The sequence below is a fragment of the Lycium ferocissimum genome, chromosome 2, assembly GCF_029784015.1.
Source record: "Lycium ferocissimum isolate CSIRO_LF1 chromosome 2, AGI_CSIRO_Lferr_CH_V1, whole genome shotgun sequence".
Classification (NCBI taxonomy): Eukaryota; Viridiplantae; Streptophyta; class Magnoliopsida; order Solanales; family Solanaceae; genus Lycium; species Lycium ferocissimum.
The window spans coordinates 36,564,567-36,636,655 of record NC_081343.1 but is presented as its reverse complement, the minus strand read 5'-3'; the positions used below and the strand labels follow the sequence as shown (position 1 = coordinate 36,636,655).

General features: G+C 35.4%; 4 protein-coding genes across 17 annotated transcripts in view; 2 read left to right on the top strand and 2 right to left on the bottom strand.

Moving 5' to 3' along the window:
- The window catches only part of LOC132035951 (upstream activation factor subunit UAF30-like), an 8,489-nt gene extending 896 nt beyond the window's left edge, over positions 1 to 7,593 (bottom strand). The window contains exons 1-5 of one of the 2 annotated variants that reach the window (XM_059426140.1): positions 7,153 to 7,593; positions 3,612 to 3,726; positions 3,339 to 3,510; positions 2,217 to 2,318; positions 1,734 to 1,900 (exon numbers count right to left, since the gene is read on the bottom strand). In XM_059426140.1, coding sequence (XP_059282123.1) covers positions 1,734 to 1,900; positions 2,217 to 2,318; positions 3,339 to 3,510; positions 3,612 to 3,726; positions 7,153 to 7,460 — 864 coding nt within the window. In that variant the 5' untranslated portion in view covers positions 7,461 to 7,593. Of the gene's footprint in view, positions 1 to 1,733; positions 1,901 to 2,216; positions 2,319 to 3,335; positions 3,511 to 3,611; positions 3,727 to 7,152 lie in introns of both variants that reach the window. The other variant, XM_059426134.1, reaches the window with a different exon arrangement.
- A 7,931-nt stretch (positions 7,594 to 15,524) lies between these two features.
- On the top strand, positions 15,525 to 21,459 carry LOC132035940 (autophagy-related protein 101-like). The gene is given in 8 exon segments (XM_059426123.1): positions 15,525 to 15,827; positions 15,906 to 15,942; positions 16,860 to 16,945; positions 17,484 to 17,579; positions 17,940 to 18,102; positions 18,205 to 18,367; positions 21,107 to 21,164; positions 21,166 to 21,459. Coding segments are annotated over 8 exon segments (669 nt in total). The 5' UTR covers positions 15,525 to 15,794; the 3' UTR covers positions 21,199 to 21,459.
- Positions 21,460 to 28,582: 7,123 nt separating this feature from the next.
- LOC132035909 (geraniol 8-hydroxylase-like) lies at positions 28,583 to 54,755 on the bottom strand. 13 transcript variants are annotated; one of them, XM_059426065.1, is made up of 3 exons: positions 49,039 to 49,319; positions 48,288 to 48,432; positions 28,583 to 29,109 (listed from the first exon to the last, which is right to left on the bottom strand). In XM_059426065.1, exons 1-3 carry the CDS (start codon positions 49,165 to 49,167, stop codon positions 29,045 to 29,047), a joined length of 339 nt encoding a protein of 112 aa, XP_059282048.1. In that variant the 5' UTR covers positions 49,168 to 49,319; the 3' UTR covers positions 28,583 to 29,044. The 13 variants fall into 13 exon arrangements, 2 of the variants coding, with proteins under 2 accessions (XP_059282048.1, XP_059282058.1); XR_009409480.1 differs by lacking the exons at positions 28,583 to 29,109; positions 49,039 to 49,319 and adding exons at positions 49,329 to 49,409; positions 54,232 to 54,710 and having other exon boundaries at positions 47,714 to 48,416; XR_009409470.1 differs by lacking the exons at positions 28,583 to 29,109; positions 49,039 to 49,319 and adding exons at positions 49,329 to 49,406; positions 54,232 to 54,708 and having other exon boundaries at positions 47,714 to 48,432.
- A 3,943-nt stretch (positions 54,756 to 58,698) lies between these two features.
- LOC132047552 (uncharacterized) lies at positions 58,699 to 60,760 on the top strand. The gene is made up of 3 exons (XM_059438581.1): positions 58,699 to 58,927; positions 58,983 to 59,961; positions 60,151 to 60,760. The coding sequence occupies exons 1-3, from the start codon at positions 58,699 to 58,701 to the stop codon at positions 60,758 to 60,760; spliced, it is 1,818 nt and encodes a 605-aa protein (XP_059294564.1).
- The last annotated feature ends 11,329 nt before the right edge of the window (positions 60,761 to 72,089 follow it).

Below are 72,089 nucleotides of genomic sequence, written 5' to 3'. Positions count from 1 at the left end.
ACCAAAAGGAAATTCAAGCCAAACATAAAGAATATAGTAGCTAAGAGATTATGCCATATTTTACAATCAATGCTCAAGCAACATTCTGAAATTAATTAATTAACAACATTTTCTAAGAAACAGTAGACCACTGAAATTGTTTCTGATTTTGTAAATTCTACACTTTATCTTTCGTTTTATAATGGTAGCATCCAAGCCAACCTGCACCCACGTCGAGTGAGATGACTGTTTCACTGAGTACCTGCTGCCTTCCTTTAGCATTAGGTATCGGATAACTCTGCTCACCAAAACTTAGGCAGATCGTAAGAAACCACTACTTAACATAATGCAAAAAATGGAGATATAGCAATTAAATAACACAAATTTTTGGTTGGACTGATGGGAGGAGGTAACGAGTGGAATTGAAAGAGGAGCAAGGGAGTATTCCCTCATTGGTCAGGAAGCACGAGGCGGAAGTAACCAGAACGAAGCAGAAATGAAGAAATAAATTTGTTTCACCTCTACAACAAGTTTCTTTTAAAGAAAAAAACCATCCTCGGAAAGATACATATCTCCCTATGAAAAGTAAATGAATTAATGTCCCTACTCTTGGCATTCTTGGAGCCAACATAGTAAATATGTTGAAGACACCCAGGGGCATGGCCTAATGGTCAGTGAAGTGGGTGCAAACCTTGGAGACGAGTTCAGATCCCAACGTAGACAAAAAAGACGAAGTGATTCTTCCTATATTCTTAAGGCTTGGTGGACAAAGTTACCAAATATTTGTGTTGACGGGAGGTAACAAGTACTCGGTAATAGTCAAGATGCGCGCAAGCTAGCCCAGACACCACCGCCATAAAGAGAGTAAAAAATAAATGCTGGAGATCCTTGGGGAGCAAACCATGAAAACATAAGTGACCCGATTGAGTGACAATTCATGCCTTTGATGTTTCATCAAAAAACAAAAAAAAAATCATGTCTTTAATGTCCTTCAAGAGATTTCAAAATTCTTATTAGAATCCAAAATTGGTTGAGAGTATTGATTGTAGTCTCGTCATATGTCTTGGATAATCCAGACCTCATGAGCTTAGCTTTTGACATTGAGCTGGCCCAAGGTCCACTTCATAACATAGTATCAACCTAGACCCATCCTTGATGTTGGGTTACCCAACGTTGCGTCCCCATGTTATATTGTCCGCATTCCAAATTTTCAGTCCTGGACCTAGGGAGGAGAGTTGACGATTAGGGTTGTAGTCTTTTTATATGGCTTGGACATTCCATTTTATTTAGAATTTTCAATTGAAGATTGAATTCATGAGAGTAGTTTCCTTCCAAAACTACCTGGAACCGACTTATTTCTTCCTAAAATCAGACCTATTGAGGCAATAACAGTAGACATCTATACTGGCTTCAGGTGACTAGAAGCTACCACTAAATATTGCAAGAAAGCTATTTTATGTAGCAAATGAAAGCATCAAATATCTGACAAAATCAAGCAACATTCAAGTATGTATCTGTTACCAGCAACATTGACTCAACTAAAGGCAAAAAAAGGTGAGCACCTACTGCAAGCCATATTGACAGTGACCTACCTAAAGCGATCTTTCCAAAGCGAGAAGTAACGGCTTGCAACAACAAAGACACACTATAGTGACCTTTAGGCTAGTTTTTTAAGGACTAAAAAGAAAAGGAATAAATTGAGGTTAATCCAGCGGAGAGAGAAATTAGAACAGATACCAAAAATTAATCTCTACCTGCAAGTCATTCTGCTTAATGTATTCCCAAATTTTCTTAACAACATTGGATCGAGGCAGTTCACTCTCTCCAGTACCGAGGAACTTTATTAAGGCATCAGAAAGCTTGATGGGAGCAAGAATTCCAGAGTTCTGCCGCTTTTCCTTTCTCTTTGGCTCATCTGAATCTATTATCACATAAAGGAGGGATCAAACATATTGTTAAAAAATAGTGCATTGCATATGGACAAAAATAGAACTATGTAAGAATCTAGATTTGTTAGCAACAAAAACAATGTAGGGACAAATAACAATCCTTTACCATTTTTAAATGTAAATCATGGAGCAGAATCGAAATAAAGTTGGAGGGATAAATATTACAAGGTACATTTAAGAGATTAAAGAAAGTTTTTTGGCACAAGGACAGTGAGCAAAAGCAACTTTCACAGCTGCTAGAGAAAAAGAAAAAAAAAATCTGGATAGTAGTTGAAACTAAGTTATTACCTTCATCCTCCTCTTGCTTCTGCCGCTTTTTCTTTGTTGTAGAAGTAGAACTTTTTTCCTTTGCAGTAGAATTTACCGAACCAGAAGTTGTTATTGTGGAAGCTGTTTCATAATTCACATGAAGTACAAATTAGAAATGCAAGACTTTGAACATCTCAAGAATTAATCAGTCAACAGGTTTTTAGTTGTTAAATCCTAAACTAACAAGCTGCAACATCAGCTAATATTACATACATAAGATTAATGTTTCCTCAAATAGTATTATCGAGTTACATGCTCATCACAAGTTGGAATTAAGACAAAACAACCTACATGAGGTAACATTCTATCATTCTTCATCCCAGCTAATATTACACTCGTAAAATTACTATGTACTCATATATTATTATGGACTTCACACAAGCCTTTGGATGCAACATGTGGAAAAAGTTTATTAATTGCACAGAATGATAAATGATGATAAAACAGTTGTGAAGAAATAAGGTGGCCACAGTATGACATGAAAACCAGTTCACAATGTACTTTTAAGCCCGTCTTGATTTAGATATTTAAGGAATACAGTATTACATGGCAGACATAAATAAGTCAACAACATACTAACACAAATTAGGATTGCAGCCTCTCCAGAAACTATGTAATTAATCTGAGAAGAGTCGCAGCAAAACTTTATAAGAACTTTAACATAAGTCAGTAACAGCTTATATAGCAAGAAGCTCCATGAAAGCAATTTATGTACAAATCTTTCCAAATGGGAAGAATCAATTGTCATAGTAGAGTTTGAGCCCGTTTGGATTGGCTTATTTCTATAAGCTGTTTGCAGCTTATAAGCTGAAAAAAATAAGTTGGGGTAGTCCAACTTATTTTTTTTGGCTTATAAGCTGAAAACAGCTTATAAGCTGCTTTAGATAAGCTAAATCAAATGGGCCCAATTATTTTTTTGAGCTTATTTTAAGCACAAAATGACTTTAAGCTGGCCAGCCAAACACTCAAAAAAGCTGAAAACAGCTTATAAGCCAACTTATAAGCCAATCCAAACGGGCTCTTTATCATAAAGTATTCAGCAAACCAGGAAAAAGGAAAGAAGGAACAAGAAAGAATGAAGAGAAGCGTCTCCAATACCACCATCAGAATCCAAAGCCCAGATATGCTTTGCCAGGGCCTTGTTCATTTGGAACATGTCTATGGTATCCACATCAAAAAGCTCGCGCAATGTGTCATCACAGTTTATATTCCGCCTATTTGATGGGTCTTGCAAATTATTTTCACGAATATAGTTCCACATCCTCTTCACCACCTTCATAAAACATTTGTGAGGGTTTAGTTCATGCAACAAAATATCTATGGCAATGGAGGCTTTAAAAAAGAGAGAGAGAGAAGCATGCAGAATTGTGCTACCTCAGTCCTTGCAAGTTCTGCTTCCCCAGTAAATTTCTGAAGTTGTGGAGAAAGGCTACATACTTTGGTAAATCCACCAGCTTTCCTTTTAACATTTTCATTCTTCTTCACAGCCCTAATGGGATTTAATGTACCATTAGCTCAACCAGTATAGACTAGACTAAATTACAGAGTTCCCCTTAAGAGGAAAATAAGAAAAATAATTTCTTTCATACAAAATCATGCAGAGATTCATATTGTTTCTCCCACTCAGCATGCCCAGATTCATAACTAATCAAATATAATGACACTAATTGTTAACTGGAAACTTTAGAAGTTCGAAATTTCTGGGTAAACAGGTTTGATACATGCGAATAGTCAGGTTTCAGTAATGTGTAATGATTGAGTGGACATGATCTGCGCATAACCCAAAGAGCGATAAACCAGCTTAACATCACTAATCAGCAAATATCACCTAAGCTCTTTGTTATTACGGTTATTTTTATCTTGCGAGAAACTTTTTGTTATTAGTTTAAATATCATCTTGACTTAAAAGGACCAAGTAATGCAGATCCAGACATGAGTTAAAATGTCACACAACCACCAGAATTAAACTATACACATGATAAATTCCCCTGCAGTATAGCAGTGACTTCTCCCAGAGAGAAAGAGAGAGCACTCTCTCAGCAAAACTAACTGAAGTTCCAGCAAGATAAACTCTCAGGTTATGAAAGCGGAATATAAACTCTCAGGCCATAAAAGGGAGATCATGATAAATTCCCCTGCAGTATAGCAGTGACTTCTCCCAGAGAGAAAGAGAGAGCACTCTCTCAGCAAAACTAACTGAAGTTCCAGCAAGATAAACTCTCAGGTTATGAAAGCGGAAGAGAAACTCTCAGGCCATAAAAGGGAGATCCCGACCATATAATCTACCTAAGCATTTTTGGAAAATATAAGCTACCCAAGTTTTCTGATTGTTACTATTCAAAGGAAAGAAAGTAAGATTTTCGTCACTATTATGTTCGGTGTCTACTTTACATCTTCCTGGCTGTTCAGTAAGATGTCAACTATCGCTCTTATTTAGTTCTGCTACTCCTCTTCTTTTACGCTTTGCCTGATGGGTCAATACGGTATATGAAAGGAAATAAAATGGGAACAATGCGCATGATGGTGTAATTTGAAATAACATTGCACCAGCTTTCTTATGCATTCCTTTTTCCTTCCTATCCCTTCAAGCCGATCAACCTCTCAGAGATTTTCGTCCACTTTCCTTTAAAGTTTTTGGTTTGCATATTCTTTCGCTCTTAATACGAGGAATTTATCATCTTTTTTGCTTAGCCTACTATAACCAAGTAACTTTCTAGATTTCACTCACTTTACACGTAGAGGTTCTTCGATTCAACACATGCATGGGGTTGGCTATAGTTTTGCATAACCTCTCGAGAAGATTTTTATGCTGGTTTCTCGAAATGGCCTTCTACAAACAAGAGGAGGAACAAACAATAGTCTATCAGGCTAATGAATCCAGAAATACTACATTTACTTTTAATCAAAAGAAAAATTGGCAACATTAATATCATGGCCCACCATCACTACTATCTTACACCGCTGGAAAAGCGCCCCACATCTTAACAACCTTAATAGCAAAATGAGGGTCAGAGTTTAGACTTCCAATTGAACAGTGAACAGAATGAATGAGTTGAAAGATATTGCCAATATATCAAAAATTAGAGGTCAAATGTTTACACCTCCTCAAGCAAATCATAACGCAATCCCAATACTCCAATTGTTAAATAGAAAAGGAAGTGACTGAAACATAAGGATGAAAAATTGAGCATAGATTTTAACCTTGACAACAACGAGATATTGCCAATACATCAACAATTAGAGATCAAATGTTTACACCTCCTCAAGCAAATCATAATGCAATCCAAATACTTTTAACTTAATTATTAAACAGAAAAGGAAGTAACAGAAACATAAGGATAACAAATTGAGCATAGACTGTAACCTTGACAACAACAAGAACATTTTGCAACCAAAGCAGGCAGTAGCAGATAGCCGCAAGATTTCAACTTTCTAATCTCTCTGTCACTCCCACCCCCCTTCCCTCTCCTTCCCTACTGCCCGCCTTCCTACCAACCCCAAAGTCTTTTCATCCTTTCTATAACTCATAGCAACTTGACACCTCCAGATGGAAAATATACCAAAAGAACTGTTTCAACTGCCCTACATAAGAACATATGGGATCCAATAAACTGAAAATCTACCAAAGAAGACCTATACGTATACCACAAGTGATGCAATCAACTACGCCTCAATCCCAAACCAATTGGGTCAAGTATATGAATCTTCTATATCCATTCAGCCCTATTTGGGTCAACTTCATATTCAATGTTTCGAGGATTCATTTTTACAAATTCATGTATTATGACTATTTTTCCGCATGCTGGCAACTTATTGCAATCTTTCTCCTTTATCTCTATCCTTTGTTCTAATAAAAAATAGAATAAAAATGCAATCTTTCTCCTTTGTCTGCATGGAACCAACTGTACAAAACTCACATAGGTGGAGCTGACGAGAAGAGAACCCGAACAACAACAACAACAATCCCGCATTACTAATCTTTTTCCAGAAAGGTAATGTATTTTATTTAAAACAGAGTGCCAGATTACAGAAATTTGTATCATTAGCAATAACCCCCTTATCTATATAGGCAGTGCACTAAGTCTAACATCAGTTCTAAGCAATTACCAATATGATTTTTACACCAGAAATGCAGAAAGAAAAAAACCTTATTCTTACAACTTTTTTTCTGTTACCATTCAGTTCTAAGCTATTACCTATATCATTTTTACATCAGAAATGCAGAAAGAAAAAACCTTATTCTTACAAAAAAAAAAAAATCTGTTACCATTCTCAAAAAAAATGCAGAAAGAAAAAATGAAAACAAAAAAACCTTATTCTGTAGGACAGTTTGAGTAAAACCACTATATTATTGCATGAATGTAACAATGTCGTCTTAAAATAGAATCAACAAAATGTATAATATAATACTCCCTCTATTTCAATTTGTTTGTCTTACTTTCCTTTTTAGTTCGTTTAAAAATGAATGCCTCTTCTCTTTTTTGGCAACTATCTAATTCCAACTTTCCACATGGCATGTTTAAGACCACAAGATTAAAGGATATTTTGGTACACTCTACATATCTTTTAGTTAACAACTACAAGATTCAAAAGTCTTTTTTACTTTCTTAAACTAGGTGTCAAGTCAAAACCAGACAAACAAATTGAAACAGGGGAATAACAATTTAACTTTAGACCGTCTATTTTACCCTTAATGAAATGATTTATAACCACACTAATATCTATAGCTTATTTTAGACTACAAGTTTCAAAAGTCTTCCTTCCATTCTTAAACTCCGTGCCCAATCAAACAAGCTCATATAATTCTTGCATGATTGTAACAATGTCGTCTTAAAATAGAAATGTACAATACCTAATATTTGAACAAGACATCAAAACAAATATTTAAATTTGACATGCATTAAAAAAGACATACTTTTTCTTAGAACTTCTTCGTTTTACTTTAACAACAACTTCCTCTTCCTCCTCTTCTTCCTCATCACTCACTTCCGATTTAACTTGTCCATCATCATTATTTTCTTCATCATTATTTTCATTGTCAATTTGAAACTGAGTTTCAAGGTAAAGATCAACTTGTTCTCTAATAAACCCTTTTTTATCAGACAAATCAATACCGAAATCCTCTTCGAGTTTACGCCTAACGGTAGCGGTGGTGGTGGTTGTGAGGTCTGACGTGCTTAGGAATTCACGTAGCCGCCCGATGAGCTCTGTGTCTGATACCATTTCTTGCTTCTTGTTTGGGTAAAGTTAGTATTAGGTTTGAAAGAAGAGAGGAGGAGAAAGAAGAGGTGAGGTGGATTAAAGGGGGAAATTTGCCCTGGATTTGGTGGGGTAACCTATACACGTGGGTCTCCAGGAGTAACAACGAAGGCCATTTATGGTACAATAATGTAATTTTTGTGCACCTGAAAAATAGATGAACACTTTTAAAATTTGTCGTCTCCCACGAATTTTAAATATTTATATAATTATAAATTATTTTATTTTATTATTGGTAAAAGAAGAATTTTAAAGTTGAAGAGTGACATTTTTTTTGAGATAAGCTAAAAGGAAAGAGTGTCGCGTAACTTTTGGAGTACTTGTGGTAATCATTTTAGTTACTCCCTCCTATATTTTCACTTTTTCAATATACTAAAAATAAATGTTCACTTTTACTTATCCGATTTGACAAATCAAGAGATAATTTGTCATTTCATTCATATTTTACCTTTATTATTAATTATTGGGTTGAAAATTTCAGAGAATTGTTAGTGATTGAACAACCTCTAAAAGTATGCTCGAATGATTTTAATTATTTAAATAATTTAGGTGATATAGTAATTATTTAAAAGATGTGTCAAGTCAAACATACCAAATAAAAATGGAAGGAAAATATATAAATTTTGTGCACCTGAATAATAAAAAATAAATTGCAAAATATTTTTTCCCACTGTCATGAATATATACTTGTGGTAATAATCATTTTCGCTGCTTTTGGTGGGGGGTATTGCCAGTGAATTGACAAATCCACCCTTATCTTTATTTTGTGTGACTCGAATTTCACGTGTTCTAAAAGCGACTGGCCGTTGCTTTTTAAGATTTACCATATCTCCAAGGGACTCGACGATTAAACAAACTTGGGCCTGCCAAATTGGGCTGGGCTTTCTGTCTGAGATTCATAGTGAGCCCTGATATTTACGGGGCAATTCGCATGAACACCTGATTTTGGGGTGGTCTTTAATTTTTGTCCATTAAATAGGTGGTTTTTAATTTTTGCCTTTCGTTAGAACTCATTGATTTTGGTTCGAACTTCCATTCAGAAAATTTTTTTAAAAAAATCACAAGGTAGAGTTTCGATTCGCAAGGCAAAGAAATTAAAGACCAGTGCTTTTGAAGGACAATCCGCACAAAAAAAAAAAAAAAAAAAGATATTTACGTTCTCAAAGTCTAGGCATGCAAGCTGGGTATATAAGTTTTCTGTATATTTTCTCAAGAGCAAGGGAATGCATACCAAACAACATTATTTTGTGTGGATTGCACTTCAAATTGATGGTCTTTAATTTTGCCCCTTAAATTGATGGTCTTTAATTTTTGTCTTTCGCCTAATATCCCGAGGTTTTGGGTTCGAACTCAGCCGCTCAGTAAAAAAAAAATCGCAAGGTAGAGGTTTGGATTCGCAAGGAGGCCTAACTTTGCTACGAAACTCTGCCTTGCGTTTTTTTTTTTTTTTTAACTGAGCTGGAATTCGAACCTCAACCCTCATGATATTAGGCAAAGGTCAAAAATTAAAGTCCACCAATTTGAGGGACGAAAATTAAAGACCAGTGCCTCTGAAGGATAATCGTGCAAATGCATGGATTATCTCAAAAAAAAAAAAATCTCTGTTTTCTTATAACTCTACACACATAAAACAACAGAAAAGCAAAAAATTGAGGCAAAATCAGAAAAATAAAAACCAAATGTTCAGTCTTTTAGAGGATTTCGTTTTAGCATGAAATCTTTGTTTCATTACCAAAATAAAATAAAATAAATGAAATCTTTGTTTTTCTTCTTCCCCCTTTCCTTGGTCCTTCCTCAATTCACTTATCCATTTTTCATTTCATTTCAGGTGGCACTTAATAAAGTTTTTGTGGTACCCATTGAACTCCATACTACCGAAATCAATTATGGGAAATTTACTTGTCATAACTACTTCTAAGACTTATTTATGAATAGTAACTACCTTTTATTTTATTTATTGTTCATAACTAAAATATTTTCTTAAATTACACATCATAACTAAATGTCCGTATTTCACAAGCTTTCTCTTTTAAATTGGTTTTCTCTCACCTCTCAAAGCTATTTCCCCCTCACCCTCTCTCTCTTTCTCTCTCTCTCTCGTCTCTCTCTCCCGCCCCGCATCCGTGGGATCTACTTCCTCGCCCGGACCCTCCAAATTCCGCCTCGATCCGTGAGATCTTTGTTCATCAATTATGTTTGTAGCAATCTTTGCAATGTCGTCTTCCCACCCTGTCTTTATTTCTTGATTCTCAGTCAAGGAAGTGTTGATAACAACACATTCTCCTATAGTTAGCGAGTGGACAATACGAAAGAAGAATCGTTTGCAAATAGTTAATCTAGATAGAGGAATATGTAATTCATTATCTAAAAAAACGTTACTTGAAGTGCCGAATGTAGCCTTCAAATCGATCAATTCTCGATTTAGTTATGGAGGCAACTCTTCACCGTTGATGTTGCTATAAATCGATTCCTTTGAGACCTCTCTAAGTTTCTCTAATTTACAAATCTCCGAAGAAAAGGAGTGATGTTTTGGTTTGTTCTTTACTTTTCCGACCGCCACTTCTTCTCCGCGGCGCGTAGTGGTTCACCGTGGTTCAACGCATACTCCACCTCCGACGAGAGTTGTGAAGCTTTATGCTCACCAAGTGTTTGATAAAATGTTTCAAAGATATATTTCAAGATATTTCGTTGTATTTCAATGTATTTCTAATTTATGAAACAATTTTTTGATATATTTCATTGTATTCCATCGTATATACGCATACTACAATTTTATATTTCTTAAACAATCAACCATATTTCATTGTATTCCAAAGGTATATTTTTCTATATTTGGAAGTATTTATAAAAGTTTGGAATGGAGTAATTTGGAGAGAGAAACGTGGGTTTTTATGGAACTTCAACAGTTATGCTTGATACATGGTTGATTTAATTTGACTTACCATTTAAAATGAAAAAAGAGAATCTGTTCCATAAATACAGCCTATTTTGACTCTGCCAAATTTTGTATTTCGACATGTATTTCAAAATGCGAACTCAAATGATTTTTGTATTTCCATGTATTTCCCTGTATTTCGAAAACGCAAAATACAACATAAATACAACAAAAAATAGCTACGATTTGTAAATATAGAAAAAGTAGCTATAAATTGTTAGAAGCTGTTAAAAGGTAGCTGTTTATGTAAGTTTCCCATCAATTATACGCACACAGGGGCGGATCTATGTACGTGGGTAGGGGTGGCACGCCACCCGAACTCCTCCTTCGGAATTTTGTATATATGTATATTTGTATAAGATATCCATTATATATTTCTCTTGCCACCCGTAGTTACAAAGCAGAGCATAGTGCCAGTGGCAAGTAGTTAAGTTATGCTCTAAAGGACGCGAGTTCGATCCCGCTTTAACACGATAAGTTACATCTTTTTATTCTGCTTTTTTAGCTTCTCTTGCAAAAAATTATCCTATGCCAGGTTTCGAACCCACAATCACCTGGTCATAAACCAATTGCCTTATCCAACAGCCCATGGGTTGGACGATGTTCAAATACATTAATACGAATATATCGTATTTACTATCAAGTCTTTCATATCTTACAAGTTTTAAACTTATTTTTTGTTAACCTTTTTTGTTTTTGTTAAATTTTGCTGACTTATTTTCTTTCTTTTTTATTTTAGGCGTGAAAAAATGAGTAATTTTCTTGTTTCAACAAGTTTTCTCTTCTCCAATTTTTCTCCTCTCTATTCGTCAAAATTTCAGAAACCCATGCAGTAAGTTTCTCTTGCTCTTTGTCTATTAATTAAATCATTTGGATGCATATTAAACAATCAGTGATTGTTTAATCGTGATAGTTTAAATCTTGGTGAATATTTTAATTTACAGAATAAAATGTTACAACAAAAGACGACATGAAAACTAGATTGGATTCCACTTGATTTCTTTAGCCTCTTTACATTTTTTTTATTACTGTCACAATGATACTTTTAAATATGACTTCGTATGTGAAGATCTTTGACGTCTTTAGATTTAGTTTGTTACATAAAGCGTGAAGTATTTATATAATATAAATAATTTTATCATCATTGAGTTTTTTTAGAATATGAAAACTTGTTGAGGGCAATTATAAATGGACAATATATATTTATGATATTAATTACTAATACTATTAAAAATAATAGTAATTGTTTGGTATAAGTTGTCATAATTAATTTATTTTTTCGTTTGCCCGATTTGTCTTTATAAATCGAAAAATAAATAACCTGAACCCAAGCCCAAAGTTGATCAAACCGATCGACCAAATATTTACCGAAATCCTCTTCGAGTTTACGCCTAACGGTAGCGGTGGTGGTGGTTGTGAGGTCTGACGTGCTTAGGAATTCACGTAGCCGCCCGATGAGCTCTGTGTCTGATACCATTTCTTGCTTCTTGTTTGGGTAAAGTTAGTATTAGGTTTGAAAGAAGAGAGGAGGAGAAAGAAGAGGTGAGGTGGATTAAAGGGGGAAATTTGCCCTGGATTTGGTGGGGTAACCTATACACGTGGGTCTCCAGGAGTAACAACGAAGGCCATTTATGGTACAATAATGTAATTTTCGTGCACCTGAATAATAAATGAACACTTTTAAAATTTATCGTCTAGAACAAATCTTAAATATTTATGTGATTCTAAATTATTTTATTATTGATAAAATAGGAATTTTAAAATTAAAGAGTGACATTCTTTTTGGGATAAGATAAAAGGAAAGAGTGTCGCGTACAGAAACAATCATGAAAGATTGTGGTAATCATTTTAGTTACTCCCTCCTATATTTTCACTTTTTCAATATACTAAAAATAAATATCCACTTTTACTTATCCAATTTGACAAATCAAGAGATAATTTGTCATTTCATTCATATTTTACCTTTATTATTAATTATTGGGTTGAAAATTTCAGAGAATTGTTAGTGATTGAACAACCTCTAAAAGTATGCTCGAATGATTTTAATTATTTAAATAATTTAGGTGATATAGTAATTATTTAAAAGATGTGTCAAGTCAAACATACCAAATAAAAATGAAAGGAAAATATATAAATTTTGTGCACCTGAATAATAAAAAATAAATTGCAAAATATTTTTTCCCACTGTCATGAATATATACTTGTGGTAATAATCATTTTCGCTGCTTTTGGTTTGCGGCCCGGGGGGGGGGGGTATTACCAGTGAATTGACAAATCCACCCTTATCTTTATTTTGTGTGACTCGAATTTCACGTGTTCTAAAAGCGATTGGCCGTTGCTTTTTAAGCTTTACCATATCTCCAAGGAACTCGACGATTAAACAAACTTGGGCCTGCCAAATTGGGCTGGGCTTTCTGTCTGAGATTCATAGTGAGCCCTGATATTTACGGGGCAATTCGCATGAATACCTGATTTTGGGGTGGTCTTTAATTTTTGTCAATTAAATAGGTGGTTTTTAATTTTTGCCTTTCGTTAGAACTCATTGATTTTGGTTCGAACTCCCGTTCAGTCAAAAAAATTTTAAAAAAAATTACAAGATAGAGTTTCGATTCGCAAGGCAAAAAAATTAAAGACCAGTGCTTTTGAAGGACAATCTGCACAAAAAAAAAAAAAAAAAAAAAGATATTATGTTCTCAAAGTCTAGGCATGCAAGCGGGGTATACAAGTTTTTTGTATATTTTCTCGAGAGCAAGGGAATGCATACCAAACAACATTTTTTTGTGCGGATTGCACTTCAAATTGATGGTCTTTAATTTTTGTCCTTCGCCTAATACCCCGAGGTTTTGGGTTCGAACTCTAACTCAGTAAAAAAAAAAAAAAATTCGCAAGGTAGAGGTTTGGATTCGCAAGGAGGCCTAACTTTGCTACGAAACTCTTCCTTGCGTTTTTTTTTTTTTTTTTTTTTTAATTGAATTAATTCAACCTCAACCCTCATAATACTAGGCAAAGGTCAAAAATTAAAGTCCACCAATTTGAGGGACGAAAATTAAAGACCAGTGCCTCTGAAGGATAATCTTGCAAATGCATGGATTATCTCAAAAAAATTCTCTGTTTTCTTATAACTCTGCACACATAAAACAACAGAAAAGCAAAAAATTGAGGCAAAATCAGAAAAATAAAAACCAAATGTTGGGGTCTTTTAGAGGATTTCGTTTTAGCATGAAATCTTTGTTTCATTACCAAAATAAAATAAAATAAAATAAAATAAATGAAATCTTTGTTTTTCTTCTTCCCCCCTTTCCTTGGTCCTTCCTCAATTCACTTATCCATTTTTCATTTCGTTTCAGGTGGCACTTAATAAAGTTTTTGTGGTATCCATTGAACCCCATACTACCGAAATCAATTATACGCACTGACGCACACATAACAACCAACATATCACATGGGTGTCCCTCACAATTTGTTTTATCTTCTCTCTCTTTCGACTAGATAGGGTTGAGCACGGGCCCAACACTTTAACTTACATGTTTGAGCTCATGTGATGAAAGTAAGTTTATGTATGATAACTTAGAAATAAAACAACAGGATGTTGTAGTAACTTTTAGATAAACGATTGCAATATATATGAAGCAAGAGGAAACAAAAGTAAATCCACTGGAAAACATACTTGACCACTGCGTTCCTGCTTAACTCCTAGATGTGGGGTATAGAAATCCAAATTACAAAGAAATAGTATTGCAACCTTATTGTTGTTTTCGACCAAAAATACATTGGCATATAGGATTCTTGCACTTGAAGAGGTATTTCTTTTGCATCTCCAAGATCCAAGAAGTACTTCTTCCCCATCTCCAAGATCCAACCTTCAATGAAAAAGTTGGTAATGTAACATGTCAACTCATGTATACTTTTAATAAATATTTTGATTCGTATAATATAGGTGTAAGATCGTGAAAAAGTGTTCACCAAATAACTGAAAGATAGATAGAGAGCAAAATCTCACCATGATTTAAAAGAGGAAGTATAACTCTAAAGCTTCACCATGACTTGCAACAACAGGAAAGGTGCTAACACAGGTTGCTAAGTGGTCTAGAGCTCTGACGGCAAAAGATAGGAGAACAAACTTAACTAGTAAATTTTTACTTTCAATGTCAACTTAATCTTAGTAGTCTCAGTTCGGGAGTCCCATTTGATTGATTATTATCCCCTCGTGCGATATAAATTATACTTTTTGTCTTGTAAATAGCAACGTCACGTGGCACCCCTAACCTCCAAATCCTGAATCTGCCTCTGTACGCACACACAACAACTAACATATCACATGGGTGTCCATCATAATTTGTTTTATCTTCTCTCTCTCTTTTGACTAGATAGGGTTGAGCACGGGCCCAACACTTTAACTTACATGTGTTGAGCTCATGTGATGAAAGTAAGTTTATGTATGATAACTTAGAAATAAAACAACATGACGTTGTAGTAACTTTTAGATTAACGATTGCAATATATATGAAGCAAGAGGAAACAAAAGTAAATCCACTGGAAAACATACTTGACCATTGCGTTCCTGCTTAACTCCTAGATGTGGGCCTGTGGGGTATAGAATCCTAGTAGTCTCAGTTCGGGAGTCCCATTTGATTGATTATTGTCCCCTCGTGCGATATAAATTATACTTTTTGTCTTTGCTTAACATTGTTTACACTACCGTAAAATAGTGAGATCAATCTTTATTCTTGTCGTTTTTCATGTTTTCTTGATTCATCACCTTTTAAAAAGTAAAAATGTCTAGAATTTTTGCCAAAGTCTTATAGAAGTACGCATGATATTGTGTCTTTAACTTTTACTGGTGACTATGACATGATGTTATGTTAAAAAAAGAATCGAAAATTAACTGAACTGTACTGATACTGAAAAAAATTCGAGATGATGGAATGCTTTCGGAAAATCTAATTTTAATTCTATAAAATGAAATAATTAAAAAATTAATATGATATAGATTTTATAAAATAACCACCGAACTGTACCATTTACATCCCTATAAGTACTACTTAGTCCCGTTTTTGTTAAGACAGTGAAAAGTTGTTTCTGGCTTTTCGATTACTCAACATAACAATACAAATTACAGTACTTAATTTCCGAAACATAGTTATTTGCCAAAAAGATATTTTGCTGCTCACTAAGTATAATATATTGATTTAATTAAATCCGGAACAAGTCCAAAAATGAAACACTACTTAAATCCTAATCCGAAGTAACCACAATCGATTTCATCTAATTCCTGGTTCACTACGTTTACAAGCGAAACTCAAAACTTTACTGTAATTAGGGTTTATTACTACTTCTTTCATCTCCTCTATCAATCGTCAATCATGAATTGTGAAGTTTGTCAGCTAAAAGAACTTGTAAGTTTCTGTTAATTTTGACTTGTATGCAAATATATGAGCTATGAATTCCTTTTAATATTTCGCTTTTTGCTCAAGGATGTGGAGCACTTTGAGATACGAGAAGTTCTCCGATGTAAGTTTTGTTCCTTAGATTTGTCTCTGTTCTAATACATATGCAATTAGGGCGTTTTGATGGCTGAACTTTGATTTACTTTCAACTCATAGCTTATATTTGACTAAGTTTTGTGAATGATCCTAGGCTTATTCAATGATCTAGATTTGAGTACGCCCTCCGTTTCAATTTGTTTGTCTGGTTTTGACTTGACACCGAGTTTAAGAACTTTTGAATCTTGTGGTCTTAAATTAAAGATATGTAAAATGTACCCAAATGCCCTTTAATCTTGTGGTCTTAAACATGCCATGTGGAAAGTTGAAATTAAAGATTTGCCAAAAAGGAAAGTGACATTCTTTTGGAAACGGAGCAAAAAGGAAAAGTAAGACAAACAAATTGAAATGGAGGGAGTAACTGATTCCTCTCTAGAAAGACAATTTGGAATTTGTTCCTGTTGATGATGTTATTTTTCTTTTTGATATGGAAGTATTGGATGGTAGAAAATCATGAACAGTAGATATCTACATATTTAGTTTCCAAATACCACCTAGTAAGAGCTGAAATACTATAGAGGAAGTCCTGAGGACTAAAATGGACTAAGGCATGAAAATCAGATACCAGAAGTTGATTTAGATAAGACTTTGATTGTACAAGATACATACTTCAGTCTAGAGGTATTTGCTTATGTTGATGAATAACCGAACAACTTGTTTACATGTCACATTGTTCATGTGTTCTAAAGTGCGATGTTTTCTGGAAATCCTATCAGTTGTTGTTTTGACATTCCTCCTTTTGTGCTTTTGTTTGTTTACTATTTTGACGTCGGTTCCTCCTAGATTTCATCATTCAAAGATTTGCAAGCTCAGGGTTGCTAACAATTTTGGCTGTAGTTTGGATACACGTTTAGCTGTAACCTAAACAGTTGAGGTGAATTGCAGGTATTTTACACACAATTATGTTCCACAGAGCATTAGGCCTGTTGCGGCCGAAGGATGTTGATTTGGAACTTTTTGACATTACATATGTAAGTAATAAAATTTTATAGTATTAGGATTTATCAATTTTTCATCATTCTCTTTTTTTCATTTTTAATTAGTGTGGTGTGTGAAAACAAAAATGGAAAAAGGCATTGTGGCAGGAGGACTCTTGATTATTCAAAGACGAGACATGAGATGTGGATACGACATTATGAACTTTGATAAGGGAGTGGATGACAGCTATGACCTTTTGTTAGAAGCTAATATACGTTTTAATTTTTTAGAGAATGTGAATAAGTGGTCAAACGATCTGCTATTAGTGAAAGACGTTTACAATGACACATTGAACTTGAGGGAATCGCTGTATAACTTAGAACCAAAGGCGAGGTCCTTTAAATTATGTCAGTATAGAGGAGAGGTTGGCGTAATGCTGTGATATACCATGTGGTTTTTCCTTTCCCTATTTTTCAGGGGTCTTTTATGGTGGTGGCAATAAGTTGCTTATATTTATTTTTTGATCAGTATAAGTTGTTGAGATTTGTTTTTTATGGTATAATTTTGGTTTATTGTTCTTTCATTATGTAGACGCAGTGTGGTGATGTAGAGGTTGAAAAGAAAATTGAAGAGAAGATTAACCAATTCATTGATAGGGTCGAGAAGCACCCTAACAGGAAAAATCAGGTTAGTGGTTGTATTTTGTTTCTGTTGGTGATGATCACTGTTTTGGCTAATGGCCGTTCACTTTCATACTTTATAATTCTGTTCAATGTTTACATATTTTGTTAGCCATTTCTTTTTCTTAAATATGCTCTTTGATCAGGAGAATTTCTTGTGATTTATGGTGGTTTCTTATTTCATACTGTTTAGTTCTTCTATTGTATGTTGCATTTTTCTCAGGATATTGTTGCATGTAACCTTTTGACTAGTTGCGTAAGTATCTTGTGGAATTTTAATCAGTAGTGAAATCAGTACTGGTCTAAATATGTAAAGGAACTTTCTGTTACATACATATTTCTGTAACTGGATGGAAATAATATGCAGATTTGCCTATCCTTCTGTGAAGTAAAAAACAAACAGCCCTCATGGTTCGCGAGCAAAGTTGAACGTTTCTACTGGGAATACTGGTACATAAATTTGAATGTGGCTCATCATCCAAAGGGTCATTCTGGCAAGTCTCATCTCTCAAAAGTAGTTGACCCAGGAGGTACCAATCTTTTTTTTCTTGAAAAACATTTTTTCCATATACTACTTGTTCATTTATCAGTTCTGTAAAGGTGGTATAACCTTTTTTTTTGTTTTTTTGCAGAGAGTGCATCTGAGGAGGGCAGTGCTCGACGCACAGTGTTAGAATCATCTCTTCGTGAAGTTATGTTTCAGATAATAAAATTTGTAAATGAGAAAAAAGACCATATTCCTGCGATACCAAATCGCGAGTGTGTCACATTTCCCTATGAGATCACTATCTCAAGGTAATTTCCCCTTTCTCTAAGTTGTGAACATGTAATTAAGTTCTGTTACTCATCATAGATCGCTATACAAGTGGTTTGCTATTGTTAACTTCAAACTATCATTATTGATTTGCTGCTTTTGCTTTAATTTTCTGATTTATATTGATTGGAATTCTGAAATGCATTTGATTTCCTTGAGTTTCTTCCTGGATGAGAGAAGGTTATAGAAGTTATATAACCTGTTTGGCCAAGCTTCTAAAATCTGTGTATTTTGAAAAGTGCTTTTTTTCGGGAGTGCTTTTTGAAAAAGTATGTTTGGAGACTAGGAGTTTGTGTTTGGCTAATCAATTTGAAAAGCAATTGCCAATGTTGGAGCAACAATTTATGCTTGGACAAGGTTCCAAAAGTGATTTTGGGGGAGAAGTTGCTTGATTACTTCTTTTAGCTTCTAAAAAAAAAAAAAAAAAAAAAAGCTTCTGCTACTACTCAAAAGTCAAAAGCACTTGTTTTTTCTTTCTTCCTAAAAGCTTGGCCAAACATCCCAACTATCTAAAATAAACACTTAATTATAAAAATAAAAAAACACACACACACTTGGCTCTCCAGAAGCTTGGCCAAACAGGGCTTATAATCTGCTTTGGTAGGAGCAATTTGGTATTTATTTTTTGTTTTCAACTTTTTGCCATTGTAAATAGTTTCAGCTTACCGAGGACATGACCTTAGATAGGAGGTTGTGGAGGACTCAGATTAGGATAGAAGGCTAGGTTGCTTATCCTTTCACCATAGTAGTTGTAGGTTTGCTCATTCGTTTATTGCCATTTGATTTCTGCTTATATTTGTTGGGCCTTTGTACTTTGATTATCTTATTTATCTATGGTAGTTAATGCTCCTTTCTACCATGACTTCCTCGCTTTTGTTATTCCTCGTTTTCATATTGCTTTTGATATGCTTGGCCCTATCTGACCTTTTGCCTTGTTTTCCTCTTGTTTTCTCTCTTGAGCCGAGGGTCTTTCGGAAACAGCCGCCCTACCTTTCAAGGTGGGGGTTAGGTCTGCGTACACTCTACCCTCCCCAGATCCCACATGGTGGGATTCTACTGGGCTTCTTGTTGTTGTTGTTGTTGTTGTTGTTGTTTCCATTGTAAATAGGTTATCAGCTTATATGAATATCCTTTTTCTTTTTGAAAGAAAATATACTAAGGCCTTTACATGAGATATATCTCCTTTACATGAGATATATCTTCAAAATCTTCACATCTGTGGGGTTAATTGACCTAAGGAATCACTCTAGGGAAAAAAAGAATTATAGCTTCAGTACAGATGTTCTCCTTGTGTGCATAAAAGCGAGAGTGGAATCGGCTTATGATAACTAGTTATAGTCTGCAATCCTATGTTAGTCTGGGTTTTCCTTTTCTCATACTTCTAGCTTAAATTGATGTTGTTGCAGTTTACTGAGTAGGCACTTATTTCTGGGTATGATGACTTGACTGACTATTTGGGCTAATAATGTTCCTTATATACTTGTGGTATTTTTTTCTCATGTATGCTCATCTGTACAAGTAATGCACTTACATGTGCCACTTTAGTGTGTTGAATTGGTTAATGTGCTATTTTGGCTAATGCTTAACTGCTAATGAAAGGTTAAGTTAAGCTTTCATTAGCAGTTAAGCTTTAGCCAAAATAGCACATTAACCAATTTTTTTTTTTTTTTTTTTTTTTGACTCAAAAAAATTGGTTAATGTGCTATTTTGGCTAAAGCTTAACTGCTAATGAAAGGTTAAGTTTGTTGTAGGATATATGTGGATTTTGAGCCTCAACTTTAGTTAGCTATAACAGTTGCTGCATGCTCAGCCGTGGGTCTAGTACTTGGAACAGTTTCTTCCTTCTACTTCAGTTTTCTTCCTTCTGTTTCTAGTGGCTGGTTAATGAACTATTTCCTCTACCCGAAGTTTTGGCTATAGCACTTGCCGAGTAATTGCCTTGTGCAAAAGACGTACACTCAACTGTGGGTCTACTACTTAGATCAGTTTCTTCCTTCTACTGAATTTTGTTCCTTCTGCTTCTAAAGGCTGGTCAATAAACTATTTCCTCTGGTCGAAGTTCTGGGTGTTCCTACGGAGTCAAACTATTTCCTCTGGCCAAAGTTGTTTGAGGAAAAGTAGTTCGGAAATGGACGACTAATTACAATTGAGAACCAATCTGAGTGCCCTAGAATTCTGGTTTGACTCAATAGTTTGAGTGTCGTGGTTATATTTCGACATGTAGGTACATATATAGAGGATAAGTTACACTATACCTTACTTTATGTCGCCGCACAAGATATCTTGTTTAGCTGATGAAACTATGGTGTGTGTTAAGCTCCTCCTTCCATAAGTTACTACCATGATAAGATTGACAATGACATCAAGTTATTGGTAATGACTCCTCAAATAGACGAGGTCGTAAGATCTTGAGTTTAAGTTCCACTTTTTAGGGGAAAAACGAAAAGGTTAGGATGACAATAAAAAAATAAGTTGAATATTGTGTAAGATAAATTGAAGTAACATATTTGTCAGAAAGTTCATGGTAGTGAATAAGTACATGTTTTTGCTGAAGCCCTTTATAGGGAGGTCATTGTAATTCTGGAAGCTAGAGGATAGCTTTCTGGAACAAACTAGTACAAAGTACTACTTGACTTACATCTATACCAATATGTAGCTCTATTTTTAAAATATTTAACATGTATCACCTTACCAGCTAAGTTTTGTGTTACCTTCTTTAGTTCATCAGATTCTGCTTTTGGGATGGATGTGATCAGGAGGATGCTACAGACTGGGCATCCAACCATGCTCAGCTGATTGGAGAATGCCCTGATGGTGGCCAATCTTCCCTTTATCTCATTCATTTAGAGGCAAAGTGGTTGTTCATCCAGTGTTTGGTAATGTGAATACAGGCCGAAGTCGAGTATGGGTTCTCTCTAGTGGCCAAGGACTCGCACACAATTGAAAGAAATGGAAGCTACATGTACATATTTGCTAATCTACTAATGTACTATCCTTAATCATGTTTCATATTATAGTAAACGAAATATATTGCTGAATATTGTTACATGATCAATGTAATTAAATTTGCTTACCCTCCCCCGCTTTGCCTCTCCCCTCTTGTTCGTATATTCTATTTTGTTTACTCCAGCTGATTTGATCTCTGAATCAGCCTGGGTGGTCGTATCCCTTCCTCCCCCCCCCCCCCCGGCCCCCCGTTGTCTCTCTGATGTTTTTGTTTTCCGCATCCTGTTTAGTTTCTTCAAGATAGTTTAACTTGTATGAATGATGCTTCCTGACATGCCATAGGTGCCCACCTGAATCTTTATTCCATAAGTTTTCTGTCTGCATCCAGCATAATGAAGTCCCGAAGGTAAAAGATTTTGCATTCTGCCAAATCTCTGAAATGCTACAGAAACAAATTCCGCTAAGCTCTAAAATTTTTGAGTGAGATGGCCCAGATTATTTGGCCCTGCAACTATTACTCATTGCTACATTTGGGCAATTGGCGCGAATGCCCTTCAAATTCGCTGGTCTTTAATTTTTGCCCCCGTAATGCGTGGTCTTTAATATTTGCCCTTTTAAGCTAAAAGATAATAAGAAAAAGACTCTACTACCCCTATCCATAACATATAAAAATCTAAAAGTACGTAATTTAACCCCAAACATCCAATTAAACCTATCCATCATTTCAACAACAAACCTTTCAATCGTTCCATCGTTCCAACATTTCACCGGAGAAATCTCCATTGATTTTCTTTGCTACAACATCGAAAAAGATAAAATACATAATATATAGCGTTTCAATTGAATGTAATTCAACTTAATTTGATGCTTTATTAAGTTTAGATTTGTTAATATTTGAAAATAACAACAAATCATCTTCTATGAACTAAACAACCGATATGCGAGTTGAGATTCACATTGCGAATCATAATTTTACTCAACAACATAGAATTGATCAAATTTATTGCTTTGTTCGATTTTGATTAGTTTATACGTTCCATTTGATTAGTATACAATGCTCAATAACTTAGACTTGAAATTATAGTAACTTGAGTTGACAAAAAATAATCGAGCAAAGTTCGAACAAGTATCGGAGGAGGCAAAAGTTTACTTTACAAAAGAACAAAGTATCTTTGTTAGAGGCAACTTTCATTTTCATAAGTAAAATAAAAAAAATACACAAGTGTTAAGAATTAGACAAGTATGCGGAGGAGTGAAGTTTACATTAGAAAAGAACAAAGTATCTTGTTGAGCAAACTTTCATTTTTATGAGCAAAACAAAAATTTACGCAAGTGTTAAGAACTAGAAAAGTATGCCGGAGGAGCGAGAAGTTTACTTTACAAAAGAACAAAGTATCTTATTAAAGGCAACTTTCATTTTCATAAGTAAAATAAAAAAAAATACACAAGTGTTAAGAATTAGACAAGTATCTCGGGAGGAGACGGAAGTTTACATTAGAAAAGAACAAAGTATCTCGTTAGAGGCAAACTTTTATTTTTATGAGCAAAACAAAAATTTACGCAAGTGTTAAGAACTAGAAAAATATGCGGAGGAGTGCGTAAGTTTACTTTACAAAAGAACAAAGTATCTTTGTTAGAGGCAACTTTCATTTTCATAAGTAAAATAAAAAAAAATACACAAGTGTTAAGAATTAGACAAGTATGCCGGAGGAGGCAGAAGTTTACATTAGAAAAGAACAAAGTATGCTGTTAGAGGCAAACTTTCATTTTTATGAGCAAAAAAAAAAATTTACGCAAGTGTTAAGAACTAGAAAAGTATGCGGAGGGAGTAAGTTCACTTTACAAAAGAACAAAGTATCGTTAGAGGCAACTTTCATTTTCATAAGCAAAATAAAAAAATACACAAGTGTTAAGAATTAGACAAGTCACGGAGGGGCAGAAGTTCACTTTACAAAATTACAAAGTATGCCGTGAGAGGAAAACTTTCATTTTTCATAACCAAAACAAAATATTATTAACAAAACAACACCAATAACACATAAGATTGCATAAAAATCAAAATTATTTACAAGACAATACCAAAAAATCAAGACACACATAAATTAACTTAATTCATGAAGTTATGTCGAACAAGCATAACTTTATGCCGGAACCCAAGCATAACTTCGCTCAAAAATCATAAACTCTCTGACCGGCATATGTTGCCTCAGACAAAAACATTCTTCAAAAAATTAGATTATTAAACAAAAACAGCAGTAACAACATAAAAAGTTGTTCACAGGCAAAACTTCAAAGATTCAACAAAGAGAAAACCAAAACGCATATCAAAATCAGCTAAAATATATTACGACTTTCATAATACGATATTCAAAAAATCAAAATATATACATGGGGAACGAAACTAAAGTTGAAAAAATCGTAGAGACACTATAACAAAACACTATAATTTTAAATAAAAAAGGATCAATTAAATATAAAAAATGACGAAGACAAAGATATCAATTCAACAAACAACAATTTAACATAAAAACAAATATTGAAACGAGCAAAAGATCCAAATTCGTACCTAAGTTTTAGAACAGATGAGATAGACACAAAAAAGAGGAGGAAAGAAGCAAAAAAAGAAAAGAAAAGAGCAAATGACGAAATAGAAAGAGTTTTAATGGGGTAAGGGTAATTTTCGTCAAAAAACTTTCATTAAACAAAGCGGCAAGGGCAAAAATTAAAGAAGACATAAATGAAGGGCAAAATATAAAAGACCAAATTAAAAGAAGGCACTCCGTGCAAAAAAATGGCTACATTTTAGGTTGTTTGCTTAAAACCATGTCACAGAGGACTTAGAGCCCGTTTGGATTGTTTTATATTTAAAATGTTGTTTGCCTTATAAAAGTCGAAAAAATAAGTTGGGGTAGTCCAACTTATTTTTTTTTGGCTTATAAGTCGTTTTCACTTATATGTTCGCTTTAGATAAACTAAGTTAAATGGGTCCAATTATTTTTTTGAGCTTATTTTAAGACAAAATGACTTTAAATTTACCCAAACATTACCAAACACTCAAAAAAAAAATTTATAAGCCAACTTATAAGCCAATCCAAACGGGCTCTTAGCCTCTTCTATCCCTCGTTAGAAACCTTTTCTTTCTTTTGTTTCCACAATCCCTCCCCACCTCCCCTAAAATAAAAGAACCCCCCCTCTTGATAATTCAATGCAGCACTTCTGATTGAGCATATCACAAAACATGGGCATTGTAGATGCTTAACGCCTTTGACTATTTTATTATTGCTAGTTCATAATGTCCTCGTATACTAGAGTGTCGATTGTCCAACATTAAAAAAAAAAAAAAAAAAAAAAATTAAATTATCAGGCATCATCCCTAAAATTTATCCATTATAACAATAAAGATCACAAACAAATACACGCCATTTCACTTATTTCATTTTGGGCCTAATGGAGTTTTACTTGGACTGATGAATCTTTTTTGGGCAATTCACAGAATTGGCCTTCTTTGGGGGTGGTTTTAAATTTTGTCCCTGATATTTGTGGTCTTTAAATTTTGGCCTTCGGCTAAAACTCATGGGTTTCGGGTTCAACTCTCACTCAGTCAAAATTTTAAAAAAATTCGCAAGACAGAGTTTGAATTTCGCTATGCCCTCGCCGGCAGACATTTAGTTATGTTTAATTAAAAGGTAAACTTTTAGTTATGCCCTAACTAAAAGTGTGCCCTATAAGACATAACTAAAAGTGTGCCCTATAAGACATAACTAAAAGTGTGCCCTATAAGACATAACTAAAAGTATGCCCCATAAGGCAGAATTTTTCCTTAAGGCATAATTAAAAGTTTGCCTTATAAGGCCAAGTTTATGCCTTAAGGAAAACTTCTTGCTTTATGGGCATACTTTTGGTTATACCTTAACTAAAAGTCTGCCCCATAAGGCATAACTAAACTATGCCTTAAGGAAAGTTATGCCTTATGGGGCAGACTTTTAGTTATGCCTTAACCAAAAGTCTGCCCCATATATGCGCATAAGATCCGGGGTTAGATAACTTTAGTTATTTCTTAAGAAGTGTATCGGATCCGGCATACACTCCCCGTAGCCCTGCCTTGCGAAATTATTTTTTTATTTTATGCCTGAGCGGGGGTTTGAACCCAAAACCTTAGGTATTCGCTCACCTTTCCAGGCGAAGGGCAAAACTTAAAGACCACAAATATAAGGGGCAAAATTTAAAGACCACAAATATGAGGGGCAAAATTTAAATACCACCCCAAAAGGAGGGCAATCCGCGCAAAAAAAAATGATCTTTTTTGGCCTCTTCAACTAAAATTTGTCAATTCAATTTTGTGTCATAACATTTCCCCCATTGAGCAAGAGCAGTTTCTTCCCTTGTTGCAAAACGCATGGAAATACTGCAATTTATAGTAGAGGCAGGCAAAGGTGAACACAATAGTCAATTTGAAAATAAAATCTTGACATGGAGACGACAAGTGAAAATAAAATCCAGGTGAACGATTTTATATTTAATGGCCGAAATCTTGTATTTCTTACGATTTGATGTGAAAGTCAACTTAAGAATATTGAATAGATTTTGACTTTATACAACCAGGGATGACAATAGGGCATGGCAGGGCTGCGCAGGTCAAAATTCATTTTCAAAAGATTTTAACGGGGCAAGGCAGGTGGTACGGCAGAGTTTTGCTCAAATTCACTTCAGTAAAAAAAATGAAATTGCTGTTGGCAGAGTGCAAAATGGGATTCACATATTCTTTTTCCTACCGTCGCACCCTGAAGCAGCTTAGAGAAGTCAACTTGGTGATAACTCTTAGATTAGTTTCTCTTAGTTTCTCTTGATCTTTTTTTTTTTTTTTGGGTAATATACTCTGGATCTTTTTTAATAGGGTTTAGACTAGTGATGATATAGAAGAATTTACTTCAATAAGAAAATATGGTTTATACAGCAATGTTCCATTTCATGAGGTAGTTTGAGCTATTGTAATATCTCCCACGAATGACAAATAAATCGACTAGATATTAACTGTGACTTGTGAGTCTATTTCCATTACTCTAAGTCACAAGTAAAGCTATGAAAGCCTTACTTTATGAAAACATGAGATTCTTAATTGTTAAATACCCAAATAAATAGAGAAAAATATATATCGTAAGTAATTCAGTATTTTTCTTGAAAAAATTACTTCAAAGATCTCAAACTCAATCCAAACCAAAAAAAAAAAAAAAAAAACTCTAAATACGACATTGTAAAGTGAACATAAAGAGAAAAAATATTAAGAAAATACTGAAGGGGGCGGGGCGGGGCAGGGCAGGGCTGGTCAAAATCCTAGCAGGTCAAGGGTAGACCTGCCCACCTATTTACATACCAATGTACGACAATGAACCATTTTCTGTGCAGCATGAAGAGCATACCCTAAAGAGTACGGACGAAGAAGTTCAATTTTGGTTCATCTAATTACTATAAAAAATATGTGTCCATCTAGTAGCTTTATACCTCATTTATTTAATTTCCATAACAATCTGCTCCCTCACGTTACATCCTCCTTCTACAAAATCCATGTATTTTTTGCCAAAGATTCTACAGGCCATCTGTCGCTTGACCGCATGTGAAGTATAGAGATTTCTTAAGTACAAAGGAAAAACTTTATCCATTGTCGTACTCTTGTTTCAGTTCACAACCATATTTCTTCTTAAAAATAACGTACATAAGTCCATCTGGTGGACATAATAATTAGTTAATTACCAAAGATGTATTTAAGTTATATATATGAAGTAGAAATTATGTCAATAACTAAACTATCTTAAAAGAGTTCCAATAACGCACTTCTAAAAAGTTCTAAGGGTTGAATTGAGTTATGCCTAATTTTCGCTTAGCTGATGTATCAGGTTATTTAATCTATTTCTTTAGACTAAATTGCAAAATGTAAAGAACAATAAAGTAATACCACTATATTTTTTATGTGGAAAGCAGTTGACTCACAAAGGTGAAAAACCACGACCTACATATTTATAGGATTTGTCCCCAACTTCACTAAAACTGTGAGCCTTAACAAAATTCAGATTACAAGAGATGCAATCTAGGAACTGATTCTAATCCCCCTTACAACAATCTACATAGACTGTTGAGTCCCGTATGAGTTACCCTTAATTTGGAGCTGAATTGTTCGAAGTTTCTTTTTACCTAAAACAATGCTTCGAAGAAAATGAAAATAGGTACAACTCAATCACAATTCTAATGCAAGTTATCTGGACTTGGAAGACCGTAAGACATATAAATATGAAGCAGGTTCTTCAAACTGCTTCTTTGTATCAGGTCACATTTGAATAGCTAATCAGATTTCTCTCAAATATGCTCTTGCGTATTTGCTTGATTTCCGCTTTTACTCCCAGTATAAGTGCGCAGGGGTCTTCAATGAAAGACCTGCATATATCTAGCAAACTATGAAGACAAACGGGTTTATCACAAACACTATATGATAAAGACTAGGAAATGTGATAGTGTTTGAGGTGGAGGCAACTCCTTTGCTATCACACGGTTGTAGATATAAATGAAGGAAGGAAGTCCAATTATGTGTAAAGCTTATCCCAAATAAATACACCATAGACTCCAAGATATTGTACACGATATTAGTATCAAAAGACTCCTTCATTCCAAGATTCCTACCCATGTGGATTCTGGAATGGAACGTGAAACTGCTTACGTAGTTCATGAAGTTTAGCCTATCTATTCCATGTTTATGCATTTGGTCCGGCTCATTCATTTAGCCCAAATCATCAAAACATACTAAGTCTAACAAGACTAATTTCTTATGCTAGATTTCTATATTAACATTCCTAAAACTACTATCCCTGTTCTTGTTTACTTGCCATTTTTGACAAAGAATAGTTAATCTAAAATACGTGTCATTTTAGATAACTAAAAAATAATTACGGATTCCTTTTTCTGTTTTACCCTTGGCATTGATAGAATTATTTGGAGAGAGACCAATGTAGTGAAGGATCAAAGAATACAAAAGGGCAAATTAGTCGAATAATTCTTATTTGAAGGATACTTGAAGATAGATCAACAAATACAACGACATATATAGCTTTTGACAGCGTTTGAGGGTATCCAATGGGCTTATTATGTACATATTATACACTAGATGTACTTATTATGTATGTATGTATATATATATATATATATATATATATGAGTTTTGCTAACCTACAACATGAAGGTTGTAGGATAGCATTGTACACACTTTGTGTTTTCCTAAAATACTCTTACGCTATCCTGCCGGCACATCTATTAAGAAGTTATAGATATTGTGGTATTCATATATACTAAAATTCTTAAGTTTTTCCCAACTACAGTGGAATAGGGATAGCTACCAGAGGCTGAGCTTTTGCCGAGGTAATACCAAACTTTTCCTCTATGTTCAAATCTTTAGGTGTAATTCCACCATGTAGCTTCCAATGGAATGAATTTAGCATTCAACCTAGTGCTCCTGGAACCATCTAATAGCCAAAGGTAATCCCGGGCAAATTCTTCGACCAGTGCCAAATGGAACGAGCTCAAAATTCTGACCCTGTAAATCTATTTTTGACTCCCAAAATCAATCTGGCTTAAAAACCAACAGGTTTATCCATAGATTAGAGTCGCGCCCTATTGTCCATACATTCACTAGGACTTTCGAGTCTTTTGGAACAATATAGCCATAAAGCTCAACATCTTCCGCTGTTTTGCGCGGAACCAAGAAGGAGCTTGTGGGTGTATTCGAAAGGTTTCTTTAAAGATGCACCTCAAGTAAGGTAATCGTGAAACATTAGCTTCATTTATTAGTTTGTCTCTCCCAAATACTTGTGCAAGTTCTTCTTGTGCTTTCTCCATAAGTATGTGGATTCTTAAGTGGTTCTGCCATTGCCCTTTCCAATGTATTTGATGTTGTATCAGTCCCTGCTACAAACAACTCCTGTAAAAATTACTAGTGTAAGATCCTCTGACGTCGATACCATATAAAATCAAGTGAAATATTCCAAAACATATGTTGCTTTCAATTGGACAAATTGAAATGTTGTCACGGAAAAAAGGGGACACACCCTGTTAATAAGGCGCGGCGTTATTGCCACAAGCCTTTAACACAAGCTAGTAGAGACAATATACAACTAAATTATCAAAATCAGGGGTGGATCTAGACAGTGAGGTACGAGTTTATCCTAATTCAGTAACTTCTAGTTAAATTTTTTATTAAATAGATATAAGTAATTGATCTCGAACCCAGTAAAGCAGATGAGTTGCGGTAGAACCTGAACTGAACTCATAAAATTCAAATTCTAGATCCATCTTAATCAAAATTGTTGTTCTCTCTAACAATTAATTAGCCTTTTACTGAGATGCTCAACAATTAAACATGGTAACAGCAAGTAATCCCTGTTTCATGGAAATTCCCTCCTGAAGGTTTCATAAAGCTAAATATTGATGGATCATTTGACTCTACTTCTGGAAATGGAGGCAGAGGAGGAATCTTCCGTGATCATCTAGGAACGTGGATCATGGGTTATACATGCACAATAAAAGTTGGATTTGCTTTTCATGCAGAATTGCTAGCATTGCTACATGGGCTAAAATTAGCTCGATCAAAAAATCTCTTGCCATTAATGGTAGAGACTGATTCGCAGGTATTATTAAACTCTATGAATGGTAATACTTTATTACACTCAAATATTTTCACTGATTGCAGGTCACTTCTACTTCAACTGGGGAACCCGTCGCTGCACCACATCCCCGGGAAACTAATATGATTGCAGATCTGCTGGCGGAATACGGAAGGAAGTCTATGGGACCTTATATGGAAAGAAATAATCCTTATATTTTTGAAGCATCTCCTTCTTTTGTAACTACTACTCTTGATAGAGATGCTTGTGGAACTATTTCATATAGATCAGTTCCTTTATGTATGTCTACGGACGAACCTTAATATATAAATAAAATCTTTCCGTTTAAGCAAAAAAAAAAAAAAAACATGGTGCCAGCGAAGGCAAGAGGTCTTAGGTTTCAAATTTCACTACCTTTAAAATTAAAAGAATTATATTTGCACATGTTTAGCCTATGAAAAAGAATTAGATCAACTCAAAAAGAGTAAAATAAGATTAAGTATTTAATAAATCTCTAGCCATCAATTTTTTTAGATGAGGTGACGGCATCATTCAATAAAATTGATCGTCAATCTACGGCAACCTAACACATTTGCAGAGGACTATATTTTGCAATTGGAGAATAAGACAGAAAATCGAGTATTGGAAGAAAGAGAATCATAGTAGAGAATAAATTAAGCTGACACAGTCGCTCGATTTGTTTCCGGTCAATTTCTTCAGGGTTATCTTGGCTAATTGGGTAGAGAAGGACAGCTAACACATCAACATTTGCATGCTTTCCCAGTTTTCTTTCCTTTAGTTAAATAAACATGCGCCGCTTTATGCCTTGTGGATCAATCTTCTTAAGGAAGGGAAAATAGTCCACCAAATTGGGTTTACCAGTCTCAACCATTGATATACCAACTCCTTAAATTCCTTAGCAGAATCAGAAATTGGGTCAGTCAAATCGTTAGAGAAAATGGTGTTGGACAACAATTACGTGAAGTCCTAAAAGTGGCTCTGCCGATATCGACTGCTTCACCAACTTTGCTAATGTTGTGACAATAATCAATCAGCTCATGAATCTTTTTTGTCCTGAGATGCTCATTAGCGTCAAGCTTGTTACCTGAGAATAGAGGTGGCAAAATAATCTATTTTATGACAACAAACTTTTATAACCACACAAATTTTAAAACTAGTTCAAAGTCATTATTTTCAAAAGTCTTATAGCTACACAAATATTATGACATATTTAAAGATGTTTTGAATTTATTTATTTTTGTTTCGTTCTCCACCCACCTACCCCTCCCCCCTCCTCCTCCTCCTCTTTTGCTGCTTTCTTCTTTTATTTAGAATAAAGTTGCTCAAGAAAAAGGGGAAAAAAATAAAAAAAACTTACCCGATTTATGTAATTTTCGGACCGGATTTCGTTCGTGTAGCATTGGGCATTACTTCATGGGTTATTTCCGCTCATTTGGTAAGTAAAACAATGTTGTTTTATTTCAATTATTCATCTAGATATAACTGCTGATACTCCAACAATTTACAGTGACAGTTACAGTTGTTGCAACAAGTGCTAAAGATGTTGTATAAGAACTTCTGAATTTATTGCAACAGCTGTTGTAGTTTTTGTAACACTTGCAACAATTTATGCAGTTGTTACAACTTCTGTACTAATCTGTTGCAACAACTGCTAAAATGTGTATAAATAATTTAGCCTACTTGTTACAACAACTGTGAAAGTTGTTGGACAACTTCTACTTTTTCCAACAACTCACTGACTTGCCACAACAACTAGACTTCTTGTTGCAACAACTACATTAGTTTTTGGACATACAGCGGTTGGATGAAACAGAGACAACCGAAACTGTCACCAACAACTAAGTGATTAGTTGCAACAACTTACCTAAGTGGTATGTTGATCTTGTTCAAATCACAAATGTATGTTCTGTTGTTAACAAATTGCTAAAAAAATTCCAATAAGTAATAAATATGTTGCAACACTTTCTGTAACATGTTGGGGGGTTTTCCAACAAGTAACAGGACTTGTTGCAACAACTAGTTCGTTGTTGAACATAATTGTTAATCTGTACTTTTGAAGCCCTAAGGAGGGCTGACGGACAATTATTTGTAAGTTTGTATTTTATGTTCTTGGTGGGTTATGGTAGATGATGAACATTATGCAATTTTTGATATATATATATATATATATATATTTCAGTTGTTCAAATTGTGTTCAGCAGTTTCAAACAAGTCATAAAATCATTGCAATAATTAAGGAAATTGTTGCAACAGATTCCTCACATGTTGGAAAAAATCAAAAAGTTGTTGCAACAGATTCCTCAGCTGTTCCAACAGCTTCCTTATGTTCAATAGTTTCAAACAAGTTACAAATCTATTGCAACAGATTCTAAATCTGATGTAACAAATTCCAAATCTGTTGGTAATAATCAAATAGTTGCTGTAGATGTTGCAACAGTTTTCCCATCTGTTGCAACAGATTAAATAACTATTGGAAATAATCAAAGAATTGCTTTGAGTAAATAGTTACAACAGCTGAATAATTTATTGCAACAGATTCCTGACCTTGTCGGTAAAAATGAAATAACTGAGTAAATTGTTGCAACAGCTGAGCAATCTGTTGTAACAAATGGCTCAGCTGCTGCAACAAATCAAACAGTTGCTGAATCTTTTGCAAAAAGTTACTTGTATGTTGCAACAGATGGCTCAAATGTTGCAACAAGTTACTTATCTGTTACAACAGATGGCTCATCTCTACTTAGTTGTTGTAAAATATTCACTCTATTGATCACTAAGTAGTTCACATCAAATCACTCTAATGATCACTCGATTTAGTGTATAGTGACTTAGTTGATCATCTGTTTTTTTTTTTTACTCAAAACAGCATCAAATTGATTAAGTATATATATTGATCACTAAATATCATTAATTTCCTTTGTTTATGACTAAATATGGGTGAATCAAATAGTTCACATCAAATCGCTATAATGATCACTCGATTTAGTGCATAATGATTTAGTTGATCATCTGTTCTGACTCAAAATACCATCAAATTGATATATATATATATATATATATATATATATATATATATATATATATATATATATATATATATATATATATATATATATTGATCACTAAATATCATTGATTTCCTTTGTTCATCGCTAAGTACGGGGGAATTAAGTAGTTCACATCAAATCACTATATTGATCACTCGATTTAGTGCATAGTGACTTAGTTGATCATCCGTCATAACTCAAAATACCATCAAATTGATTATGTGTGTGTGTGTGTGTGTATTTATATATATATATATATATATATTGACCATTAAATATAATTAATTTTCTTTGTTTATCACTAAATATCATTGATCATCACTAAATAGGAGTGAACCATATCATAGTTGTTGCAACAATTGCAGTATCTATTACAACAATTGCAGTATATGTTGCAGCAAGTAACATAGCTGTTGAACAAGACATATCACTTGTTGGATAAAACACAAGAAGTTACCTAGTTTCTGTAACAAGTCATTCCACTTGTTGGAAAAATTCAAACAATCAACCTAGTTGCTGTAACAAGTCGTGTCACTGGTTGGACAAACCGCAACAAGTAACTTAGTTGCTAGAACAGATTTGTTAATTGCAACCAGTCCTGTCACTTATTGGATACAGTCCAATAGATAAATGGTTATTTCAACAAGTCCTCCTATTTGTTGTGATATGTTCGACAACTAATTAGTTGTTGCAACAAGTTCTGTTACTTATTGGAAAACCCCATCATGTTACAGAGTTGTTGCAACATATTTATTACTTGTTAGAAATTTTTCAGCAATTTATTAACAATAGAGCATACATTTGTGATTTGAACAAGATCAACATATCATTTAGGTGAGTTGTTGCAATTGATCACTTAGTTGTTGGTGACAACTTCAGTTGTCTCTGTTTCATCCAACAGCTGTAAAATATGTCCAAAAACTAATGTAGTTGTTGCGATAAGTCAGTGAGTTGTTGGAAAGAGTAGAAGCTCTCCAACAACTTTCATAATTGTTGCAACAAGTAGGCTAAATTATTTATACACATTTTACCAGTTGTTGCAACAGATTAGTACATAAGTTGCAGCAACTGCATAAATTATTGCAGAAACTATAATCGTTGTTGCAATAAATTCAGAAGCTCTTATACAACATCTTTAGCACTTGTTGCAATAACTGTAACTGCTAATGTAAATTGTTGGAAAATCAGCAGGTATACCCAGATGAATAATTGAATTAAAATAACTTTGTTTTACTTACCAAATGAACGAAAATAATCCATGAAGTAATGCCCAGTGCTACGCGAATGAAATCCGGTCCGACAATTACGTAAATCGGATGAGATTTTTTTTTCTTGAGCAACTTTTTCTAAATAAAAGAAGAAAGTAGCAAAGCAACAAAAAGAGAAGGAGGGGGGGGGGGGGTTGGCGGGGGTGGGTGGGTAGATTAAGAAAAAAAAAAAAAAAAAAATTCAAAACTTCTTTTCAATATTTTCTTTTTGGTGGGGAGGGGTGGGTGGGTGGTGCAAAAAAACAAAAAATATTTTTTTTTTAATACAAAATTAATTTTTTTTTTAGGGTGGGTGGGTGGAGTAAGAAACCCCAAAAAAAAAAAAAAAAAATTCGAAACTTCTTTTAAAAAAAAAAAAAAAATTCGAAACTTCTTTTAAAAAAAAAAAAAATACTTTTTTAGAAAAAAGTTGGAGGAGTGCAAAAAACCAAAAATAAAAACTTTTCAATTTTTTTTTAACCAAAATTAATTTTTTTGGGAGGGTGGAGGTGGTGGGGTGTTGGGTCACGGGGGTGAGAGGAGGAACGGGGTGGGGAGGGGGGGGGGGATGGTGAAAATAAAATTCAAAATGGGGCTGAGGTGTGGGAGGAGGGGGGGGGGGAGGATTTTTTTTTTCCTGTCAATTTTAGGTAATTAGAATTTTATTAAGTCGGGCCAAAGTGTAAAAAAATAAAACTTGGGGGCAAAGTGTTAAAAATAAAGCTTAGGGCTAAAGTGTTAAAAATAAAACTGTTGGGCAAGTTGGAATATGGTTAAAAGTCCTTAATCACTAATCCAAATATTATCACCTTTACTCAATTAAAAAAATTTGAGTTACCTCTACTCAATTTTGAAACTTTTTGGTCACCTACAATTAAATGCCCCTATTTAAGTTAGGTCCATGAAAAGACATGCTAAGATAGAATGGACGGCCATGGTCACATGACCCACATGCGTTTAATTAAGGGAATTTCAATGCTATTTAGGATAGGTTTCCCCTATATATGGGGGTGAAGTTTAAAATTTCATGCTAAACGTTTGGATTTATATGCTTTCCTGATTTAAAATTCCTTAGTTAGTTTTAAGTATTTATTATTTCCATAAAAGTATAATTCGAATTTCATGCTATTTAGCAGGGGCAGAGCCACATACGGTTAAGGGGGTTCATCCCCTTCGGCCAAAAATTACACTATTTATACATGGTTAAAATTATCTTTATGTATAGATAGTAGATTTTGAACCCCGTGGACTTCTTCGTGTGTTTACTTCTTCATATTTTGAACCCCCTTAGCGCAAATCCTAACTCCGCCAATGCTATTTAGGATAGATTTCCCCTATATACATAGGGGTGAAGTTTGTTGTTTTTAATTACGTAAGACAAAATTACTATTATTATTATTATTATTATTATTATTATTATTATTATTATTATTTGAGAGTTTTTCTTCTTTACACATTTGCATGTGGTTACTTGGGATTTATCTTACAACCTTATAAAAACGATCCTCTGAGAGATAAGATTAATCCATTTACTGGATATCTTTGGTTCTTATTAATTAAAGAAGGCAATTAGTCTTATACTGATTATTGTCTCTAATTTCATCGAATAGGGGTCTAGATCTCTGTCACGACCCGACTAGGGCCATGACGGGTACCCGAGGCTAACCACCGAGCACCACTCATTCTATCACTCATCCTGCCTTCATTCATATTTCTTATCATTCATAATCATAGAAAAACTATTTTTATTTAAAACATATTTACCTTTACATACATAAGCCCTTTCGGCTATCAAAATAATTTATACATATGATGAGAAATCAGAGACCATTCTACCCACACATACGCGTCTATGAGCCTCTGCGGAATCTAGACATAGGGACGGGATAGGACCCCGTCGTGCCCAAAATACATATACACAAAACAATAAGCAATGGCACCTCCCGCCATGGAGTGCTCAAGACTCGCTAACACTCCTACGAGTCCGGATCTCCTCGCTTACCTTGTGGGCGAACATAGCGTCCAAAGAAAACGGACGTCAGTACGAACATTGTACTGAGTATGTAAGGCGTGGATAATAACATAATAAGAGCATGAGGAATAGTATAAGGTAAAAAGAACCGTTCATTTCTCATAATACCTTTTTAAACGTTCGACATACGTACTTACCCCTTTATTCTCCTAAAGATACATTTGTACATCCACATGCTCACATATACAATAACTTACAAAAGCAAGACAATGCGTACCCGCCATATAGGCTTGGTATCACCCGTACTCGGCCCCTCCCGGGACGCGATGATATCCGTACTCGGCCCTCCCGAAACTAGATGATATCCGTACTCGGCCTTCCCGGGACTCGATGATATCCGTACTCGATCCTTCCGGGACTCGATGCATATCCGTACTCGGCCCTTCCGGGACTTGATGCATATTCGTACTCGGCCCTTCCGGGACTCGATGCATATATACATACATATACATAAAAATACATAAATGAAATCAACATCATCCTTAACATTATCATACGTCGCATAGGCATATCATGACCTTAGCATAAACTTATCATAACCTTATCATCATCTTGCATTCATCATAATACATACATTAGAACTTGGAGGCAACTATGGATTATGTCGGGGTGACATGAGGTCGTGGACCCCCGATTACATTATGGAGTAATCATAATCATCATATCTCACCTTGAAGGGACTAACGTTTTAAGGTGAGTATGCACAAGAAAAGCATCAATGGAACCATACTTAGGATCTTTAACTTCATGGGCATCCTATCTCACTCTAGGATTCTTTAGACTTGAACTCATCATCATCATCATCATTTATCATACTCATGTGTTATCTCTCTTCTTTATCTTACACATGTGTAGCTCCTTATAGTCATAGACTCATCGTCATCACTACCGTGCTCATAATGCATCTCTTATCTTTATACCATATGACTATTCATAAACATAGACTCTTAGTTCTTCTGAATGTAGGAAATTCATGGAGAAGGAGGGAAAATCATGCCATAAAAGGAAAGGACTAACATCATAAGGTGGGTCTAGTAACAATGAATAATACCAAGGAATCGTATGAAGATCATTAGCTTTGTAGAAACATCATATCATGAGCTTTAGGGTCTCTAGACTTGGTCTCATCATCATATTCATATCTCTTAACTTTATCTCGTGAGAACTCTTTATAACGTAGACTCATCATTTCCGATATATATATATATATGTAGAGAAGTCATAGAAAGATAGGAAGATTCATACCATAGAGTCATGCCTTAGAAAGAAAGGACTTGCCTTACATACCTCTTTCGTTTAACAATTCTATCACTTGATTGTTCTCCTTCAATGCTCGCGTTTCTACCTTCAAGAAAATTCGTATTAACATTAGCTAATGGATTATAAGAACGTGCTTACTAAAGCTAGAGAAAATTGGGCAGCATTTCCTTTGTTTATACCACTTTCCTCATATCACATATCGACTCCCAAACATCCATAACAACATTCACAATATTATAGGCAACAATCATCATTCATCTACATTATCCACATTTCACAATTTCACTTCAATTCCTCCATAATCATGGTCATAGTTCACTATTACTTTCTTTCACATGTAATGCTTATCCCATGTTCTAAATGTCATTCATAACATACTTACAATCACAACATATCATTATTCATGACTCATTCCAAACTACTATTCACAATCTCATTATTCTCATCTTTGTGACCCATTTTCTATCTCCTTTCATCATCTAAGTCTTTCAACCTCTCATTACCCTAAACAACATGAAAAGATCATAAAACTCACCTTAGATAGTGTAAACAAGCCTTGAGGGGAGAATACTTCTCTTGCACCAAAACCCTAGTTCACTTCCATAGGAATTCCTTGACTTGGATGAACTTTAATGTGTTTCATACACTTAACGCTCTTGGTTTGATGAAGTTGATCTTGAATCTCTCTTGAGTTCTTATGGATGAAGTGTGTGGAACCCTCTAGAAGCCTTGAGAGAGATGAAGAAGTGTGAGAAATGAAATTAGTGAAGTGGGATCACATTTATATAATTGAACTTAACTCGGCCGTCGGGACTTCCACTGTTACTTATACGGTCCGTGGAACATTTCACGGCCCGTATAAGTGGTCGTGGTTCACCACCGGAGACATCATCTCTCTATTTGGGTGTTATACGGCCCCTTATATGGACTGTATAATGTTATACGGACCGTATAAGTCGGTCGTGTAACTCCTTTTTCCTGAAATGATCTCCGTCGTTCGTTTGATCTCCAATCCTTATGGAACCTTCTTAACACTTGTTTAACACCTCATTAACAATCTAAGGGACGTAATAGCTCTTCTCCAAAACATCATTAAGTCCTTATTAATCCGTTACTCATAAATCCTTTCCGATACATAACATGTGCCTTGCCTTTCTTGGCAAACTTTATTCTATTACCTCGAATGCCTTCGAAATCTCAATTAGGATCATCAAATGCTATTTCGTACTTATTGAAACATCGTATACTTCGTTTCCTTCGTTAGTCTATTCACTGTGCATGAACGTAAAATTTTCCGAGGTGTAACAATCTCCTTTTGATCTAAGTTCTTGAATTGACTCTATTAGTACCATAATTGGCTTTAATCCGTTAATTGTAAATACTAAGATCAATTAGGGTTCTTAACACTTAATCTTGAAATTTGGGGATTTTATTCTCGAATTTCGCTTATTTCTAAATATCTTTTTTAATCTTGGTATTTTTGCATCCGCATTATTTTCTTATTTTTTTTGATTTCTTAGCACTTAACCTTGAAATTTGGGGATTAATTTATTCTCAAATTTAGAATATCTTTAAAATTATTTTTTAGTCTTTATATTTTCGCTTTCACATTACTTTCTTATTTATTTTATTCAAGTAACTGATTCTTATCAACAATACTTTTAAAATATATTTGAATCAACGTTGCTGCCCAAAGTTCTCTCTACTTCTCATCATAAATTTTGATTACTCCCAAATAATCAGAATAAACGTAGTTGACACCTCATTATCTTTGACTTGAAAAGTAGTCTCCAAAATTTGGAAGTCACTAAACCGAACACCAAAAATTGAATCGAATTTCCGAAATCGAACCGACCGAATTCCCATCCCTAATTGTTATGTTTAACAAAAATAGTTATTCTAAAATATATAGATATCATTTTAGAAAATGAAGAAATATTCACAAATTCTTTTTCCTCTTTTACTCTTAGCACTAATAGAGCGATCATTTATTGGAGAGAGACCATATAGTGAAAGTTCAAATAATAAATAAGAGCAGCAATAAGGTTTGGGGTGTAATGGTATCCTTAACCAGCTGACTCGAGTTCGAGCTCTCTTTGGGTATGGAGCCGCCTTTGTTAGGGAGCGCTTTACCCTTCAATGTGGGGCTCTCTGGTGCGAACACAAATTTTATCGGCGCGGGTACCGAACATCAAGGATAATTGAGGATAGATCTTCAAATACAATGACATATATAGCATTTTGATAGTGTTCGAGGGTTCATCTAACACTTTTAGAGATGACAGTGGGGCGGGGAGGGTTTAGCTTTAACCCACAATGGCTACATAGACTTCCTCATAGGACAAAATATCATCACTTCTATCTCTCGTCTATCAATCACGTGGCTAGAATCATAACAATACTGCTTCAACATGGATAAATGAAATACTGGTGTATCGATAATAAATTTGGTAGCATTGCAAGTCGATACACCATGAGTTTAACTCTCTTAAGAATCTGATAGGGCCCAATACAGCTTGGGCTTAACTACAAAATCGCATGATACCCTTCAGTAGTGACACTTTTAAATACACATAATCACCTTCTTTGAACTCGAAGTCATGACACCTTACATTTGAATATGATATCTGATGGCTCTGAGTTGTTTTGAGTCGTTCTTGAATCAACGTCACCTTTTTAAATACTTGTTGAACTATATCTGGACCTATGACCATGTATCTCACTAGTTTCAAACCATCATATAGGTGAACGATTCGTCTCCTATATTAAGTCTCGAACGGAGCCATCTGGATACTTCATTCGTAATTATTATTATAAGCAAACTCTATCAAGGGCAAGTGGTCATCACATAAGCTCACAAAATATTCTTTAAAGTTTGAATAGTTCGCTCACCTATTTGAATAGTTCACTCAGCTAGCCAATCTATTTGTGGGTAAAAGGTCGTGAACTGCGCATGCCAGAAATGATCAACACCGATGAACCATGTAATCACTTAATTTACTTTATAAATAATGATGCATACTTTGGATCTGTGCATGTCATCTTAACTGTTAAAAAGTAGGTTGAGTTTGTTCATATGTCCACAATCATCCAAACTGATCATGTTTTCTGAAAGTCTGCAGCAAGCCAACTACAAAGTCCATATTTATTCTCCCCCACTTCTATTCTGGTATCTCTAATCTGCAGCAAGCCAACCACAAAGTCCATAGTATTCTCTCCCACTTCTATTCTGGCATCTCTATTATTTGGTCCAAACCACCAGGTGTCTGATGATAGTTCCCTTTACTTGTTGAAGGTTAAGGCACCGGGACATAAAATCTGCAATGTGTTATTTCATGTATTCAACTAGTAAATATCTTTAAAGTCATGCTGTCATGATAGATTTTGCTAGACACTGGTGTACAGAATATGAGCTTCTTCCATAATTTTTCTCTAGAGATTATCCACGTCAGGTACGCATAAACGACTATTGAACCTTAACGCCATATTCTCATAATCAATTAAATTCTTGATCTTACCACTAAGGACCCTTTCCTTGAGCTTAAGTAAGCTCGCACCATTAAATTGTCTAATATCTTTAACTTGCTCTACTATAGTGGATTTATCAATCACACTGGCTATCAACTACCCACCATTTGTTTCATCAAGTCAAAACCCTTGGTTGGCTATTTCCTGGGCTTTCCTCAGTGTGAGGCGTTGGACTATTGACAACTCGACTAAACTTTCCATATGTCTTCAGCTATGGGCGACAACAACTAAATTAATTTTGGTCAGATGGTAAAGGATATTACAATCCTAATCCTCAAGAAATTTTAACTGTCTTGGGTTCAACTTCCTTTATTTGAAAATATATCATGAACTTCTGTGAGTTGTATAGATGATGTCACATTGCCCCTCATAGTTGACAACAAATAACTGTTGCCAACTCAAGATTGTGGGTAGGATAATTTCTCTTATGATTCTTTAGCTTTCTAGAAACATAGGTAACTACTTCATGATCCTACATAAGAACACACCCTAACTCAACTCTAGAAATATTGCAGAATATCACAAACTTGCTCAGTGGCTTGTAAGGGTGGGTAACGTTAGGAATGGATCTGGTTTGTCTCCATTAATCGAGGCTAGATTAATTTCTTAATCAACCTAATTCTTGCTAATTACTTTTGACCTAAACTATGTTTTACTTTCGCAATTTTGAACTAAGCATGATAGGTGTTAATTTAGTGTTTGTAACTTCTAAATCACACAATAAGAAAAAAGTAATTAATTAGACTGTAAGGATTTTGAAGGTAAATGAAGAAGATGTAATTGAAAGAGATATGCAGAATGTTAGAGAGAACATTTCTTGTATTGGGTATTTGAAGTAATGAATATACACTGATATACAAAGGGATATATAGGTAGTTTATCTAACTAACTTGTAACCAACTTAACTAACTTTGGGACTTTTAATATCAACTCCTAAACTATGATTAATTACACTAAGGCCCTGACTAATTACATTTTCATATCTTAATACTCCCCCTCAAGCTAGGAATGGTAAAAATGTCTAAAGTTCCTAGCTTGGACAATAGATGTTCATGTTGGCATCTGCTGAGTCACTTAGTTAATATGTCTGCAGGCTGATTTTGAGTAGGCACATAGTTGATCATTATCAGACCTTATTGAAGCTTTTCCCTTGCAAAGTGACAATCAATTTCTATATGTTTTGTTCTCTCATGGTATACATGATTTGCAACAATTTGAATTGCTTCTTTACTATCCTTTTGTATATTTGAACTGGTAGTTCAATCTTGGCATCAACTTCATTTAGAATTCCCAATAACCATACCAGTTCTGACACTGTACTTGCTAAACTTCTATATTCAGCTTCAGCTGAACTTCTTAACACTGTTGTTTTCTTCTTTGCCTTCCAAGATACTAAGGAATCTGCCATCTTGATCATGTAACCAGTTACCGATTTCCTTGTGAGTGGACAACCTGCCCAGTCTGCATCACAGTATGCACTTATCTTGTTGTTTTCCTTGCTTGATATTAACAGTCCCTGAGCAGGCTGATTGTTGAGATATCTTACTACTCTCAAATCAGCCTCCATGTGAGACTTTTCTGGTTGTTACAAGAACTGACTCAAATTCTGCACACTAAAGGAAATATCTTGTCTAGTCATATTCAGATATAGTAACTTGCCACTAAGCCTTTGATATGTCGTTTGATCTACAAGAGGATCTTCATCAACTTTATTGTCTTGATTTACATATTCATCATACTATCTAGATGTAAGTTTGATATTGACATCTATAGGTGTTCCTACTGGTTTAGATCCGGCTAGTCTAACCTCAGAACTAAGTTCAAGAGTATACTTCCTTTGGTGCATTGAAATTCCATCTTTGGACCTGGCAAATTCAATCCCAAGGAAGTACTTTAACTCACCCAAATCCTTCATTTTGAAAGCTTGTTGTAATGACAACTTTGTTTCTTCAATTAACTTGAGACTGATGCCTGTTATCAGCATATCATCAACATAGACCAAGATAATAAATGTTCCTTCATTGGTTTTTCTGATAAACAGTGAATAATCATGTTGACTTTATTTGAACTTGAGTTTGAGTAGAGCTTCTGTAAGCTTGTGATTCCACTGCCTTGGGGCTTATTTCAACCCATAAAATGATTTTACCAGTATACAAACCTTCCCCCCCCCCCCCCCCCTCCCCCGACTGGTGAAACCTTAAGGTAATGTCATGTAAATTTCATCAAACAAATCTCCTTGTAAGAATGCATTGTATACATCCATTTGACGTATATGCCAACCTTGCCTTGAACCTTTCTACCTCTCTATTGGACTTTTATTTGATCTTAAAGATCCACCTGCATCCTATAGGTGTCTTACCCTCTGGTAACTCTGAAATCACCCATGTTTTATTGCTTTGAAGTGCTAGAATCTCAGCTTGCATTACCTCTACCCATCTGGGATCTTTGACTGCTTCTGTATAGGTGCTAGGTTTAGTGAGAGTAGAAGTAGCAGCAATATATGCTTGATATACTGGTGACAGATGATCATATTTGATATAGTTGCACATTGGATATTGAGCCTCTTTGTTGATGTTCAGAAAAACAAAATCCTTCATCCAAATAGGTGGATTCTTGCCTCTAGCAAACTTTCTTGTATCAGTTGTTGGAGCTTGAATTTGCTGCTCTATGTCATCATGATCAGAAGCTGGTATACTATGGTCCTGCTGCATTTGTTCAACAACTAAGTTTTATTGAAGTGGGATTTCCACATTTTCGTTTTGTAGACCCTGAGCCTCATCTATAGGATCTAATGCATATTGCTATGTACTTTGGGGAACATTAGTAGCAGCATCATGCTGCATACTCCTTACTTCTGTATTTTAACATCTTGTGTGAGGAGCATGAGAACTGTTATAACTAGACTCAACAACTACTTCAACATTTGAAAAGTGTCATTGAAAACATCAGTAAAAACAGCTGATGTTCATCACCTTTTTTGTCAGCAAAAGGAAATACAGTTTCTTTAAATATATCACATCTCTACTTACAAAAAAAGATCTAGTATTCATATCATACAAAATATAGCATTTTTAAGTCTCAGAATATCCCATATGCACTGCATTTCTTGATCTAGGCATCAGCTTATCACTTTCTGTCTGTATTTTGGCAAAACATAAAACACCCATAACTCTAAGGTGACTAAGCATCGGTTGCTTTCCATACATTCTTTCATAAGGTGACTGATTATTAATAACACCACTTGGCATTCTATTTATCAAATAAGATGTTATTAACACACAGTTACCCCAAAACTTTAAAGGAATTTTTGCTTGGAATCTGAGTGCCCTTGTTACTTCTAGCACATGTCTCTGCTTCCTCTCATCAACTCTATTTTGCTGAGAATACGGACATGTTTTCTGATGTATGATCCCCATTTCTTTGAACAACTTATCACATATAGAGTTAACAAATTTAGTACCATTGTCTGACCTCACTGTCTTGACTGTTTTATCAAATTGAGTCTTCACATACTGCAGAAACAACTGAATAGGCACACAAACATCTGATTTATTTTTCAGCAAGAACAACCATACCATTCTAGAAAAATCATCTACTATTGTAAGAAAGTATTTATTCCTATCAAATTTTGCTGTCTTATAAGGACTCCATAGGTCAATATGAATTAAATCAAAGCTGCTAGTACTTTTGATACAACTTGTAGGAAAAGACAGTCTTGTTTGCTTAGCATGAGGACATACAATACATTTGTCCAATTTACTACTCATTTCTTGTTTATTCAAACTAAAAATCTAATTCAAAACTATTGATGAAACATGACCAAGCCTCCTGTGCCACAGCTCTATATCCGTCTGCACTACTTGACTACTTGATGGATTCTTTACTGCAAATGAAGAACTCTTCACATCTTGTTGTAGTATATTTTTCAGTAGAATGTACAATCCTCCCTCTTCTTTATCAATCTCCTTCACCTTGCCACTGCAAAGCTCCTAGAAGACACAAAAATCTGGGAAAAATGAGACTAAACATCCTAACTCCTTTGTTATTCTACTAACAGACATTAGATTATACTTGAACTGCGGAAGATGAAACACATTTGTGATTAATGTTTTGGCTGAAATGGCACTTGACCCTAAGTGTGTGACCTTAGCAACTTCACCATTTGGCAGAAACACGAGTTTTGGAGATTGTAATTTCACCACTGAATCCTCAGTTAACATATCAATACTAGATACCATGTGATTTGTAGCACCGGTATCAATAATCTATATTTCACTATTTTCATAAACAAGTAATGCTTTATCTGCTATGTTTGCAACATTCATGGTTTCAGCATCAGTTGATATGGCACGACCTCCTAGCATCTGAACAATTTGATCATACTGCTCCTTGGTGAATGCGCAGTTTCTTAGTTGATTAGCATAGTTACAAGAACTTGTAGAAGAACCTTGATTGTTTACCATAGGCATAGCAACATTGGTATTCATCCCTTATGTGAAGTTAGCTTGAGATGATGTTTGGTTTTGTTGAGTGTCTACAGACCCCTTGCCATTATCCTGCATCACATTATATGCAGAATTTCCATTTCTAGCATTCACAATACCATTTCCATTTCCATATGTTCCATTAACCTTCTTTTTTGACTTGAAATTAGGAGGATATCCTACTAATTTGTAACAAGTTTCTTTTTATGTCCTTTGCACCTACAGAACTCACAGACAACATTGAAATTCTTATTGAACCTTTGATTTCCATTATTAAAACCACCACCAGTTTTTGAATACATGGAAATTGAATCCAGACTGTTTTGAAGAAATAGTTTCATTCCAAGATTTCCAACATTAGTACTTACAGATTTTTGTCCCTCATCTTCAATTATCATACCATACGCTTGATTAACAGCTGGAAGAGGAATCATCAGCAAGATTTCACTTTTTGCTTGTTTATAAGAGTCATTCAATCCCATAAAAAATTGATACAACTTCTGCCTGTTGAGATGAGCCAAGAACTTAGTGCGACACCTTGCCAGTTGCAAGAACTGATGCATCATATTCATCCCACAAATTCTTCAGTTCTGTATGATACACAGACACAGAAGTTGTTCCTTATTGTAGGGTTACAATTTCTTTATGAAGACTGAAGGTTCTTGAATCATCTACTCGATTGAATCTTTCCCTCAAATCTCCCACAGATCACATGCATTAGAAGAAAAAACAACTCCTCCAAAAATACTTTTAGACACAGAATTCATTAACCAAGAAAGAACTATTGCATTTACTCTTTCCCATTGTCCCCATAATTCTTCATTATATATTTCCTTTTTGCAAGAACCATCAATCAAGCTATCTTGTTTCTACCTAACAGTGCTAGTTTGATTGATCTAGTCCATAGAGTGTAATTTTCAGTACCCAAAAATTGAAAAGATATGGTGCTTATGCCACTGATATCAGTAGGACTTAAGTACAAGGGATGATTATAATCGATACCTTGACCTGTAGAAGCATTTCCACCATTGTTGGAAGCTGGCAGTGCAGTGGAACCATTGTTTTCCATTTTTCTCAGAATTTTATTTATTTAGACTTTGTATATTATTGGATATCTTGATCTTCAAGAACACACTTCAATCAAGAATTCTTGACTTTAATTTGTTGCGGAAGCGATTAACAAATTAGAAACAGTTACAGATTCACTTCAGACTATCAGAAAATGAACCTCCACTTCAATATACCACAAATCGTATTTCTCCAGTCAGAATCTTGCCGGAATTAACTCTGATACCATGAAGGCAAATGAAGAGGATGTCATTGAAAGAGATATGCAGAATGTTAGAGAGAACACTTCTTGTATTGAGTATTTGAAATAATGAATATACACTGATATACAAAGGGATATATAGCCAGTTTATCTAACTACCTTGTAACCAACTTAAATAACTTTAGAAACTTTTATTTTCAACTCCTAAACTATGAGTAATTACACTAAGGCCCTGACTAATTACATTTTCATATCTTAATAGATTTTCTCGGTATAGATTATGATACGTGCATGAACAATCTAATTGAAAATCTAACATGACTTTAGGACTGTGGAACTTAATGGAGTAATAATTTTACAAGACATCATCTAACATTATTTTAATTAAGAACGCATACCTGAATTCATAGTGTTTTCTTCAATTATCTTTAGCGAAAGTAATTGGACTTTCTAGTTCTGAGAAACTGATTTCTCTGCTTTACACTGCGTTCTTTCTCAAGTTACCTGATGGGAATAATCGTAAATTGCAGCTGAGAGAGGGCCAGTCCCTTAAGGCCACTTTACCCTTGTTAATAGCTACTCTACCTATTCTCATTTACTTGTTATGTTTGACAAACCCAGTTATCCTAAAATAATTATCATATTCGAAAAATTAAGAATTAGTTACGGATTTTTTTCCAGCTTTACTCTTTACCATTAACAAAGTGAACATTTATTGGAGAGAGTGAAAACCAAAAGAAAAAAAAAAAAAAAAAAAAAAAGAGAAAATTAGTCGAATAATTTTAATGCCAAGGATACTTGAGGATAGATCTACATATGCAATGACATATTGCATTTTGACAGTGCTCAAGGATTCATCCAATGCGTTTGGCTTATTATAGACATTGTTGACAAGATTTTTCTTAAAATAATAATATACTAATTCATTCTAGCTTTCTTACATTTACAAAGAAATGATAGATATTGTGGTATTCTTGTGTACTAAGAATCTTAATGTTTATTCCAACAATTACAGTGGAATAGGGATAGCTAGGAGAGGCTGAGCTTCTGCCAAGGTAATACCAAATTTTTCCTCCATGTCCAAATGTTTAGGTGCAATTCCACCATGCGGCTTCCACTTAAACGTATTTAGCATTGAACCTAGTGCTACTGGAACCATTCTGATAGCCCAAGGCAGTCCAGGGCAAATTCTTCAACCAACACCAAATGGTATTAGCTCAAAATCCTGACCGCGTACATCTATTTCTGACTCCTAAAACCGCTCTGGCTTAAAGTCCAAAGGATTTTCCCATAAACTAGAGTCGCGCCCAATTGCCCATACGTTCACAAGAACTTGTGAATCTTTTGGAACAGTATAGTCATAAAGCTCAACATCTTCCTCCGCTTTGCGCGGAATTAAGAAAGGAGCTTGTGGATGTATTCTTTCTCTGCTTCATTTATTAGTTTGCCTCTGCCAATTACTTGAGCAAGTTCTACTTGTGCTTTCTCCATAGTATGCGGATTCTTGAATAGTTCTGCCATGGCCCACTCCAATGTATTTGATGTAGTAACGGTTCCTGCCACAAACAAGTCCTGTAAAAGTTACTAGTTTAAGATCCTCTGACATTGATACCATATAAAATCAATTTAAAGATTCCAAAACACATGTTGCTTTCAATTGGGCAAAATAATGTTGTTCCGAAAAAAGGGCAAAATAATTAGACTTAAATAATTGATCTCAAACCCAGTAAATTAAATGAGTTGCGGTAGAATCTGAACTCATAAAATTTAAATTGTGAACCATCTCTAACTAAATTGTTGTTCTCTTTAACAACTTAGCCTTTTAACTGAGATGCTCGAAAATTAAGTAAGGTACCAATTAAGGCAAGAGGTCCTAGGCTTCAAAATTCACTACCAGTAAAAACAACAAAAAAAATAATATTTTACATGTTTAGCCTTTAAAAAAGAATTAGATCAATACCAATAGAGTATAATAGTATTTAATAAATTATTTTAGGTAGCCGTCAAAATTTTTAGATGAGGTGATGGTTTCATTCAAAAAAATTGATTGTCAATCTATGACAACCGAACACATTTGCAGAGGACTCTACTTTGCGATGGAGAAAAACGAATAGATAAAGGAAATGACAGAAAGTTGAGGATTGGCAGAAAGAGAATCGGAGTAGAGAATAAATTAACCAGATACAGATGCTCTATTTGATTCCTGTCAATTTCTTGGCTAATGTTGAGAAGGGCATCTAAGACATCAACATTTGAATGGTTTCCCACTTTCCGTTCCTTTAGTCGCTCATCAATTAGATCACTCATTAGGCGAATTATCTTAGTAAAAATAATTAGTCATGCGCCGCCTTATAACTTGTGGATCAATTTTCTGAAGAAAAGGAAAATAGTCCAACAAATTGGGTTTACCATGTAAGTTATTTACATGATTCAGAGCAAAACGCAGCAGAAATAGTAGATTGACATACCTCCAGCCATTGTTGCTAAGTCGTCGTTTGTATCAGCAGCGTCGCCTTCTTCCGGTGAGTCCTTTCTACTCCAAGGATCTTCTAAGCACTCAAAACCTCACTCTTAGATGGTATGGAGTTAAAAGAAGTAATGTGCTTAGGGACCCTTGAACCAAAATGCAGAATATATAACCGTGCTTCCATCAAGGACGGTTTTCAGCAGTTGCTGTGATGGACAGTAGTTGCAAGAGGTTATGGGAAGTTTTTACAATGTCTAAAGAAATTTTAGACATTAGAATTGTAATTAATTATGCACGATTTAATAACTCAAGAATCTTTATTATTGGGTTGCAAAATTAATTAGGATAAAATATTAAATACTTTTCATAATTGCCCACAGGGATTGTGAACGAGAATTTTATAGTTTTATCGTAAAGATAGAATTATCCTGCTAGTAAATTGATAATTCTACCGTAAAGACTGGACCTAATTGAATTAAAAATTTAGCCCACAGGCAATTTTTATGTCAGTAGATTCAATATTATATTATTTGCCTCAAATTTATTAAGCATGTATGTATATTTTTGCAGTTATGCAACCTGCAAATTTCTCTGATATTTGTGATATTCTCGAACTGAATGGTGAGAACTATAAGATTTGGAAGGAGAGAATTCTTCTTCACTTAGGGTGCATGGACATTGATTATGCTATCAGGAAAGATGAACCACCTATTAATGAAATTAGCACTCAAGCTGAGATTGCTCTTCATGAACAATGGGAGCGCTCGAACCGTTTGAGTGTTATGTTCATTAAGACCAAAATCTCTGCTGGTATTCATGGTTCTGTTAAACAATATAACAATGTCTAGGCATTACTGAAGGCTATTGATGAACAGTTTGAGACTTCAGATAAGGCACTTGCCAGCACCCTGATTATGAAATTCTCATCAATGAGGCTCACTAGTGTGAGAGGTGTGCGTGAGCACACAATGAAAATGCAAGACTTAGCGGCTCAGCTAAAGACTCTTGAGGTTGAAATTTCTGAAACTTTGCTTGTGCACTATATTTTAAACTCTTTTCCTTTACAGTACGGCCCCTGCAAGATCTCTTATAACACACATAAAGATAAATGGTCTATTAATAAACTTATGGCCATGTGTGTTCAAGAGGAGGGTCGATTGCTGATGGAAACAGGAGAAAGTGCATTCATGGCTACTCAGGGAAAGAAGACCTACCAAGCCAATAGAAAGTGGAAAGGAAAAGCACCACTTGAACCTGAACCTGATATCAAGAAAGAATCTAAGTGTCGCACGTAAAAGAAGGGGCACATAAGAAGGATTGTATCAAGTATCAGAAATGGCTTGAAAAGAAAGGTACTTCAATCTTTCTTGTATGTTATGAAGCTAATATGGTTGATGTTAATCATAACACGTGGTCGATTGATTCTGCTTGTACAATCCATATTACGAATTCATTGCAGGGTTTAAGAAACCAACGGAAGCCAGTGGGAGCTGAGCGAAGCATCTATTCTGGAAACAAGATGCAATCGCGTGTGGAAACTATTAGGACATGCAGTTTAGTTCTTAGTAGTGGTTTCATTTTAGTGTTAGAAAAGACCTTTTATGTACCTAACTTTTCTAGAAATTTAATTTCAATTTCAAGACTTGTACCCTTGGGATATTCCTTCTTTCTAGAAGGTTATTCTAATTTATTTTATATGATATTTCTCATATTTATTACTGTGTGCACATTCAGTTTTGAGAAATATCGCTAAAGTATGGACCTAGAATAAACATTGAGTTTATTCATTAAGAAACTTGGGCAAGCATTTGAGAAGGCTTAATGCAATGTGATACATGGAAGGTACTACTCACTCCTAGAGGAACTATCGCCAAGATTCATGTATTATTGTTCTCTGTAAGTATTATGACAATGGGCATTATGTATACGGACCACTTGGGAGAATGTTAGTTGAAATTTTAAAACTTCATCTTTGTCATGTCCCGTATACGAAGGAGATAAACTCCCAACTTTTTCCCATATCCGGTAACTGTCCATAACTTAGTAAACTAATGTCCACTATGGTAACCTCTCAATAACTGCCTTGATGGACGAGCAGTATAGAAGGAAAACATGGGTTGGGTCCCTATGCACAGAAAAATCTTCTCTTAATTACTACACCATCTAGTGAGATATTCTGAGTTGCTTAGAAGACTCACCGGAGTTGAAAACCGTCACCGGCAATGCCAACAACGATTCTGAAACAATGGTCGGAGGTACGCTATCTATTTTCCGCTGCGCTTTTGCTCTGCAGATGATTTACATGATTTGAATCATGTAAATAACTTACATTTGGTATCAGAGCCTGTTAGGAACTCCTCCAAGATATAGCTCCACCGGCTAACATAAAAATGTATCCTGAAGTTGATTTGCATGAATCAACACAACTAGCATAGTCTGAATCAGAGTAACCAATGACTTCCAAATCATCTGATCGTTTGTACATAAGCATGTAGTCTTTTGTCCTTTAAAGATATCTTAAGACTTTTTTTGTAGCTTTCCAGTGGTCAAGACCTGGATTACTCTGATATCTTCCCAACATTCCAACAACAAATACAATGTCAGGTCTTGTACAAACCTGAGCATACATCAAGCTTCTAACAGCAGAAGCGTATGGAATATTTTTCATTTGCTCCCTTTCAAGATCGTTCTTCGGGCACTGATTCAAATTGAACCTGTCACCCTTCATAATGGGAGCTTCTTCAAAACCTCTTTAAAATTTTATTGATATAAGCTTCTTGAGATAAACCTAAGGTAACTTGATGTCTATCTCGATGAATCTTAATGACAATGACATAAGATGCATCACCCATGTCTTTAATATCAAAATTCTTAGAGAGAAATTGTTTCACTTTATGTAGCATTCCCTTATCGATGCAAGCAAGATATCATCCACATATAAAACTAAGAAACAAATTTTACTCCCACTGACTTTCAGGTATATACATTGATCCATAATGTTCTCAACAAATTCAAATGAAGAGATAACATTATGAAATTTTAAGTACCATTGACAGGAGGCTTGTTTTAGTCCATATGTGGATTTCTTTAGCTTGCATACCAAGTGCTCACCATTTCTAGAGGAGAATCCTTCAAGTTGTTTCATATAAACCTCTTCCTCTAGATCACCATTGAGAAATGAGGTTTTCACATCCATCTATTGCAATTCTAAGTCAAAATAGGCTACTAATGCCAATATGATGTGCAAGGAATCCTTTTTAGACACAGGAGAAAAAGTCTCTGTGTAGTCAATTCCTTCCCTTTGAGTGAGTCCTTTAGCAACGAGTGTTGCTTTATATCTTTCTATGTTTCCTGATGAGTCTTTTTTAGTTTTAAATACCCATTTACATCCAATGGCTTTTACGCCATTAGGCACCTTGACAAGATCCCAGACTTCGTTACTTTTCATTGAATTCATCTCTTCTTTCATGGCATTGTACCACAATTCTGACTCTTTGCAACACATTGCCTTTGAAAAAGACTCAGGATCATTTTCGACTCCAATGTCAGATTCTTGCAGATACACAACATAGTCACTAGGAATTGCTAATTTTCTTTCTCTAGTAGATCTCCTTAATGCTGTGTCAACATTTTCCTAAGGATCATGTTGTTCAACTTGCTGGAATTTCTTGAACAACTTGATCTACTGGAATATTTTCAGCAGCTTGTGGAATCTCATTGATTATTTGCTCAACACCAGGTTGTACTTGAGGGGTGTTATGAACGATAACTAATCTTTCTCTTGAAGTAGAAGGTTGATCTCTTACAGAATTTTTACTAATCAAGTCATTCTCAAGAAATTTTGCATTTCTTGGTTCCACAATCCTAGTGTTGTTAGATGGACAGTAAAATCTGTATCCTTTAGACCTTTCGACATATCCAATGAAATATCCACTAATGGTCCTAGGATCCAGTTTCTTTTCTTGTGGGTTGCAGATTCTTACTTCAGATGGGCATCCCCATACACGTATATGTGTCAAACTCGGTTTCCAACCTTTGAACAATTCAAAAGGTGTCTTTGGGATAGCCTTAGTTAGAACTCGATTTAATATATACACTTCCTTATTAAGAGCATCAATCCACAATGACTTAGGTAGCTTAGAGCTACTTAGCATGCTACGCACCATGTCCAATAATGTTTGGTTTCTTCTTTCTACCACACCATTTTGATCTGGAGAACCAGGCATAGTTTATTGGGCAACAATCCCATTTTCTTGAAGAAACTTCGCAAACGGACCTTGGGCTTGTCCATGCTCAGTGTATCTAGCATAGTACTTACCACCTCTATCAGTTCTCACAATCTTAATTTGCTTTCCGTATTGTTTCTCTACTTGACCTTGAAAACTTTAAAGGCTTTAATGCTTCGCTTTTATTATGAAGCATATAGAGATACATGTATTGTGAGTAATAATCTATAAAGGTGATAAAGTATTTTACGACCATATGTGTCCATGTCTGGACAACATCTATCTGAATGTATGATTTCTAACATGATTGAACTCCTCTTGGCACCTTTCTTTGACTTGTTGGTCTGCTTGCTGGTCTGCTTGCCTTTAATGCAGTCCACACAAGTATCAAAATCAGTAAAATCTAATGTACTAAGTACTCCATCATTTACTAATATCTTGATTCTATCTATGGAGATATGTCCTAATCTCCGATGCCATAAAATAGAGGAATCTTCATTCATAACACAACGTTTAGTACCAGCTTGGACATGCATAACATTAGGAGTGCAATCATTTTGTAAATTAAGAGAGAAAAGACCATCAAACAATGTACCATTTCCAATAAGTTTAGTTAAGAAATCTTCTCTTAATTACTACACCATCTAGTGAGATATTCTGAGTGCGTAGAAGACTTACCGGAGTTGAAAATTGTCACCGGCAATGCCAAGAATGATTCTGAAACAATGGCCGGAGGTACGCTATCTATTTTTCCGCTGCGCTTTTGCTCTGCAGATGATTTACATGCTTTGAATCATGTAAATAACTTACATTTGGTATCAGAGCGATTTGTTTACCTCTGCCTTGTTCGTCGAAACTTGAAAATTTGTTCAAAAATAGCGTTCTGATTTCAGATCTGTAATTTTTGAACTTTTGCTGCAAATTAATGTTAGAAATCATAAGAGTACAGATTTTCTAACATATCTGTGACTTCATATATATTTTTCGGGGTCTATTATGGCGAAAATGAATTGGGTCTGTTAAATGGGTATGTTTTGACCTGGTTTAAGGAAGAAGATGACACTATTCTATGGATTATCTATAAGAACGGATTTTGTTTTCAAAGGTCAGAAAATGACATAAGATTCCCATGTGGGCCACTTCTAGATGGATTTATAATATTTTATAAGTTTCCTTTAAAAAGAAATTATTGGCTGCCAGTGATATTTTCCACCGCATATGACCCCTTTTACGTTTAGGTTTCGTTGGAGAATTTTAATATAACTTCCTTCTCTAATATTAGGTTTAGGAAGTTTAATCATTAATCATCAAATGTTTATGAGCTTTTATTTTGATGACTGTATGGATATTACTGTTGCGCGTTTTACATGCATATATTGAAATCAGATATTTAAGCACATAAAGTATAAGTTTATTGCATAATGTTTTAGCAATAAAATTTCAAAATTAATGTCTTGTGATCCATATGATTTTATTTAATTAAGATTTAGCCACAACAACCTTGATTAAGTAAAGTTATATATTTTGTCTAGGATCACATAAGGAAATTATAGACAATAAATGAGGACTAATGTCTAAGTGGTCTATAATTTTATTTGATTGAAAATTAGCCACAACATCTTTAATTGAATAAAATTTTAAAGTTAAGGATCACATAAAGAAATTTTAGACATTATAATTGTAATTAATTATGCCCGATTTAATAACTCAAGAATCTTTTTTATTGGGTTGCATAATTAATTAGGATAAAATATTAAATACTTTTCATAATTATGTCACACCCCAACTTGATAGGGCATGATGGGCACCCGACCCTTACTTAGGGCCGAGCGAACCCGCTGATTCTCGTGATACTCGTAATCCTACTGGACTCTTAAACCATGAAATGAGTGCATAATGAAAGCTTTTCAAAGAACAACATGCTTTTCGTCTTTCTCAAATCAAGTAAAATCTGTAGTCATATGAAATCTGTAACATAATGCATAATGATACATCGGCTTACATAGCCGCTTACAAGACTGACATGTTATACACGTGACTCGCTCGCAAAGTCTCTAACATAAATCAAGATACCATAACATAGATACTCCGACTCGGCAAACTCAGGAAGGAAATGGAGCTCGCCAATCCAAATGGAACATCTTCTCGCTAATATCCTCTACTCGACTATATACACCGCGTGGCATGAAACGCGGCCCCGAAGAACGGGGGTCGATGCACGGGAATATGTACTGAGCATGTAAAGCATGAAACACAGTAAACAGGATCATACTGAAATAAGGAGTGTAGGAAATTAGTACAATAATCAGAAAACCATGAGGCTTGCCTTTGAAACATAAATCATGCGTGTCAGTATCATAAGTAAATAGTCATCATGTACATATACATATAACGTGTCCCGGCCCTCTAGTGAGGGACTCGGTGAGGAATAAGACAATAATCATCATGTACATATGCATATATAACGTGTCCCGGCCCTCTAGTGAGGGACTCGGTGAATAATGCAGTGGAGATGAGCACGAATACGTGTCCTGGCCCGGGACTCAGTGAAAGAAGTAATAACAGCTCGCACGAGCAGAGTAGTGAGAAATCATATGCACATAAAATCATCTTTTAAGACTCGATAGATAAGTAAGAAATCAACGCTCGAGTATCAAACTATAGTCATGTAAAATCCGTTCTAATGCCATTAGGACTACATCAAAGAGAATCTTAGGGATCGTAGACATGTATCAAACCAATCCGAGCCCGCCCATGAAAGTTACGGGCATTACTAGTTATGGAATCTTCTACGAACGTATCGAAGCGATCCGAGCCCGTCTATGAAAGTTAGGGACCTTATTCGACATGGAATCCTTTAGAACAAAAACTCTTTATGCAACATTTACTATCCAATCATACAAAAGACACAAGGACCATAGCTCGACTATATTAGGAATGCTAACATCAAGAAGTGAATAAGAATCGTAGACATGCTCGGATCTTGAATGGAGTTACCAAGGCTCGTATCATATCTTACTTACATCTAAGACATGCCAAAAGAAAAGGGTAAGCTTTACATACCGTTCCACCTCTTATTAGCTACGCTTATTCGTCCAAGCTCGTAAGCCTACACTTAAAAGGATTCACACTAACGTTAGACTCTTTATCGCACACTTGTTCCAAATTTCAAATCAAACTACTCTATATTCCCGCCGAAAATCAAGCGACATCTCCCGTTTATATGCCTAAGTAAAATTACAATTCAGTAACCAATCAACAACAACAATAATACCAACATCACCAACACTATTATTCATACCAACATATTCCATAAACGTCCCACACGACGTTTTTCAACATACAACAACAATATGCACTTTCTTCCATCCCAATCAGGGAGTATAATCTCATCAATACGCCAACCATGCTAGATACCATTTTTATATGTGAAAATCAGTCCATCCACATGGCCACAACACGTCCAAAACAGCCCATAAACACAACAACTACAATACAACACTCTATGACCTTTTCTCCATGACTAGTTTCATTTTTAAGGCTTGCTAGACCTTCAAATAAACTCAACATAAAAGATGGGATAAATAACATACCTTATGCTTGAAAAAAAAAATTCAGCCACATCAACCTTTCCAATACCAAGCTTAAGTAGAAGCAAGAACAATCGCCTTTCACGGACTAGTTTGGCGTAATCTTGTCAAGTTCTTGATTTATCGGACTATAATATTTGGGAGATGTTTTGAGAGGCTTCTAGGACTCTTTGGAATGTTAATATGCTGAAAAAAAAGGGCTGATGGGGTATTTATATCCCCCCTAAGTCGGTTCCACCGACTTATTCATGTGGGGCCCGGAACCATTTGGCGACTTGGGTCTTGCTTCTTAAAATGGCCATAACTCTTGATTCCTACATCGTGTGAGGGCCCACGACCTATGGTTGGAAATCTCTTTCAATTATATACAACTTTTATTCTTGGTGTTTTTCCAAATTCCAAAATTATAATGCCGTTTTTGCCCCTCCAAGTCAGATTACCCGAAAATATTTTCTTAAATCGTCCTTTTGGAGGGCTTATGTCCATATTTGGCTTATGGGTCCTTCTTAGGACTTGCTCAACTTTCCATGTACTACTTGTATCACTTATAATATATCCTTTACAAAATCCCGACATGTGGGCCCCACCTTAACTCATGGTTTCGAGGGCTATCATCGAGTGATCATGTTAACCGATTTACTCCATACACTCTCCAAATGTCATATATATGTTCTTATGCCCAGATAACATAATCTTCATCCATAATCCTTGTGTAACTCTGCTCTCCCCTGAGCTCATACTAAGCCGTCCACAGTCTTGATAACGCGAAATTTTTCAAGGTGTAACAAATTACCCACAGGGTTTGTGAACGAGAATTTAATAGTTTTATCGTAAAGATAGAATATCATGCTAGTGAATTGATAATTCTATCGTAAAGACTGGATCTAATTGAATTAAAAATTTAGCCCACATGCAATTTTTATGTCAGTATATTCAATTTTATATTATTTGCCTCAAATTTATTAAGCATGTATGTATATTTTTGCAGTTATGCAACCTGCAAATTTGTCTGATATTTGTGATATTCCCGAACTGAATGGTGAGAACTATAAGATTTGGAAGGAGAGAATTCTCTTCGCTTAGGGTGCATGGACATTGATTATGCTATCGGAAGACGAACCACCTATTAATGAAATTAGCACTCAAGCTGAGATTGCTCTTCATGAACAATGGGAGCGCTCGAACCGTTTGAGTGTTATGTTCATTAAGATCAAAATCTCTACTGGTATTCGTGGTTCTGTTGAACAACATAACAATGTCTAGGCATTACTGAAGGCTATTGATGAACAATTTAAGACTTCAGATAAGGCACTTGCCAGCACCCTGATTATGAAATTCTCATCAATGAGGCTCACTAGTGTGAGAGGTGTGCGTGAGCACATCTTGAAAATGCTAGATTTAGCGGCTCAGCTAAAGACTCTTGAGGTTGAAACTTGAGGTTGAAATGTCTGAAACTTTCCTTGTGCACTATATTTTGAACTCTCTTCCTCTAGAGTACGACCCCTTTAAGATCTCCTATAACACACATTAAGAAAAATGGTCTATTAATGAACTTATGGCCATGTGTGTTCAAGAGGAGGGTCGATTGCTGCTGGAAACAGGAGAAAGTGTATTCATGGCTACTCAAGGAAATAAGACCTATCAAGCTAATAGGAAGTGGAAAGGAAAAGCACCACTCGACCCTAAACCTGATATCAAGAAAGAATCCAAGTGTCACTTTTGTAGAAAGAAGGGGCACATAAAGAATGATTGTATCAAGTATCAGAAATGGATTGAAAAGAAAGGTACTTCAATCTCTCTTGTATGATATGAGGCTCATATGGTTAATGTTAATCATAGCACGTGGTGGACTGATTCTGCTTCTACAAGCCATATTTGAGCGAAGCATCTATTCTGGAAACAAGATGCAGTCGCGTGTGGAAGCTATTGGGACATGCACTTTAGTTCTTAGCAGTGGTTTCATTTTAGAGTTAGAAAAGACCTTTTACATATCTAACTTTTGTAGAAATTTAATTTCAGTTTCAAGACTTATGCCCTTGGGATATTCCTTCTTTCTAGAAGGTTATTCTAATCTATTTTATAAATCTAAACTTGTTGGAAATGGTACATTGTTTGAGGGTCTTTTCTCTCTTAATTTACAAAATGATTCCACCCCTATTGTTATGCATGTCCAAGCTGGTACTAAATGTTGTGTTATGAATGAAGATTCCTCCATTTTATGGCATCGGAGATTAGGACATATCTCCATAGATAGAATCAAGAGATTAGTAAATGATGGAGTACTTAGTACATTAGATTTTACTGATTTCGATACTTGTGTTAACTGCATTAAAGGCAAGCAGACCAACAAGTCAAAGAAAGGTGCCAAGAGGAGTTCAACCATATTAGAAATCATAAATTCAGATATATGTTGTCCAAATATGGACGCATATGGTCAGAAATACTTTATCACCTTTATAGATGCTTACTTACGATACATGTATCTCTATATGCTTCATAATAAAAGTGAAGTATTAGAAGCCTTTAAAGTTTTCAAGGCTGAAGTAGAGAAACAATGCGGAAAGCAAATTAAGATTGTGAGAACTGATAGAGGTGGTGAGTACTATGGTAGATACACTGAGCATGGACAAGCCCAAGGTCCGTTTGCAAAGTTTCTTCAAGAAAATGGGATTTTTGCCCAACACACTATGCCTGGTTCTCCAGATCAAAATGGTGTGGCAGAAAGAAGAAACCGAACATTATTGGACATGGTGCATAGTATGCTAAGTAGCTCTAAGCTACCTAAGTCATTGTGGATTGATGCTCTTAAGACGACAGTGTATATATTAAATCGAGTTCCAACTAAGGCTGTCCCAAAGACACCTTTTGAATTGTTCAAAGGTTGGAAACCGAGTTTGACACATATACGCGTATGGGGATGCCCGTCTGAAGTTAGAATCTACAACCCATAAGAAAAGAAACTGGATCCTAGGACCATTAGTTGATATTTCATTGGATATGCCGAAAGGTCTAAAGGATACAGATTCTATTGTCCATCCAACAACACTAGGATTGTGGAATCAAGAAATGCAAAATTTCTTGAGAATGACTTGATTAGTGGGAGTGATCACTTTCAGAATACAAATTCTGTAAGAGATCAACCTTCTACTTCAAGAGAAAGATTAGTTATCATTTATAACACCCCTCAAGTACAACCGGGTGTTGAGCAAATAATCAATGAGATTCCACAAGCTGCTGAAAATATTCCAGCAGATCAAGTTGTTCAAGAAATTCCAAAAATTATTGAACAACATATTCCTCAGGAAAATGTTGACACAACATTAAGGAGATCTACTAGAGAAAGAAAATCAGCAATTCCTAGTGACTATGTTGTGTATCTGCAAGAATCTAACATTGGAGTTGAAAATGATCCTGAGTCTTTTTCACAAGCAATGAGTTGTAAAGAGTCAGAATTTTGGTACAATGCCATGAAAGAAGAGATAAATTCCATGAAAAGTAACGAAGTTTGGGATCTTGTCAAGTTGCCTAATGGTGTAAAAGCCATTGGATGCAAAGAAAGTCTTAAGATATCTTCAAGGGACAAAAGACTACATGCTTATGTACAAACGATCAGATGATTTGGAAGTCATTGGCTACTAGGATTCAGACTTTCATTGGCTGTGTTGATTCACGAAAATCAACTTCGGGATATATTTTTATGTTAGCCGGTGGAGCTATATCTTGGAGGAGTGCCAAAAAGACTCTGATTACTACTTCCACTATCAGGCTGAGTTCGCTTCTTGTTTTGAGGCTACCTCACATGGTTTATGGTTGAAGAGTTTCATTTCTGGGCTTAGAATTGTCGACTCTATATCTAAGCCATTAAGGTTATATTGTGACAATTCATCTGCTATCTTTATGGCTAAGAATAACAAAAGTGGTAGTCGAAGCAAGCATATCGACATCAAGTATCTGGCCATAAGAGAACGTGTTAAAGATAAGAAAGTGGTCATTCAACACGTTAGCACTGAACTGATGTTAGTTGATCCTTTAACTAAAGGCTTGCCACCGCATAAATTTAAGGATCATATAGTCATAATGGGACTTAGTTCCCCTATGTAAAATTTCATTGTAACAACGAATATTGTTGAAACTCTATTTTATATGATATTTCTCGTACTTATTACTATGTGCACATTCAGTTTGCTTTGAGAAATATCGCTAAAGTATGGACCTAGAATAAACATTGAGTTTGTTCATTAAGAAACTTGGGCAAGCATTTGAGAAGGCTTAATGCAATGTGATACATGGAAGGTACTACTCACTCCTAGAGGAACTATCGCCATGATTCATGTATTATTGTTCTCTGTAAGTATTATGACAATGGGCATTATGTATACGGACCAAGTGGGAGAATGTTAGTTGAGAGTTTAAAACTTTAACTTTGTCATGTACCGTATACGAAGGAGATAAACTCCCAACTTTTTCCCATATCTGGTAACTGTCCATAACTTAGTAAACCGATGTCCACTAGGGTAACCTCTCAATAACTGCTCTTGATGGACGAGCAGTATAAAAGGAAATATGGGTTGAGTCCCTAAGCACAGAAAAATCTTCTCTTAATTACTACACTATCTAGTGAGATATTCCAAGTGCTTAGAAGACTCACCGGAGTTGAAAACCGTCACCGGCAACGCTAACAACGATTCTGAAACAATGGCCGGAGGTATGCTATCTATTTTTCCGCTGCGCTTTTGCTCTGCAGATGATTTACATGCTTTGAATCATGTAAATATCTTACATACTAGCCTCAACCATGATGTTCCACACCAATTCCTTAAATTCCTTAGCAAATTCAGAAAATGGGGCAGTCAAATCTTTAGAGAAAATGGTGTTGGACAACAAATTCGGCGAAGTCCTAAAAGCTGCTTTGCGAATATCGACCTGTTCACCATTTTTGCTACTCTTGTGACAATAATCAATTAGCTTCTGAATCTTTTTTGTCCTGAAATGCTCATTAGCATCAAGCTTGTTACCTGAGAATAGAGGTGACAAAATCAATCTATTTTATAACAACAAGCTTTTATAACCACACAATTTATATAACACGTTCAAAATCATTAGTTTTAAAATTCGTATAGCTACACAAATATTATGACATATTTAAAAGTATAATTTTTTCAAAAGTCCTTTCTTTCTTAAATCCCATGCTTAGTCAAACTACACTACATAAATTATAACGAAATGACTACTAACTAAAGAAAATCAAACTAATTTTCACATTTTATGCAAAAAACAAAAAAGAAAAAAGAAAAAAGGAAGGTTGGGTCATATGGGACAAATTTAGTTTATTATCTATTATTTGATCAATCTTAATCCAACTCATTTGCCCCAGGAAAACTTTGAGTTGGTTCATGACCAGTCTTCTGAGAAGATGTGAAAGTTCATAATCTTGCGAAGTGTTCTCCAGTGAGAATTGGCAGGTAGAAAAATTACAGAGTAATCAGAGAGATTGCGGGTACGGAGTGAGTCAGGAACAAACCTCCTGGAAAGGGCTAAATCTTGCTTTTGCATGACTTGTCTTGCCAACACTGATGAGGAAATAACTACTGTGTTTAGTTGGCCTAATTTGACATTCATAATTGGGCCATGAATTTTTGCAAGTTGGCAAAGTGATATGTGGGGTTTGTCACCAAGCAAGTGAAGATTTCCGATGATTGGCAAAGGGAATGGAACTGGTGCAAGTTTCTTGTTGCTTTTGGATTTTCTAAGTGACATGAATCTGTGGATAACAAAATTATATTGAATTTGAATTCAAGAGAAATTCGGATTATATTAAATTCAAGATATATCAGTCCAAATAAATATTGTGGATTGATATAATTGGGTTAATTATTTAAGTTCAATAAATTAATTAAACTCAATTTTTATTGGGCTAGTCCATTTAATTGGGCTACAAAATGATCCCATTTGGCCAAGCCCAAGATGTCTTCTTATCCAAAAGGCCCAAATTGGTGCCACTTGTCAAATGATGTGACACGTCAAGTCAAACTAAGGAGCCAATAGGATCATGCCACGTGTCAAAATGATGCAACATACCTAGTGTACAAGTGACATGTTCCAGTCAATCAAATGTTGCCATGTCACTTCATTCTGATTGGTCAGAAGGGGTTTGTCCTTATCACAATTCTTTCATCCTACAACTATAAATAGGGGTCTCATAATTCAGAGAAGGGACCAGAAATTCGAACAAGAAGCCAGAGAGAGCTCGTGGGTCAAACGCTACAAGTTTTCTACAAGTTGCAAGCATTCAAGCACTCATCTACAATTTTCAATTACCCGATGATCAAAATCGAAGAAAATCAAATAGCAAGGCTTTCAAGATCAAAGTCAACGAAGGCAAATTAAATACCAAGGCGTTCAAGATCAAATCCACTTGTTTGTCTGAGAATTATTGTTCGTGGCGGCCATCAAAGTGTTCGTGACGAACCAATTCAAGTCAAAATCAAATCCATATTCAAGACTAAGCTTCAAGCCCTTGAATTCAAATACAAGGTCAAGATCAAGACCATCAAATTTAAGATCAACCTCAAAAGCCCTTGAATTCAAGTACAAGTCAAGATCAAACCCATCAAGTTCAACATCAAGCTCAAAAGCCCTTGAATTTATTATTGAAAATAAGAATCAGAGGATTCGGTGAGATTGTAACACTCACATTCTGAAATCAAATACAACGATTATTGCGATATTTTTCTGTCTTGATTATTATTTTCTTGACGCGAATTTTATTGTCTACAAATTCTGGCACGCCCAGTGGGATAATCTATACCTCTCATCTCTACCTTTAAAAGTTGAAGAACATCAAAATGACTCAAATGAAGATCAACCCCAAATCCAATGCTATTGCGGCTGCTGACTCTAAAAGTGGATTGAAAGCTGCCATAGAGATTATTGACCAAATCAGAAGGAGCAAGATCAAAACGCTAGGACAACAAGTAGTTCAAGTACCATCCAAGCAAACTCATGTTTCTGGTTCATCTTCTCCAAATGAAATTATATCCTCTTCCCGCATGCTAAAAGAGGGAAATAATATTGCTGAGGTGGTTAAAAAAACTTTGGCTCAACTTAATCTGCCACAAGAATGACATTGTGAGTCCCACTACCTCTTCATGCAAGAAGAAGATGAAAATGTCTTAAACGCTGTATACGCTTTAATTTCCTATCAAAACGCTCCCCAATCCAAGCTTTATTCAAGTAGTTGTCCATATCATTCTTCATCCTCCATGATGGTTGTGCAAGCAACGATGATTGGCGCTTTCACTATGGAAGAACAACTTGCAAGTTTCACTAAATCAGTTAAAATCCTGACGAAGCACGTGCAAGAACAAAATGCTTAACTTTCCAAGCTGACAAATAAGATGGAGTGCATGGTTGAGAGAGAATCAAGTCAAGCTCCTATGAAGCTTCATAAAATTCAAGAGAAAGGAGAGTTCTCGATAAAGAAAACAACAATGATCAAAGAGATCCAAGGCTCAGCTGAAGGTCTGATTCCTATTGACCAATTGAAGCACTTTATCATGGGGGCCATCAAAGATAAATCTGAGTCTTCATCCAAATCTTCTCTCACGTATGCAAAGTCGTATACACAAAGGATTGATAACTTGAAGATGCATGCTGGATATCAACCTCCTAAGTTCCAACAATTTGATGGCAAAGGAAATCCAAAACAACATATAGCGCACTTCGTCGAGACTTGCAACGATCTGGGACTTACGGTGATTATCTCGTCAAGCAGTTTATCTGATCTCTAAAAAAATGCTTTTAATTGGTACACAGATCTTAAACCTGATTCTATAGATAGTTGGGGGCAACTGGAGCAAGAATTCCTTAATAATTTTTATAGTGCAAGGCGTATCGTTAGTCTGATTGAACTTACAAGCGCCCACCAACTGGAAGGTGAGCTAGCTGTTAACTTCAACAATCATTGGAGGAGTTTGAGTCTTAACTACAAAGATTGTGATAAGTCTAAGTGCATTCGTGTTTTGATGATTGTCAAACTATTTTAGAACAAGATAGACACCTGGTCTGTAACCTGCTCTCTGTGCACTTTGCACAATCAGTAGAGAACAACTGTAAAGCCAAGCCACTTGTCGCACACAAGTACAGCTGTAAGTTGGCCCATGCTTTAGGTCAAAGTGAATGAGTGGTCTCTATCCATCCCACATGCTCCCACTATATGTACAACATGATGGCAACATACTGAATAGACTTGAAAAACTTAATCCATATTGTGCAAAATTTGCCAACACAAGTTTCTCAAGTACTCTTAAGAACAAAGCCATCTACAAGCTGAAAAACCTGATCCAGGCATAAGATATTTTGTATGTTCTTTAGGTTGTTTTAAGTCTTTGTTTACTTGTGCTTAAATTGTAAACTTACTCATCACAAAAAGGAAGTTGTTTGTAGGTGTTCTAAATTATCAAGGTTTCTTCCACAAGCTTTTTGAGTGGTACACTAGTCTAGAGTCAGTCTAGGTGTATTAGTTTCCTTGGATAGAGTTAGTCAAGTGGAGGTATTTGTAATCGGAGTATTACAAAGGTTGAGGGACTATGAGAGTTAGTTCCTAGGTTGCTACTATTGTAAGGGTTGAGGGATTATGGGAGTTAGTTCCCGGCTTACAATAGATTGTAATCTGAAGTTGCTCGTGTAATGGAGTTGAAATCCTACTGGGGTAGGTCGTGATATTTAATCCCTTAGGCAAGGAGTTTTTCACGGTAAAATCTTGCCTTCTGTACTTACTGCATTGCATAAGGGAACTGGTACTCAACCAGGTCTCTTCATATTGTGTTTGGTGGATGCATAGCCTACATCAATTGGTATCAGAGCCGGTTCTTTCTAAAAGGTTAACACCTAAAAAGGATCTCTACATAGCTAGCTCACTAAACCAAAAGAAGGGAGAATTTATCTCAAGACCACCCAGCTTTAGCGCTGAACATTATGAATGATGGAAGGTTAGAATGCAATGCTTCATCAGTGGTAAGGATATAGATCTGTGGGACATGATCTGTTATGGTCCTCATATTCCCGAGCTGAATGGATTTACTCTGCAAAAAGATCAAGAAGCTAAAAAGATTCTTTTTCAAAGCATTGATAAGGGGAGTACAATCTAGTTTTGTGAAATGGGAAGAAAGGAGATCCGGGGACGCTCTCAAAGGTGCACATGATGGAGTCGACAAAATTAGTACAAAGCTTAATCTTCTCAAAATGAAGGGTAGTGAGGCCACTCAAGACCAAGAAAGGGATGAAATGGTCATTGGTATCGTAGATCTACAAGAGCAAGTTGAGGAAGTTACTAAAGAAAATCCTCTTCTAAACAGCCACATCAAAGAACTATTGAATACATCATGTAGAGGGAAGGAGATGACAAACAAAGCTCAGGATGAGTATGAGGGCAAACAAGAGTATGGATCACGAAAGACCAGCATCTTCAACCATCTTCGAAATGAAGATACTGCCAAACAGAAGTCAAGAGAGGAGGAACCTGGTCTATGGAAGGAAAAGGAAGAGTTTCCTGAATTAAAAGAAGAAAGCTCAATTCACACTGCTTCTCACTCTAAGGGACCCGATCGGATGTGGGTTCCCAAACGGAGTCAGTAATTCATCCATAAGACCTGGGTGAGGAAACAACAGTCAAAAGGTATCATTTCTGAAAATCCTTTTGAAAAATGAAGAATGTCACCTCACTCAAGGAACTCTAAGGAAAGTGTGTGTCCTTTAAAAAAAATAAAAAAACACCTTTCTATGCTATTGAAATTAGTCACATCGAAGAAAAGACAGCATGATCAGAAGAAGCTCTTCACACTCTAAATGACAGTGACCAAGGAGAAGCATACTCTCATACCACTATCAGGACAGCATAAGTATTGGAGACATTGCATACTTCCAAGTTCCTTGCTGCTTCAAAAAGCTGTCAAGGAACCTGGTTCTTGTGACACGGGTTAGTAGTCTCTCCAATGCTTATATATGTGTGTTACATTGCTAACATGTCACGTCATTAAAAAAAAACACTTTGCGCCCAAAATCCTGAGCCCAAACGTTACATCTTTCCTGGACCGACCCCGTCTGTAAGAAACTTCAGGTATTAACCAATCAGAATCGGTTCCTTGTCTCAAATATTTAAGGCTACTGTTTGTTTCTCTCTCTTACTAAACCCTTCTTCTTTGTTCCCCTTATTAGTGTAACGTTCACAAACTCAAATCCCTCTTCTTCCTCTCAAAACCTTGGCCGAGATCAATTATGTTTAACAACGAGTCCACCTCTCAAGCTATCTTAGACATAAAACTACTCCCCTCACCTTTTAAAAACACATCCTCAAATCCCGTTTCATCTGGAAAACTAGTTTCAAACGGAAGTGATCAAACACTTTCAGTCTCTAAATTCCTCAAAACCAATGAGGAAATCAACACAAGGGATGATGGAGTGGAAGTTTCAAGCAACATCATGAGCTCTAAGGGTTTAAATACCAATATCCAACGGTTTGTTACTGAAAAGGAAAATTGTGAGGATACACTAGAGTCAGAAAATGAAGGTACCACTAAGGAAAATGAAGTTGGTATAGAAATCTTAGGTAATCCTAATTCGTTTGGTTTTGAAAAAAGAGCAGAGGACTCCATCTTAATTATAGATAGTAACCTATCAGAGAAAAGAGTGGGATTGTCTAATACTGGAGAGTGAAAAAGAAACAGTGGCTGGGTTTGATGATGCCATGCAGGCTGAGATGGACAGTGTGAAAAGGTTCAGGGGAAAGAAGAAAGTACAGGAGATGTGTAGGAGGGACCTGCTCTCTCAGCACAAGGAGTGTTCAAATCATTTTCTTCGGACTACTCCCAACGTAGTTGAGATTCCAGACCCCTCTAAAGTAATTAGAGATGTTATGCCTGCTGTTTTGCACTTAAGAGGACCATCTCCGGAGAAAGAAAGGTCTGACAACTCTTCTGAGGAAGTAGACTCCGATGGTGATATCATTCTAAGTACAGTAATCAAGAGATCCTCTGGCCCTGCAACTCCAAGAAGTGGGAAAGTCAGAAACATATTGCTTATAAAGCTCCACACACTAGGCAAAGGAGAAAAGTTAGACTTGAGTCCGCCCTAAAGGAAAACAAAGAGAAATTGGTGGACAAGAAGAAAGGAATATTTGGGAAGAACAGTTTGGGAGATGAGGAGGTGCCATCGTCTTCAGATGTGGTGACAATTCCTGATGAAGAAGAGGAACCTAAATAACTATCTCTTGAGAAAAGGTTATATAAAAGAAAATAAGAAGAAAAAGGAAAAAGGGTTATCAAGAAGGATACACCTACTGATAGAAATGAGCAAGTAGTCAAGAAGAAGAGTACACCTCAACAACCCAAAAAAAAGGGGAGCAAACTAAGAAAGGAACCAGGTTGCTCTGAGAAAAGGAGAAGGTTACAGGACTCATATGAGAAAAGGGAAAATACTCTAATGAATCAAAAAGTGCTACTGGGAAGAGTATTTGATCATGACATCTCTGACAAGCATGGAATGAGGGAACTTCTAAATGGGAATATCTGTTTGTTGCTCTAGCTCCCATTATTTTTGAACAAAAGATGATTGAGCTCGACCTGAATTTGATGTATACTAATGACTCTACCTTGGTTCTGACAATTCATTCAGAGGAATTTGAGCTAGATGAGGCAAAGCTTGGAGAAATCTTGGCAGTCCCAACCTGTGAACTGAAAACTGTGAAAGGAAAAGCCTCTCAAGATTTCAAAAAACTCGATTGTCAAGAAAGGCCTTGCATCCTCTGAAAGGTTCCATAAGAAGCAACTGAAGCCGCAATATCAACTTATTTTTGAGTTTGTTAACAAAGTGCTGCTTCCTAAAGCTAAGGGGAGATGCAAGACTTCGTTGTCAGACCTGGTGCTTCTTGAAGCTCTTGCAAAATTTCAACCCATCAACTTGCATGGTCTAATGATTGAACATGTGATAAAGGTTGTGAATATCAAAGACAACAAATATGGGTTTCCTTATGGCTTCTTCTTGACCAATGTGTTTGAGCATTTCAGTGTAAAGACTGGAAAGGCTACTAAGGGAACAAGGAAGCAGATGATCACTCTACGGACCTTGGAAGAGTGCGAATGTATACACAAAAGGGAAGGTTTAGGGAGTAGCTCTGTTATATCTGACCTAATTGACGCGCAGGAGCAAGTGTTACGGTTTGCTTTTACGAGGGTTAAGGCATAAAAGTTACTACGAGGTTGTTGGTGCTCTAATCAGATTTTAGTGTTCTTTTAGAGTCGCCACCTAATTATTATGAAAAACTAGGAAAATCGGGTTTAAAGATTTTTTCAAAGTAAGTAAAAATCTTTTGGACCAAAGTTTGAGGTAAGGGTTCTGGTCATCCCCTAGGGAAGGTTTTACACACCCTAGTATTAAAGATCCATAGAATACGGTTGACCTACGAGCTTCAATGTGTGATTAATGTATTTATTTGTTCAAAAGTGTTTAATTTTTTGCAAAAAAAAAAAAAAAAATTCATTCTTATTCACATCATAAACTTTCGAGGAAAAATTAGACCAAAAGTCCCCTTATAAAAAGGGGTTTTGGTTTAGAAAAATCAGTGCAAGTGTTCAACTCACTTTGTTGCCAAACTAGGACATACCCGGGATTTTTTCCAAATAGAGTCGCTACTATTCTAGTCCTAACAAAACGGGTTTAGTACTTACGGGTTTTATTATACGTATATAGAAAATATGGAGTATACCTCCGATTTTATACGTATATATATATATATATATATATATATATATATATATACATACATACATATACGTATATATGTAAGAAAATACAACCTTTTTCAAAGTCCAATTTTTACCATTGAAGCCCATAGAGTCAAGTTATATTCCAAGTCCAGATCCATCACTCCTCGATTCGCCCCCAATGTGTTTATTTTTTCAAATTAGCAAGTTCTGGGCTTCCAAGCCCAAAGTGATTTTATTTTCCTTAGAATTTTCATTCAAGTCCGAATTCAATTCTCAAATTTTTTGTCCAGATTAGCCCAAGTGCAGAAATCTTTTTTGTTTTTTGTTTTGTATTTTGCCTTGTTTATAAAACTTGATCCAATTCAAACTCTTGCCAAATCCCATTTTCGTTCTTTGCATTAAACCGTGGTTTTGAAACCATTTTAGACTTTCAAAATTGTGATCAAATTCCCATTTCATGCGAAAATAGTTTTTACCCGAGTTTTGAAAATGGTTTGGCAACTCCTTAAATATTGCGTGTTTCTTCTAAGTTCTACATCCACAGGGGTTTCTATATTACACATTCAGTACATATACAATTTATGTATACATGCCAGATATGTACAAAACAGAGAAGAGAGGAAAGTAAAAATTTTAATTGATGGGCCTACCTAAGCCCATCATTGCCATTTTCACCCATTGGCTGGGCCTTCAAAATATATCAGCTTCCCTTTCTTTATTTCCCCACGGACTCGATCAAGGAGGATATTAGGCCTCTGGCCCAACGAATTTACGCAATAGGAATGTCCCAAATAACGGGATTTCATGCAAGCAAAGAGAGAGGCAACATGAATTAGAAAGTATCTAAACAAAACTGCTCTTAAATAAAGAAACGTATAGCACATTAAGTCACAGGGATAGAATATTCACCACAATTGAAAGAAAATTTGACTAGAAGACACATTAACTCTTATGGACTGAGGCGGAAAGAAGAAACAAGCCCAAGAATGCAAAATTATGGGCCTAATATTACTAAAGCCCACATGAATTGTAATAACACAGAAACAAAGCCCAAATATACAAATAGAATGAAGCAGATTACAGAACTGTTTGTCCACAAAGCAAGATATACATATTTTCCAACCAGTATACATTAGATATACACACCCATAGAGATGCTAAAAATAGCACAAAAAAGGAAAACTTTCACTTTCTTAATCCTGATGCCTCACAAGATCCAAGGGGTTTCTATGAACCCCAGGCATGGTAGACATCAGGGAAAGCTTAAGCTTAATCCCCAAGTGCTAATTTTCCTCTCCATTTATGTGCTAAACTTAATGGTATACAAGAGAAGGAGTGCTTGCATACACAGTTATACAAGGCAAAGACTAGTTTGTAATCACATAATTAACTTGGCTGATAAGGCCCAAAGGTCTGGCTTATACTCAACAAGCCCAACTGAATCTTTAAAAGAAGTAAAAGAAAGAAGAAGAAGAAGAAATGAAAGTTCAGATTTCAGTCAGAAAGATGAGCAACTTGTTCAAAAATCACTTACTTTCTTCCTTCCTCTTTCTAAACAAAACATGACTTAAGTGAAGTTTAGGCATGTCAACCAGAGTCAAAGCACAAACTCATATGATACAAACTTTCTCATTTCAAAATGAAACAAATAACCAAACATGGTAACCATAGAAGTTGCACAGCATACAAATAGTTAGTTTACTTAAACAGAGCCATATCTAATCATAGTTCATCACAATTATCTAGTTCATATCCAGAGTTCATAGGCAAAGTCTCAGACTCGTTTCTCACATAGATTCTGGCAGAATCAACTATGCAGTCCAAACATAAATTCCTACTAATATCACTATGTTGAATTAGACTAGGGGAACTGAATTTTAGAGAGAGAGAGCTAACCACTATAGCAAGTTAATCAAATAGGACTAATTATTCAGTCTTTGTCCATAACAAGTCATGATATCAAAACAAGTAAACTGCTAATTCAGACCCTATTGATCACTGAACTATTACTGAATTGTTTAGACTTAGCCAAAATAAGTAACATCCACAGATATATTTATTAGAAAGCTAACACATTTGCAAATACAGAGATAGGTCATTGTGTCCAAACCATATATATACATCTAACCTTCCCTTAAGCTAGCAGATTGTCATCCTAGGAACATTTTTTTTTTTTGAATAAACA

Bases quoted from the DNA above. Each gene is read 5' to 3' on its own strand.
- LOC132035909 (XM_059426065.1), bottom strand. From the start codon at position 49,167: ATGAGTGATCTAATTGATGAGCGACTAAAGGAACGGAAAGTGGGAAAC. The intron at 48,433-49,038 runs GTTAATTTATTC...TAACTTTTACAG, and splicing joins AAATAGAGCATCTGTATCTG to GACTTGTTTGTGGCAGGAAC. The intron at 29,110-48,287 runs AGAAAGAATACA...GTGCATCTTTAA, and splicing joins CAAACTAATAAATGAAGCAG to AGAAACCTTTCGAATACACC.
- LOC132047552 (XM_059438581.1), top strand. From the start codon at position 58,699: ATGGCCATGTGTGTTCAAGAGGAGGGTCGATTGCTGCTGGAAACAGGA. The intron at 58,928-58,982 runs GTACTTCAATCT...TGTTAATCATAG, and splicing joins GAAATGGATTGAAAAGAAAG to CACGTGGTGGACTGATTCTG. The intron at 59,962-60,150 runs GTATATATTAAA...ATATGCCGAAAG, and splicing joins GATGCTCTTAAGACGACAGT to GTCTAAAGGATACAGATTCT.